We start from the raw sequence: 61,380 nt of genomic DNA, 5'->3' as shown, positions 1-61,380 counted from the left end.
TGATTAAAATAATTTAATTCAATAATATATAATTAATTTATCCTTTCAAAATTAATTAAATTTCATACATAGCATGTAAACTTAAATCATGCATTCCAATTCTTAATGAATTTACTTACATTAATTAAATATTTAATATAGATTCATCAATCAAAAAATAACAAATATTAATTTAATACTCCAACCTTAGACAAATTTACAATAAAATATTAAAATATTTAATGCCTAATTATTTTATTTATACCCAATTGATTTATTTCTAACCAAAGCAGTATTATATATAGCCTCGTCCGGCGTGTATGCCTTATGCAAGGCATGACATTCCAAATTTATAGTTTAATCACGTGCACCCTTTATGAATACAGTAAGTGATAACAATGTCCAGTTTCACATTTATTTCTACAAATTGATTCCCCACCTCGTTCGGCGTGCATTCTTTACGGATAAAACTAAAATTTTATTTCATATACTTTTAGCATATAAACTGATTCATGTAAGTAATCATTCGCCTTGTTCGGCGTGCACCTTTTGTTTTGCAGACAATAAATCAACATGTATCCAAATTAATTCATGCTACAATTAATTCGTGTGTAAGAAAAATAACAAAAATAACTAAGTAAATAAATTAAATTAAAACCCCAAAGCCATCAACAGTGCTAAATTCGGTGGAAGAGAAGAATTAAATTTCATTATTAAAATATGAATTTAAATTGTCAAATTAATCAATGAAATTTGATTCAATTAATTTATTTAAAGAACCTATAATTAATCTAGCATGCATAGAGTACGAATCAAATGAGAAGAGAAGAATTAAAACTTGCCTTTAGGGATTTGATAAAAACCCTAACCTCCTTCTTCCTTTTTCTCTTCCTTCCTCTTCCTTCTTTCTCTCTCTAAAATATAATACGTGATATATTTTCTAACCTCTTTCACAACTCTATAGTTATATATTTATAGGCAACTAAAATAACCCTAATCATTTTTCCATTCCAAGACAAACTAAAATAAAATAAAATTTAAATATTAAAAAAATAACTTAAATATATATTACGTATAATCTATGTATACTCCTTTTTATATATAATATATAAATATATATCAGATTATTATTAAAGGACTTTCCTTATATATATATATATATTTATATTTATTTATTTATTAAATATACATATACATGGGTAATTATCCACACCCATTAAACCCCTTATCCAAGTAGTCCATATCAGTCCAATTGATTGGTCAATTACTACTATCCATATCAAATTTCTTAAAAATATAAAAATAAAATAAATAAAAATAAAACAATTAAATTTCTAAATAAATACACATCATCACATACAATTCAATTTAAACAAATAATTAAATTAACACATTTAAATAAATAATTAAATCAATTAAACAAGTAAACAATTAGCCAAAAAAAATCAACTAAATAATTAAATGCAATTAAAATAATTTTTAAAAAATACCGAGACTATCCTTTTAAAATCATGGGTATTACAAATAATGAAAAACTTTCAATAACTAATTGTGTTCAAAACATTCCTATATTAATTAATAATAAAATGTTCATTTTACCCCAGACTTACGTAGTTAATAATATCCCTAGCACCTATGATTTTATCTTAGGATTAAATTTTATAAACTCACTTACTGGAGGATTGATGTATACCCCTACAGGCTTACAATTTTTTAAGAAAAGAACCTTTATTTCATCTAAAAATCCTTTTATTCCTCAAAAAGATAAAGGAACCATTACATATGTTAATACTCTACCTATGACAGAAGAAACGACAAAAAATTTATTTGATGTATCCGAATTTTTAGAATACGTTTCTGAAGCCTTAATGTTTCTTAGTCATCTTGATGAACCAAAGATTTCCCTTAATAATAAAGCCATATTAAAAAACCCCAAACTAAACATAAATAATCTCATAAGATTAGCCGAAACTACAGAAATTTTAGGTGAAGACCCCCAGAAACACTGGTATAAAAATAAAATTGAAGCAAAATTAAATATAATAAATCATTTTATAACTATAAAGACACAAGATAATCCTCACACCTTAGACGATCAAAAAGAATTCCAAAGACAAATTAAAGAACTATTATTACTAAAAGTAATAAGAAAAAGTAATAGTAGACATAGGAGTCCAGCTTTTATGATTAGAAATCATGCCAAAATAAAAAGAGGAAAGGCTCGTATGGTTATAAATTATAAAAGATTAAATGATAATACGTATGATGATAGTTATAAAATCCCTAACAAAGATGTTTTAATAAATCGAATTCAAGATAGAAAATGGTTTTCTAAATTTGACTGTAAATCAGGATTTTGGCAAATTCGGATGGCCGATGAATCCATTAAATGGACAGTGTTCACATGTCCTAAAGGACATTATGAATGGTTTGTTATGCCTTTTGGATTAAAAAATGCACCCCAAAAGTTTCAGCGAAAAATGGATACTATATTTAATAAACACTCCAAATTCTGTTGTGTTTACATCGACGATATCTTAGTCTTTAGTCAAACTAAAGAAGAGCATAGAAAACATCTTGAAATTATATTCAATAAATTTATAACACAAGGACTCATTATAAGCAGTAAAAAGATGATATTAGAAAAGCAAGATATTGAATTCTTAGGTTTAGACATAACAGATGGAAAGATATAATTACAATCTCATATTGTTAAAAAGATTTTAGAATTTCCTAGATAAATTAGAAGAAGCCAAGGTGTTACAAGCATTTTTAGGATTATTAAACTATGGTCGTAATTTTATTCCCAAATTAGGACAATTAGTAAGACCTTTGTATTCAAAACTCGGAAAACATGGTCAAAAGTATTTCAATATCCAAGATATAGAATTAGTTAAGAAAATTAAAACTTTAGTCTCACAGTTAGAACCTTTACAGCTTCCACTTAAAAAATTTATAAAATTATTCAAACAGATGCATCAGCTCAAGGATGGGCAGGATTACTTCTTCAAAGACCGACAAAAGAATCTTCTCGAGATGAAGAACAAATTTGTCGCCATACTAGTGGAACTTTTAATAAAGCACAATCTATTTTATCCTCAACACATCTAGAAATTCTAGGAGTAACCAACTCTATTGAAAAATTTCAGATTTTCCTTAATAAAGAATTTCTTATACGAACAGATTGTGATAATATAGTTAAATTTGCAAATAAAGCAAAACAACAACGGATGTCTGCTAAGAGATGGATTCCTTCATTGACTGTATTACTGGAAGAGGCTTTAAACCAATATTTGAACATGTCAGAGGAAAAGATAATTATTTAGCAGATATTCTCTCTCGTTTACTTATTGATTGTTAAATTTTGCAGGAATGGAGATCACAAGCATCGATAGCTATAGCCTTATACCAAGCACTTCTAATCCTCTTTTAATTATCCCCAGCTCAACAGTTCCGCGCTAAATATAATCTTTTTCCTGACCAAAAACTTATTTTAGATAATATTTGGTTTTCCAGAAACAACCCCGATAGAACCCTCGTTAGAAATCTAAACACCTTAAGTGAATATTTTGTAATAACTAATACAGCATATCAGAATTTAGAAAAGGAGCACGAGATTCTTATATCTCATTATAAAAAGTTAAATTTAGCCTATCAAAGATCAACAGAAAACCCCACAAAACTAACTATTTCTGAACAGATAACTAATGAAGATGAAAATTTTCAGAAAGTTCAATTTTTGTAGGTACAAACCAAGTATGCTAAGCTTCTACCCCTCTTTTCCTCAACTTACAGAGAAATCCTAAGACAACAAGTTGAGCTCTTCCCTAATGATCTCAAAGACCTTATTCTTGAAGAGATTAAGTGTGATGGTCTCACAGAGTGGGTTGATATCCAAAACTACCTCAAAAATAATAGTCCACCCAAAGGAACCCGATATAACTACTTTTTCCTACGATTTATACAAACAGGCACCCAGATACCTATGTCCGTTATCTTGTTAGATGTAGATCCTATTTTCTTTATTCCTTTTGAAATAACTAGAAAAACCCTTTTCTCTACCAAAACAACCATTTGTTATTTAAGCAAGCTATTAAAACTAGGAATGATCTACGTGTCACAATACCCAAAGATACGCCCTTAGACTATCTTAATTCTCTGTGTAATTTTCCCAACCGTCTAAACCAAGCCATCGCCTTTGAATAAAAAATAACCCAGAGTTTTATGCCAGAAAGTCCAATTCTCCTTCAAATCCACAGTACTCTCCCAGAATGGGTAAAAGATGGAGTGATAATTTTGGGACAGCATCAAGTTTACATTCATTCTGATCCAACTGAAGTCAAGATTCTAATACGACATGTTGATTTCGCAAATAACTTTCGTGTTGAAATTGACCCCACTACCTTTAACCATTTGGTGTACTATAAAGCTTATCGACAAATTAACAAAAGCTACAATCCTGGTTTCAGACTCTACGATCATAATATCAATATGGAAATTTTTGTTAATGCAAGAATTCCTCATGTCATTAAGTCTCCTCCAGAGATTGAAATATCCCCGGAAGTTGAAGAAATAATAAATGAGGAAAAGATGCTGTTAGAACAGCTTGAACTGGCCTACAGAAACGAAGAAACTAGCTCACCAGACAGCACTGATGAATATCTGGCTCGCATGCACAGAGGAGATATCTCACCAACTAGCCCAACCGACAGAAATTTGGATAATATGCACGAATTTTGAGCAAAAGCAGATTCTCTACAGTAAAGATAAAGGCAACTTCAGCATCCAAGAAAAAAGTCGATCCTCAATAGTGTACAGACAAAAGCAGATCCACCGAAAGCATATTTCCAACAGGAAAAGTTGATGTAATTCTCCAAAAAGACGACATCAATAGTTCAGCAATAATTCATGTCATCTTATCTCTAAAGCATCTTAAATCTCCACCATCCGTGCAGCATCTTCAAGCTCAACCGACGATTCATGCCTCTCTTCTGCTATAAAAAGAAGCCTCTCTGCTCACGAAAGGAGCATCTTTAGAAGCCATTAAGTCTCGAACCATCAAGCATCCAACCTTCAGTTTCCAGTGTGTTTTCTTTTGTGATTTCCTTCAGTATATTTCCTTTGTAACATATAGTGTGAGAGTGTATCCATGTATAAACAGAGTGTATCTATGTATATATTTTCCATGAAATAAATCATCCAATTTGCTCTTGTTCAACAATTTCCTTTTCTTTATTTAGTATTTTCAGTACTTTCGGGCAAAAGACTTCTGTCGACAAAAAGATCAAAAATATAGATTTTATTTAGCCAGACAGTGTAGATCCTAGAATTTTCATGTACTCCAACCAGTACAAGCAGCCTTAGTTTGATTTAGCAATTTCTTCTGTGAGTTGACTCAAACTGTTGACTTGTTGGCCCGTTCTTTGTCAGTGTTCATGCGTTTCTACATGACGAGCGTTATCGGGTTCGGTAGTCATTTCTGTGATTCAATTGTTAAATTGATTCTATGTTATTTTGTATGCTTCTATTTGGTCGGATCCGTCTCAATTTTGGTATCAGAGCTATACTGTTTCGTTAAATTAAATTTATATATGCGATCTTTTGTAAAGAAGTCTATAAGTCTTTATTAAGTTTTCTGTAATTTTATTTCATGATCTAAGACTTTTGTTCTATTAACATATTACTTTGAGTCATTTTAATAATATAAGTTCTTTTGTGATATAAAAGCATAAAGTGAAATTCATTTTAGAAAAATATTTCTTTTGTGATATAAAAGCATAAAGTGAAGTTCATTTTAGAAAAACATTCTCTAAGTCGATTCTTTTAGAAAAAATTAAGACTTTATTTCCATTTTAGAGGAACATTGAGGCCTTAAGCCCAAGTAATTATCCCTTTTAAACCTTTTTCTGAAATGGAACAATACTGCATAGTTCATTACAAATTTTCACACCATCTCAGAAAAGTATGCGACATTTTTTTGTCATATTCGCATTCACATGCACCACATACTACTTGGTTTGGTTTACTGAAGATCATAATAAAGAGGCAAAGCAGGGAACTCAATTCACATAATAATAATATATAAAAAAAACTAGAAATTCATTCACAGGTAAAAAAAAACATGACATCGAAAAGAAAAGTCTTTAAACTAAGAAACTAAACCACACACTGTTAACTTGCAAAGCATTCCCATATCATAACCCCAACAGAAGAAGCATCACAACCATTGCCTAATATAGTTCAGACTTTGTAGACTCCAACCAGTAGCTTAATCTACTTCTTCAATCTTGGGTCCAGCACCACCGCTTCCACCACCAGCAGAAGGACCATCCTCATCCATGGCTCCACCCATATCACCGCCAGAGCCGTACATCTTGGCAATGATCGGATTGCAGATGCTCTCCAGCTCCTTCATCTTGTCCTCGAATTCATCCGCCTCTGCGAGCTGGTTCCCATCTAGCCACTGTATTGCCGCCTCAATGGCATCCTCAATCTTCTTCTTGTCAGTCGGAGGGAGCTTGGCGCTGATCTTCTCATCCTTGATGGTGTTCCTCATGTTGTAAGCGTAATTCTCCAACGCATTCTTGGCCTCCACCTTCTTCTTGTGCTCTTCGTCCTCGGACTTGTACTTCTCAGCTTCCTGCACCATCTTTTCAATCTCCTCCTTGGAAAGCCGACCCTTGTCGTTGGTGATGGTGATTTTGTTTTTCTGTCCGGTTGTTTTGTCCTCGGCGGAGACATTCAGAATACCATTGGCATCAATGTCGAAACAGACATTGATTTGAGGAACACCCCTTGGAGCAGGAGGAATACCAGAGAGCTCAAACTTGCCCAACAAATTGTTGTCCCTGGTTCTTGTTCTCTCACCCTCGTAGACCTGAATTAGCACACCGGGCTGATTATCAGAGTATGTCGAGAACACTTGCTCCTTCTTGGTGGGGATGGTTGTGTTCCTAGGAATCAACACAGTCATAACTCCTCCAGCAGTCTCCAAACCTAAGGACAGGGGAGTGACATCCAACAATAACAAGTCCTGCACCTTCTCATTGCCTTCCCCACTCAAAATCGCGGCCTGGACGGCAGCACCATATGCAACAGCCTCATCAGGATTAATGCTCTTGCAGAGCTCCTTCCCATTGAAGAAGTCCTGCAACAATTGCTGAACTTTGGGGATCCTAGTTGACCCGCCAACAAGAACCACATCATCAACACTACTCTTGTCCATTTTCGCATCCCTCAAACACTTCTCCACTGGCTCCATACACTTTCTGAATAAATCCATGTTAAGCTCCTCAAACCTAGCCCGAGTAATTGTGGTGTAGAAATCAATACCCTCGTACAAAGAATCAATTTCAATTGTAGTTTGGGCAGTAGACGAGAGAGTCCTCTTCGCCCTTTCACACGCAGTCCTCAACCTCCTCAGAGCTCTTGGGTTTCCACTAATATCCTTCTTGTGCTTCCTCTTGAACTCTTGAACAAAATGGTTCACCATTCTGTTGTCAAAGTCCTCACCGCCCAAATGGGTGTCACCAGCTGTGGCTTTAACCTCGAAAATGCCCTCTTCAATGGTGAGAAGAGAAACATCGAACGTTCCACCACCAAGATCAAATATAAGCACATTCTTCTCACCAGCACTGCTAGCCTTTTTGTCAAGCCCATATGCAATAGCCGCGGCGGTGGGCTCATTGATGATTCGCAAGACATTGAGGCCTGCAATCACCCCGGCATCCTTTGTTGCCTGCCTCTGAGAGTCATTGAAGTAGGCAGGGACAGTGACAACTGCATTTTTGATGGTTGAGCCAAGATAGGCCTCTGCAATCTCCCTCATCTTGATGAGCACCATTGAAGAGATTTCTTCAGCAGCAAATTGCTTCTCCTCACCCTTGTAGGTGACAACAATCATTGGCTTGTCGCCTGGACCAGGTATGACCTTGAAAGGCCACAACTTCATGTCACTCTGCACAGAGGGGTCGCTAAATCTCCTTCCTATTAAACGCTTAGCATCTGCGAATCAACGAATTGACAAACCCAATAAGATTATGAACCCCAAATGTCAATGGCACGTTAACAAAATAAATTGAGTTTTAAAGACAATTTGAAGGTTTTTAGAATTAAAAAAATAAAATTTAAGTAGACTCAAATTTAGAGCTTGGATTGTAAGAAATAAAAATAGTAAAAACAGAATAAAAACGACAGCTTGAGGATAAAATTAGTTCAATTTTATATATATATATATATTGAAAAAATTAGTTCAATTACATATAAATAGAAAAGTTGTTAGAATTCTATGACTTACTTTTCTTTAATTCTATTTCCAAAACAAGAATGTCATATTACCAAAGATTTGAATTGGTTTTCTAAAGTGACCCAATTTCTAATTTAGAGAGTGGGGTTTTATTTTCATGAGCAACCATAGAAAATAATAATAAAACAAAATTTGCCAACAACAACTAGATCGATCAACAAATTTAACAGCTAGTAAGTTTATCCCCCAAAAAAAAAAAAAAAAATCCTGTAACTTTCCCTTTCTATACGAATATATAGATGTTTAAAGTAACAACACACATGCATATAAACACATATATACACCTAAGAATCAAGTGCTATTATGCTACGAACACAACACTCGAGTGAGAACTCAAATATATACTGGATAATAATAATAATAATAAAAATAAAAAAAAAGATTGAAGCCTGAGGACTTACCAAAAACAGTGTTAGTAGGGTTCATGGCGACCTGATTCTTGGCAGCATCACCGATCAAACGCTCTGTGTCTGTGAAGGCAACGTAAGACGGCGTCGTCCTGTTGCCCTGATCGTTGGCAATGATCTCAACGCGATCATGTTGCCAAACGCCCACACACGAGTATGTCGTTCCGAGATCAATCCCGATTGCAGGTCCTTCCCCTTTTCCGGCCATCTTTCTCGAGAACCGATCAGAAAAATCGAATCAAAATACTGAAAAAACAACGAAATAGCGAGCTAGAGAGAGAAAAATCGCAAGGAAACGAGTATTGAAAAAGTAATCTGATCGGAAGAGAGCGTGCAGTGGTAGTTTATATAAGGAAAAGCTATATTTCGAGAAGGTTCTCATAGTGGATTCCTGACCGTCAGATCAATTAATTTGGACGGTTAGAGATAACTTTCTATATATTGTTTAATTTCCCGCCACAGTCTCTGTTTTTTTCACTATCTAGCTGGTTCCAGAAAATTCGAGTGACGTCTTTGTGTTGACACGTCATGCTAGCGGAGGGAGATCTTGGCCGTTCGATCTCCTATGAGTGGTCCAGCTGTTGATATTCTTTAACGGTTGCAATAAACTCGTGTCCGGGTTGGATTTTATGAGTCATGTCAATACGACCCAGAACCCTCTACGTGGGACTAATCCATTAGCAGATTATTTAAAAATCATACGTAATGAGTATGATTTCATATTAGACAGATATATTTTATTATTATTATTTTTATTTTTTCCTTGTCAAACATTACAAACATTACAAAACAAAACAAGAGTACAGAAAACATTCATTGCAACCACTAGGATGTGATCCAAATACTATAACATACACCAAGCATGGTAGTTTTTAAGGTACGAATTGAAAACTTATCAAGGTCGTAGTCAATTGTCGCATCGTTTGCAAACTGCACCCCCTGAAATGTCATTGTCCATACTCCTGGACACCAATATAGCACCATTCCCCTTTAGGATATATCCAAACTTGGGAAAGCGATAAACCACCAACCCCCACAACTTCCGCATAATGGACATTATCAATAAATATCCAAGATGAGGGATGGATGATCAATGCTATCAAAAAAGGAGCCCATAAAAACCCTCAAAGAGAGAGGCTCTCCAAGTCGTCCATATCAACCAAAAAGTTGTTATACCACACCACATTTGGAACTTTAATGTTGTGCTTGAGCCATTCTGTGCTCTTTCTGCTCATGCCTTACCACATAAAAATGCACTAGGCCCAGGGCATTGATAAAAACGTTAATACCCCATAAATGAAGACCCTTCAGGTTGCAGCCCAATTGCAATTGGTACATTCACCATCATGTCCGCCTTAGCAAGAAGGCTTCAAGACCCACCCATGGTCCAATTTCTATGGCCACCCAGAAAGCCACAACTCGAACTACGCCATGGGGATTAAAATATGGTATACTTTCATATGAAGAGGAACATAGGAAAACAATCATAGAAAAAAGACAACAAAATAGTAGAGATAGAGGATTAAAACCAAAAGAAAAACAAAGAAAACAGTAACAATACCGGGATCAAAAGGAAAGATTGGCGAATAAGGAGCATCAAGCAGCCCACCATTCAAAATCGCCGATGAGACGAGCAGTAACTCACATGGTACCTTTCTTCCAAACAAGTTACATGATATTCTGCCTCGAGTAAGGATGAGAGCCATCCATAGAACACACCACTATGGATGAAAATCTAACTCGGATGAAAACAAAGAACCTCTACGGGGAAAGGAATTGAAATCTCTGATAAACGCTGATAAATAGAGAACCGATTTGTAGGACATGGATTGAAGGAAATTGGGAAATCTAATGGCAATTCGGTGTTGCTCTCTATAGTTTCATATTCGCAGTTCTGTTTTTTTTTTTTCTTCTTTTTTCTTTTTTTGGTGTCAAATACTAACTGGTTTAGACTTTAATCAAAGTTTTACGGTATTTGGTTTGGCTCCTTCAATTTCAATTTTCAAACGCAACACAGTTGATGGGGAAAAATCGTCTCCAGACACCCTCTCACTGGAGGGTGTCAATTGCTGACGTGGCATGGGTGACATGGTAGGCATGTACATATAATATTTAAGGTTAATTACACTCACACTCCCTGAGATTTACACTATTAACAACCGGATGAAAGTTAGCCTCTTTTTGAACACTCACACCCCCTATCAGAAATTGCAGCCAAACAACCCCTAAAAATATGTAAAATGACACTATTGCCCTTTAATAAAATAATAATTCTTAATCTAAAATATCAGAGTATTTAAATTGCAGCCAAACAAGTCCTCACCCTCACCTACCACTGCCGCCTCCCAAAACTCGGCCACCACAACTAACGCCACTTCTCAAAACTCCTATACGCCTTCACCACAATGGCCACTGCCACCTCCTCCCGCCATGGCCACCTTGTGAAACCGCCGCCTTAATCGTAACAAATCGTCATTCTTGTATGTGCTGAAGACGAGCAATAAACGTGTATGATGTGGAGCCAGATCAGTCAGTTCAGATTGAGTTGAATTTCGACGCCGGAGGTTTCAGAACGTCGTCGTCATCTAAGGGAAGGGGATGGAACTGTTGAGTTGGATCACCCTTTTTCCGGCCCCAACCTTTGCCGGAAGGGGCATCACACACCCACACTCACCGTCAATGCGCGTGGGGTTGCACCACCTATGTACCTTCATCTTCTTCCCAACAGACCCATAACGCAACCACCAGCCCACGTCGTCATCTTCTTTATGGCTGTCGTCACAATATTGTTGCAGCGTAAGTAATGTGATTCGCAGTCGACATTATTCCCGGGCATAGTCAATCGCCACCGCCGTTCTCCATTTCTACCACCACCACACAAAAACTCAAATAATTTATACCCAACTATGCCATCAAACCCAAACAAACCCCACAACACACTGCCACCACCATCACCAATTGCTAATCTACATATACAGAGAAACACATGCACCCAATTCCAACAAAATTTCAAAGACCTCTGACTTGGTATAATTTGTTGTGTGTGTGTGTGTGTGTGTGTGTGTGTGTGTGTGTATTGTCTATGGAATTTATTTTTGTATGTTGTATATGGATTTGGACTTGATTAAGCTGGGATTTGGTGATGGATGTATATGGGTGGTGGCGGCAGCTGTGGAGTAGTGGCGGCGGCGTCTGCGAAATGAAGGTAAGGGTAAGGGTGGTTTGGTCCAATAAAATGAGTAGTAAAGGTTAAAAATGTAATTCCAAGGTCAAAATAGGTTAATTATCAAGTCAAAGGGCAATAATGTTAATTCACTGTGTATTAGATGTGGGAGGGGTGTCTTTGTCAATTTTATCAAACCTGAGGGGAGTCAACTTTTATTTAACTGTCAATAAGGCAAACCTCAGTGGGTGTAAGTGTAATTAACCCTAATATTTACCTCATATGTATATAATAGTACCCTATTTATCTGTACAGACTTCTCCTGCCCGGAGAACATTGTCTTCCACTTCCTCGCCGCCCACCGCTGCGCCGACCTCTGCTGCACCATCCTCACAACCTTCCCTTACCTCACATCCCGCCTCTACCACTTTGACACTAACCTCAGCCACGGCAAGATCTCCGCCTCCATCCGCCGTTTCCTCAGTTTTTTCCGGTAGGGAAGAGTCTTTTTCCAGCGAACCCACAGAAGAGGAAGAACTCTTCTCAATCTCCGGCACGGTTGTGTCAGGCACATCAACTGTCTTTTCAACAAACTGGCAACCCACTCAAACACACACCGGGATTTTGGAGAGACTTGGGATATTATGTGTCGTTCGTATCTTTTCCTGCTTTTTAGAGGGAGAAAAAATATGGCGAAGATAACTAATCTAGAGAGAGAAACAAACTCATACCTATTGTCAGGATGGATGACTAGGCCTTTGAAGCCATTGATCACATTTTATGTGCTGAATTTCTTCGGAGTCAATCTGAGTCCGAACTCGTTCGTGAGCAAAGCGAATAGGCTTCCACGCGACGATTGGATTCGATCTCTGAGATGCCCAACTTCATATTCTTCATCCTCTTTCACCCCATTCATCTCATCTTCTCTTTGTCCCCTCCCAGTCATCACCACCACAATCGATCAAATCAAATCAATCAATCAATTAACCAACGAATAGAACACGTCTTTGAATCTTCAATGATTCGACATTGAAGACCCAAATCTTCGAATTAGCCACAAAATCTGTAAATTAATTGATTGTTTTAACATAAATATGAATCGATTATATACGCGTGTATATTTATGTATATAAATTTGAATATGTCGGATTTCTTGGCCAATTTCTTCTTCTTGTCGTCAGCGCCAATTGAAGACGGGTTTGAGGCGGACATCATCATCGACCTGGTAATCATGTAGGCCAAGACTTCCCGGTCCTCCAGAGAGAGAACCGAAGCTAGAGTGAGAATCGCAGTGGGGAGGAGTTTCAACACGGAGAAAACATCTCTGTTTGTCGCAGAATGAGAGGGCACAGATGAAGAAAACAAAGATGGAGATGGTTATACTTTACCTTTGTTTCTCATTTTCATGATTTTTTTTATGATGAGTGAAGGGAATAGTTGCTAATTTATGGTGGTGCAGTGGTGTTGACGGCGGTTGCAGTGGTGGTGGAGGAGGACCGGTGGTGAGGATGGTTTTGGTATATTGTATTCATATATGGTAAGTATGTATATTGTCTGCAATATTCGCATATGGTAAAAAAAGTAAGGTTTAAAAGTTATTGCTAACTTGGTGCTTCGTCATCGCTGACAAGGCAATGACACGACAAAGTAGGTTGACGTGGCTTCATCCCAGCCATTGGATCTGCCATGGACACCCTCCGGTGAGAGGTGCCATAGAGAGGATTACTGCCCCACAGTTGATTTCATCTTTTATACTAGTATTAGTATGTAGACACTAAAATTTTAATAGACATTTGTTTTAACAAATTGACCTATTAAATATGGGTCTAATATTTAATTAAGTTATTTAATTGACCAAAACTTGATCCACTTAAATTATTTAATTAGCCCATCCCAGATGATTAAATAAAAAGATAATTATTCCTAATAAAATATATTTAAAATAATTATTTTTAAAGATAATTATCATAATATAACCGGCCCGGCGCAGTTATGATTTTATCTTTATTAGGAGATGACATACGTTATCATCCTATTAATCCAAGAAGTCCATAAATAGAGGCCTGGAGAAGAAGGAAGGGGTACACAAATTCAAATCCAGAATTCCAGAGAAAAATACCGAAACTTTGCCAATACTCATCCCCAACATCAAAATCTAAAGGCGAAGAACACCAAGCACATCAAATCATGCCGTTCTTCATCAAATTCCACAATAATCAACAACAAGCACATCAAATTGTGTCGTTCTTCATCAAAATTCTACGGTGATCAACAAAAAACACATCTAAAGCCGTGCCGTTCTTCATCAAATTCAACAAATTCTCTCTGAAGGTAAAGAAAAAAAAGCACATCCAAAGTCGTGTCGTTCTTCACCAAATTTAACAAATTCTCTCCTCTTTGAAAACGAATAGCAACAAGCACATCCAAAGTCGTGTCGTCCTTCCTCAAATTCAACAAAGGACAACAAGCACATCAAAATCGTGTTGTTCTTTCTTTATGATTCAACAAATTTGACAAGTCACCACACAACACTGTCTGAGATCAAGCTTTGTCAGCCCTTGATCAGAAATCATCGGTGATCTTCTTCAATTACAAATACTTGAAGAAGATTATCAACAACCCAATTCAAGATCAAGCTCCAACAGCCCTTGAATCCAACCAACAAAGGAGATCGAATCAGAGGACAAGTTATTTCTTTTGTAAAGAATATCTTAGAGAATTGTACTCGTTTTTCATAAATTAATAAAATTCTATTTGCTCCCTATTTTGTTTTTTAATTTGCAGACTACAAATTTTGTGTGTACGTACTGCAAGTCTACACGTAACAAGAAAATTGTAGTTGGAAATCACAAATTCACAATCCTCATTAATTGCAATCATATCTCTAATTTTTAGGCGCACTCAATATTCTAAGGGCCCATTTACTAATACTTTCACTTTCTTGCTTTTGCTTTCTGCACAAGTAAAATTATGATTTTGATTTCTTGAAATGAAATAGAAAGTAAAATAATGTTTAATAATTTTTTTCACTTTCAATATTTTGAAAGCAAAAAAATAGGAAGTAAGTTTATTAAATTTTAATTTTAATTTTGCTTTCACAATTAGTAATACAGAGACATTTTAAGGTATGGAGAGAAACGCCCAATGCTACAGAAGCTGGGCATAGAAATCTTAACCAGTTTGGCATTGGAAGAGGATGCAAAGGAGATGATTGGTGGCACTGGTGGAATTCTTAAGGATTTGTTCAACATTTTCTTTGAACAGGTGATACCTGAAATTCAAAATCATGTAAGAATTGCAGCTGGAGAAGCACTAGCAATGCTGACATTAGAAAGCAAGAGCAATTCTCATCGCATCTAATCTTGTGTGTAAGAGATGGGTAACATGCTTCTTGCATCTGATATCAATACACACAAATGATTACAAACATATATATACATATATATATATACACAACCTATTTATATAGGTGTGATTCTAGTTGAATTCACCTCTATATTCCATGGGTATATAGAAAAAGTACAGAGAGAGATTGATGAGGCTGATATTCATCCCCTATAGACCATTTCCAAACCAAAAATCCATCCAACAACCAAAACAAAATCCATTAGTTCCTGTTAGTGAACCATCTATCTCAATCTCTCTCTATATACTGTGTGCCGATGCTGGAATCCATGGAAACCAGAGCTTCAAACTTGGGTCTCCCTCTCCGATGCCGGAATTCATGGACAAATTGACTGGGAATAAAACTTTGGAGTATGAATTGCTTGTGGATGCGAATTTGGGTCTCCTTTTCCGATGCCCAATTGCAGGATTCCTTGCTCATATCGTCACAGTCTCGTCGTTGTTCGGTCTGTTGATAAGTTCAGTACAGCCTCAGCTTGGAGAAACTGCACGCCGCCGCCATTCATCTACTTTCAGCCAAGTGGGCTTAGGTTAAACAGTAGAGAGAGAAACTAGAGAGAGAAAGTGATGAAGGGAAACCAACTTGCTCTTTCAAAACAATGAAGCCTGAAGGGGTTTCAATTTTCAATGGCTGATCGACGGGTGTTTGGTAGCAGTTTGTGGTGGTAGAGAGAAAAAGAAGATAGTAGACAGATGGTGTGAGAAGGGGTGATACGGGTGAGCAGTTCTGCTATAGTAGCGGAAGTAATTCCGCCGCTACAGTAGAAAAAACAAGAAAGTGAAGATTGCTCACTTTCTCTCTTCTTCGTAAAATTAAAAAGTACTTTCTTAAAACAAAAAAGTGAAAGTATTTTATTAAATATAATTTTTACTTTTAATTTTTAATTTTAAGAATTGATAATAAAAATCAGGAATCATTTCTGTTAATAAACAGGCCCTAAGCGTGTACATTCAAATCTCCCTCTCTTTCTAAATAAATAAAATTTAAATTTAAATTTTTTATTAATTAAATACTTTTTGAAGCTAAAAAACTAAATTCACTGACTAATATGACAAGTAGACGATCAATGGACTAAAATTTTAAAATTTATTATTATTTACAATGAAAATTATACTGCCATGACATAATTAACGATAAATTCAGTATTTTGATTTGATTTTTTTGATTGATTTTAGAGAAAGATGATATAGAAGAAGATCAATGGACTACAATTAAATGCTTGAGTAGTTGTGTGCAGGCCTGATTATCCCTACTATATATATATTTTTCCTTTAGTATTGTATTCTTGTTGAAATTTTCTTTTCCAATTATATTTATGAAATTTCACTATTGCCCCCTCGTATAATTTTTTGGTACCGTCTCTTCTCGAGTGATCGACTCCACAAAATTAAAAACTAAAATGATCTTCAAGAACACAAAGAGGAAAGAACAGGAGAGAAATAAAGTAAGAAGTGTAGGGCAGAAAAGACATTTCAAATCGAAAAAACAAACATTTAAAAAGTAATAAAATATCATGGGTAAAAAGGTCATTTCATACCAGGAGAGGAGTATTATTAATTAACGTTTCTCAGGTGACTAACGACCGCAGAAGTGCACGACGTAATAAAAACTGTTTTGTGTCACTAGTGCAGCTGTCAAGCTGTGTAATTAGCGTATAAACTTCATTTTATTTTCTATTTTTGAATATTATATTACTAGAGTATAATCAATCCACCAGGCAAAAGCAAACGAAAGAAAAGAAACTCCTTTCGATTATCGAGGAATTGACCAAACGACCCTCTAAATCTCGACGTGGAGCCCGGGTATTGGATAGAAACTGGCTATTTTATTTTTCTGCAGTCCCACAAAAAATACGGATAATACAAAATATTCTCTTACCATCATCTCCTTCCTCTGATCCACTCCCCAACTTCCCTCATCCCCTCTCTCTTACACATACATAGATGAGAAGCTGAAACAGAGCCAGTCACCTTCATAAGCCCTACAATTCTTCAATCCATGGCGAGAACTCTAATCTCATCTCCAGCCTTCATCGGAACGCCCCTCCCTTCCCTCTCTCGCCATGGCCTCTACAATCTCCCACAACGCAGACTTATCACCACCAGAGTCAAATTCAGCTTCCAAGGCCTTCCTCCAATTCAATCTCTCGACTCTTCTTTCGATTTCAGTTCAATTGCTAGCCGAGCAGAGGGCCTTCTCTACACACTCGCTGATGCTGCCGTGGCCGTCGATTCTGCTGCCGGTGGCACCGCCTCCGGCTCCACCGATGCCACTGTCCAGAAAAGCGGAGGGTGGTTCGGCTTTATCTCCGACGCCATGGAAGTTGTTTTGAAGGTAAAATTGCAATTGCAAAATTGCTTATAAGAAATGAACCCAAACAGAGGCTTAATCCAAATAATTGGGATTGACTATACAAATCGCATGTAGTGGCTATGCGTGTTGTCTGTTGCTTATTAAATTGGCATAAAATTGTTGTCTTTATTATGATTTGCGTGGATTTTCTTGTTGATATTTGCACAATTGAGTAAGATTATTAAACTAAAACTGATGAAGCTTGAGTGCTGTGCTTGTGCTAAGTAGCCTAAACTCCAAGTATATGGTAACAAAAAGTGTTGAAACTTCTATCTTGAGCAGTGATAAAAATAAAAAATAAAAGTAAAAGTAAAAAAAAGTCCAACTGAGTACCTAGACCACCATGAAATTTTTGTTGGAACATTAGTTCAATTCTGTCTGAGTTGATCCTATTGCAACTCTTTCTAGAGCAATTGTACAAATTCATTGATTTGGCAATAGGCTCAGCCAACTCTCTCTCTCTACGCGCACACACAATGTACGCATTCTAACTCATTCTATTCTACTTGGTGCATGGAAGTCTATGTGCTCTTTCTTCTATTCTAAATTCATCCAGAAGCTTGCCAAATTGATGAAATAGTAAACCATTAAGTAATGTGATTAATAATGCATTCCTTTATGAAATACTCTTGGAACATGCAATGTTCTAATCAGTGACATGAATTTTGGTTTTGAAAAGTTTGTTCCGCATGTATTTGCTGGTGATAGTGATGTTCTCAGTGAAACTTGGTATTGCCTGTAACTTGGTATGTCTGACCATAGTTTCTTACGCAGTGTTAAAGAGTTTTAGAAAGATTCTTGGTTCAAAAATATGTTGATAATATATACTTGCTTACTTGTATCAGGTACTGGAGGATGGACTCACAGCTGTACATTTGCCTTATGCCTATGGATTTGCAATTATATTGCTTACCGTTCTCGTGAAAATTGCCACATTTCCTTTAACAAAGCAGCAGGTGAATGTTGACTGCCTGACGGTCTTAACATAGAAAGCATATCTAGTTTTTTAATCCCTCTCTCATTGAGAAATTATGAATTCCTTATTTAGCCACTTAACTGTTTCTTCAACCTACCTCCGTCGCACCCCAAAAAAAGAAAAATGATTTATTTTTTGCTTGAATTTATTTAATGAGAAGCACTACTTGGGAGCAAATGTGCCAAGTTGCATCTTCCGTTTTCTAGTCCTGTAGATGTGTCGTTATGTTGTGCCTATGTGCTGTAGTGGACCAGTGGTACTGTTATGTTATAGCTGATAGCATTTTATTGTGTATTAAGGTTGAATCAACACTGGCAATGCAAAACCTTCAACCAAAGATCAAAGCAATCCAACAAAGATATGCGGGAAATCAGGTGAGCTTCGAATTTTAATTGTATTGCTTTTGACCATGTTGCTGTCATTATATGTGACACTTATTAAAAACTGAAATAATATGTGTAAAGGATATGCTAAAGTATTTGAGTGTGCTCCAATTATGAGGATTCTAATGATATCTTATACCACAAGCAGTTCTGTGTGTAGATATATCTTGTTGAGCTACTCCTAAAACCAGAACACCTTCATCTTGGATTGTAGTAGCCATTTAAAGGATCATCTAGCAGCAGTAAAGCAAATACTAGGAAGCAAACAATCCTCAGATATAACTGCCTGTAAATTGAAATAGATATTCTGACTAATTGCTATATGTGATCACTGTACTTGTGCTCCCTTTATCACTACATTCAAAAGTGAAAACTAACTTAAGGGAAATAGTTACAAGATGAATCTAGTATCCTGGCAAAAGCTATCTGGAAAGACTGACACTCACTCAAATGGAATGGCAATAAGTTAACATATCTTTGTGGGGATGTTGCGGGAATGGTAATTGGAGGAGACATTTTAGTTAAGTCAAAAGGAAATGGAGCAAGTCGCTTCTAATTCCATTTTGTGTAATATTTTGGAGTATTTCACCATGATTCGGCCTTTTTGGCATTTCTCCCTTGACATCTTAAATTTTATATATATATATATATATATATATATATATTGTGGTTCTTGTGCTACTTTTGTAGGGACTTTTAAACGAGATTTTTAATAAGTTAAAATAATGACTTTCTAAGCATTCTTCTTTCACATTTTCCGGTAAATCGCATTTTTTACCATCTCTTAAGGGTACGATTTTCAAGCATCTTGTTTTCCATTTATCTTCTACAAAACTCAGCCATTGGGCACCAACCTATTACAAGTCCTCTTTGCCACATAGTCAATATCAAAGGCAGTGTTATACAATATGTTTTTGATTACAAGCAAATATTATCAAGTTTTGAGGACCATCTTGATGTTTTGTTGGCCAATGTATCCCTTCTGACATCCTTCAAAGCTTTTGTATTTTAGATTGTTCTTTTCTCTATTTCTCTTTTTGAATTTCCCCTCCCCTTCTTCATGCATATGACTATAGCACATACAGACCACAAACAAAAGTGCTCATGGAATAATTGGGTTAGAGATTTTAGGATAGTAACCTAATTTAAGATTAGAAAGATATAAAATATTGTTGATCTCGAAAAAAAAAAAAAGGAGAAAGGGGATAAAATAATAAAGATTTATAGAATAGGATTGAGAGTCTCCAATTATATACCACTTAGCATATGGAAGGTATTAGTTAATGTTCTGATTTTGATGTATCCAGTAAGATAATGACATGTTTATGAGTTAACTTAATTTTGCAGTTCAGGATTATTTGTGTAACGATACATGTTTAATAAGTGAATATTATCGTATAGACATAAATCCAAACTGTACATTGGAATTCTTAGATACTTTGTTGTTCTGATAAAGAAACTAAAATGCCAACTGAAACGAATTCATCACTATGCTTGATACATAAGACAATATCAGTGGTACTAATAATTGGTTTTAAAGAAGTAATATTTCAAATGTTGTGTGTATCTCTTTTGATTTTAAGCATTCAAACTGGTATTTCTATGACCTCAATTGAAACATAGCACAGAAAGTTATATCAAAGTAAATACCTTTTCAGATTTGAGGATTGTATCAATTGGGTCTGTATCTGTGTTAAATGTTGGATCATAGCAAGAGAATCTTACTGTATAGATAATGTTGATTTTTGTTTCTTTACATGGCATTCAACGCAGTCCTAGTTCACTTGGAACCAATATTAAATCTACTGATTAGGCTGTACCTTTAGTTTCTTCTGTCTTTTCAGTTTGAAGTTTGGTGCATGGTGGTACACTTTAGAAAGAGAAAATATGTGTTGCATACTGATGTATTTGTTTTGTTATTTTCTTTTTTAGGAAAGAATACAACTTGAGACATCACGTCTTTATAAACAGGCAGGGGTTAATCCTTTGGCAGGTATATCTTTCATTTATTAATTAACAGTACATGTTGTTTGTAATTCAGTAACTATTGCTTCTCTTTTATTTGAATCATTGATCTATTATTTTTCTTATGAAGTTGATTCTTAGCATTGTGAAGTTTCAGCCAGATTTTTGTATTGGATCTTTATATATGTTTTTGAGTGGGTCTATATGAATTTTACTAGTCAAAGCTTATGAATTTATAATATGGAGTCCAAATTCTATTAGAGTTGGGAATTCTTTTTTTTTTTTTTTTTGATAAGTATTAGAGTTGGGAATTCTTAGAAAATAGTTAAACAACACTTCCACTCACTACAGGAATTTTTTTGGAGAAATGTTCTAGTAAAGTAGTAATCATTATTTGATTGTGTTGTGCAATTCAAAGCCTAGTACTGATGCCTTAGGAGTAACCTTTAAACTAAATTGCGATGTGTGAGTTACATTTTTTCTGGAAAGAGCATAAAGGTTTGGAGTTCATTTTGGACTAACACAGAAATTGGGAAAAACTGGAGTATATTTCATGACTTTCTAATACAAAGCAGCCTGACCTTTATAGGCTGAATACAATAAGATCAGAATCCAGTAAATTAAGGAATATATAATCAAATCCCTAAGATCAGAAAATAAAATAAGTCAACCTAAACTTTAATACACCAGCTATATTAGCCTGTAATTAGTACAAAATTAGACAGTTAATACTTTCCAAATTTATCTAACAATTACATAAATCACGTAATTCTCCAACACTCCCCCTCAAGCTGGGGAATAAATATCTTCCATCCCCAGCTTGCAGATAATTCTTTGAAACGCAGGACTGGCTAACCCTTTGGTTAGTACATCAGCTAGTTGTCCTTTTGTTGAGACATATGGAGTGCAAATTAGTCCATTATCGAGCTTTTCCTTTATGAAGTGGCGATCAACTTCCACATGCTTGGTGCGGTCATGTTGCACTGGATTATGTGCAATATTGATGGCTGACTTGTTATCACAATATAACTTCATCGGCCTCTTAACTGAAACTCCAAGATCCTTCAGGACTATTTTCAACCATAATAATTCACATATTCCTAAAGCCATGGCACGAAATTCAGCTTCTGCACTTGACCTTGCAACTACTGGCTGCTTTTTGCTCCTCCATGTAACAAGATTCCCACCTAGGAAGGCACAATAACCCGAGGTTGATCTTCTATCTGACACTGAACTTGCATAGTCTGAGTCTGTGTAAACTTCTAAGTTCAAGCACAATCCTCTCTTGAACAATATGCCTCGACCTGGACTAGATTTTAGATATTGCAGGATTCTGTATACTGCTTGGAGATGTACTTCCTTTGGGTTGTGCATAAATTGGCTCACTACACTAACTGCATAGGCGATGTCAGGCCTGGTGTGAGACAAGTAGATTAATCTTCCAACAAGTCTTTGATACATTCCTTTGTCAACTGGCTCATCATCAACAGCTTCTCCAAGCTTATGATTCGGTTCAATGGGAGTGTTCACGGGCTTACAGCCTATCTTTCCTGTTTCTTTCAGTAAATCAATAACATACTTTTGTTGTGAGACGAAAATTCCTTCTTTGGAGCGAGCAACTTCAATTCCTAGGAAGTATTTTAGCTTGCCTAGGTCTTTTATTTCAAATTCCGTGGCCAGTTTAGCTTTAAGAGTTTCCCTTTCAGCTTGATCATTGCCAATGACAATAATATCATCTACGTATACAATGAGGACTGTAACTCCCCCTGAAGAAGAGTGTTTTATGAACAAAGTATGATCACCTTGACTTTGTTTGTAACCCATTGCTAACATTGCTCTTGCAAACCTGCCAAACCAAGCCCTGGGGGATTGCTTCAGTCCGTACAGTGCCTTCCTTAGTCTGCATACCCTATTCTTCTTCGGAAAACTAAATCCTGGAGGAGCGTCCATATATATTTCTTCTTCAAGATCTCCATGCAGAAATGCATTTTTTACATCAAACTGCTGCAAAGTCCAATCAAAGTTAGCAGCCAGAGACAATAAAATTCTTATTGTGTTCATTTTTGCCACTGGGGCAAAAGTTTCTTGATAATCAACACCAAAGGTCTGGGTATATCCTTTTGCTACTAGCCTTGCCTTGTACCTTTCAAGAGATCCATCTGCATTGAATTTTACTGAAAACACCCATTTGCATCCCACAGTTTTTTTTCCCTTCGGTAATTCGACCATCTCCCAAGTCTTGTTCTTTTCCAGTGCGTCCATCTCAACTTTCACGGCCTGCTTCCATTCCCTGCTGTTTAATGCCTCAGACAATGTTTTAGGAACGGCTATTGAGTTTAGCTGAGTAAGGAAGGCTCTATGTGAGGGAGATAATTTTTCAAAGGAAACAAAATGAGAGAGTGGATGTTGTGTACACCTTCGGGTACCTTTTCGAACTGCAATGGGTAGTTCTAAATCAGTCTCATCAAACACAAGAGTGGAATTGTTTACCTGAGTAGTGTTTTTCTCCTGAGTGGTTTCTTTCCCAAGCATAGGTTCTGACTTTTGGGCTTGCTTCGGATTAGTCTTGCCTCCCTTCCTTCTCGAAAAAACTTGAAGTGGTTTAGTGACTACTGGATTGATTGATTGGAGTTGGATTTTTAGGAGGAGATTGTGGTTGAGATTCAAGAGATGTCACACTTGGATTTTGAAGCGGAGAAATATCAGAACTGGGATCGGAAGTAGGTAGTGAAACCTGGGAATGAATGTGATCCGGACTTGGAGAAGCCGCGGTAAGAGGGGAACCAAAGGAAACCGAGGCAGGAGTGGTTGCAGAACTTGGACTCAAAGATGATGGTGACGATTTGGGCATAAGATCGAAATCGAGGACATCGGCATCATCATCCTTTTCATCACTTGTTACCTCCCCCTGAGGAGAAGGATGATGAAAGAAACTCTCATGTTCAACAAATGTGACATCAATTGAAATGTAGGTTTTCCGAGTAGGCGGATGGTAACATTTGTAACCTTTTTGAGTTGAAGAGTAACCTATAAAAATACATTTAAGTGCTCGGGGATCAAGTTTGCTTCGATTGTGAGCATGAACATGAGTAAAGATAACACAACCAAATACCCGAGGAGACAACCTGTTTGGAGTAAGGAAGTCTGGAAAATGATGTGAAAGTGTTTCCCAAGGACTTCTAAAACTAAGACTTTGGTAGGTAATTGGTTGATGAGATGAGTGGCTGTAAGAACGGCTTCCCCCCAAAAATATTTTGGAACTTGTCTTTGAAAAAGAAGAGCACAGGTAGTTTCAAGAAGATGTCCATTCTTTCTTTCGGCCACCCCATTTTGTTGGGGTGTGTCAATGCATGAGGACTCATGAACTATTCCCTCCTGATTCAAATATGGTGAAAGAATTTGGTTAAAATATTCTCTCCCGTTGTCTGTCCTCACCCTTTTAATTTTCACCCCAAACTGTGTTTTTATCATGTTATGAAATATTGGAAAGATATAGGCTACATCAGATTTTTGCTTCATGAGAAAAGTCCAAGTTACCCGCGTACAATCATCTATAAAAATGACAAACCAACGTGCCCCAGAATAATTAGCAACCCGTGAAGGACCCCAAACATCACTGTGCATCAAATAAAAAGGAACTGATGATTTATTATTGTTCAAAGGAAAGGAAACACGTTTGTGTTTGGCAATTTCACAAATATCACAATGAAGTTGTTTCAAATCAACATTTTTAAACAAAGAAGGAAACATAAGACTAAGAGTTCTGAAGGAAGGATGACCAAGCTGAAAATGATGAAGGAGAATTTTGTCTTTATTTGTGGAGGAATCAGACAGAAGCACAGATGAACAACCAATTCCAGTACTCACTTTTCCACTCATGGGCTCGAGACAGTAGAGACCATCCTTTTCTTTAGCATGCCCAATCGTTTTCCCCGAAGCTCGGTCCTGAAACACACATGAATTTTTTGAGAAAATAAGATTGCAGTTCATATCCTTGGTGATTTGTTTGACAGATAAAAGATTGGTTGTCAATTTGGGCACATGTAAAACATTTTTAAGACACAAGGAAGGTCCTAAGGATATGTCCCCCTGTCCTGCAACAGTGACTAAATTCCCATCAGCTGTGGTGATCTTTTTATTACTTGGGCATGGTTTATAAGAAGAAAAAGATTGGGATGAGTTGGTCATATGGTCGGTTGTGCCTGAGTCGACAATCCAAGAGTGTGGGTGGATTAAAACATTATCTGAGACACTAAGAGCATGAGAACCAGAATACATACCTGAAAGTGCTAATGAACAGGCACCTGTAGGTTCTTCGAGTGAATTAAGAAGGGATCGGAGGCGATCAATGTCTTCCTTACAGAATTCTCTGCTGCTGGAATTCGGTTGATCACTGGTATTATTAGTGCTATTTTGTGCAATGTGGGCTTTTCCCTTTTGCTGCCAGCTTCTTCCTCCGGAATTCCAGTTTGATTGATCCATGTTTTGTGGCCTTCCATGTAGCTTATAGCAGGTGTCCTTCGTATGACCAGTTTTCTTGCAATAGTTACATACCAAATTCTCTTTCCTCTTCGGGTCAGATTTCTTATAATCAGTAATAGCTGAAGACTTCTTCTCCAAAGTTCGCTTACTAGTAGCGGTTGTAAGGAGTGCCGATCCTTCCAATGGCTGCGAATCCAACATAACTCCTCTCCTGCTCTCTTCAGCATGAATAGTTGCAATTGCTTCATTTAGGGAGGATAATCCTTTCCCCAAAGTCTGAACTCTTACAGTATCGAATTCCGGATTAAGGCCTGCTAAGAAATCATAGATTCGGTCTTTTTTTATGAAAGCCTTCAACAACGCAGCATCCTCACTGTTCTTCATCTCGAGAACCTGGTAATAGTCCAACTCGTACCACAAATTTTTCAGAGTGTTGGCATACTCTGTTACAGTCTTGTTCCCTTATTTTGTGGCAGCTAGCTTCACCTTGATCTCGTACACCTGGGCTGCATCATTTTTTTTCGAATAAGTTTGTCTGATCACCTCCCATATCTCTTGAGCGGTTGTCAAAAACATGACAGTATCACTTATCTCGGGTACCATAGCATTCCATAGCCATGACATGACCATTGAGTCTTCTTCGTCCCAAGCAGCAAACTTTGGATCTTCTTTCTTAGGCCCTTTTCCAAGAAGATGGTTGAGCTTGCCCTTCCCTTTCAGAAAGGTTTGAACAAGTTGAGACCACTTTAAATAGTTCATTCCATTCAGCCTATACGCAGCTTGAATGTTCTGTAGATCTCCAGGAACCTGTTGTTGGATTGTAGGTTCCTCCGATTGAGAGCTGGTTTGTGTAACCTCTGACATCTCTTTTTTCTTTTGTAAAAAACTGAACTCCAAGCTGCTATGAAATCTGTAAATGATGAAATATTTTATCCCAGAAAGAGTACCTAGTGCTCTGATACCATAACACGGAAATTGGGAAAAACTGGAGTATATTTCATGACTTTCTAATACAAAGCAGCCTGACCTTTATAGGCTGAATACAATCAGATCAGAATCCAGTAAATTAAGGAATATACAATCAAATCCCTAAGATCAGAAAATAAAATAAGTCAACCTAAACTTTAATACACCAGCTATATTAGCCTGTAATTAGTACAAAATCAGACAGTTAATACTTTCCAAATTTATCTAACAATTACATAAATCACGTAATTCCCCAACATGGACTTCAACAGCTGAACTATGGGATGCTATAACTGATGGAACCATTCAATTGTGCTGTTAAGAAAAATAGCATGTTGGTGTATATTGTGACATTTTTCCTATATTTATATATTTTGCCATTTGTGTTTCTTGATGCAATAAAAACCAATATTTCTTATAATTGAACCATTGTTAACTATTTTCTTAAGATTTGTTTGGTGTTCTGTACTTTTCATGCAATTTGTCCTTTTGCATGTACCATGTCACTGGCATTTAGTTTCCCTCTTCCGCTTCCCCCAACCCCCTATCTCTTTCATTTTTCATGATATTGCTATTCTATCTTCCAGTTGCATCTTAATTTTTACACCTGCTCTGTGTTCACAATCTCTCCATCATAGCGGTGCATATCATCTTATTTGTTTTTGTGAATGAACAGGATGTTTCCCAACCTTGGCTACAATACCAGTCTGGATAGGTTTATATCAAGCTCTTTCAAATGTGGCAAATGAGGTAGTCAAGTTCAGATTAGTTTACCTTTGAGTGATGTTGATGGCAAAAATTTTATATGCCGTATAAATAGTTTATTGCTGATTTTTGCAACATTTTTACTCAAAGGGACTACTGACAGAAGGTTTCTTTTGGATTCCCTCTTTGGGTGGCCCAACTACGATTGCTGCTCGACAAAATGGATCTGGAATTTCTTGGCTTTTCCCATTTGTGGTAATAACACCTTTATGTTCTTCAGACTCGTGAAGCTATCTTTTGCTGCTTATTTCATCTTTGTTTCATATTTTATTTCCCTTTCATCAACTTTTATTACCATCTTTCTTGTCATGAATGATTCATACAAACAATTGAAATAAACCAACGTACACATTTTGGCATTAGTAAATCTTCAGTTTTTGGTGACAAATGCATAAACTCACATCATAGTTTCGTCTCTCATCCTATTCACTGTAGTGTTTGGTAGTTTTAACTGAGATGAGAATCGATACCTTTGTTTTCCCTTGTCTTCTTTTTACTGTAAGGAAGAAAGTTAAATTTGTGGAGGACACCATCTTCTTCTGTTATGCTACCGAGAATAATTCTAGGAAGAAAAGTTTGTCAGTTTGAGATGATTTGAGGAAGATGATGAACCCAGGTAAAAGCTTTGATAAGGGCATCAACTTTGAAAAATGATAGGTAGATCTGCATCCTCAATCCTCATAGCTTTTGATTTCCCCTCAGGAAATGACTCTTATTTAATTCTCACTTGGGTGATTTTGTCCATGAGCAATTGATCTGATTAGGTTTATTGTAGGAGAGAAAAGATCATCAATTTTAGTTGGGCAAGTTGGGCGATCCTGAAGTGGAAGGCAATTGAAATTAATACTGTTGTGACTGGGAATTAAGCTCCTAGGCTATTAGGCTAAGAAGCACTGGCCTTGTCGGACATGTGTTTGACATGAACACACGGGGGACATGGCCTGGCACATGTTCGACATGGCTAGAAGTGTCCTATAATTTGAATATTTTCTTTTCTTAGCTGCACACGTCAAGGATTCCACATGCACATGACGAAGACACTTTTGTGACACTTTCAGGACATGACATGGTATTTTTCAGATATTTTCTAAAAGAAAATGGGATTCGAATGTAATTTTAAAACATGTTATAGGTTAATTAGAAAATAATGAAGGTTTAAAAAACAAAAACAATATATATCCAACTCTAAGGTGTAAATTAGGGAATATATTAATCATAATTTAGATAAAATTAGCAAAACTGATTACTTATATATATAATACTATAGTATTATCATTTTTTGACGTATCCCTCCAATGTCCGTGTCCTATTTTTTTTTATAGATTTGTTGTATCGTTGCATCCGTATCATGTCATACGTGCTTCTTAGCTCTTAGGAAAGTGATTGTAGAGATCCTCCTCCGTGGGAGAGGAATACTCTTCTGTAGTTCATTGTTATCTACATATGATCATCTTAATTGCTGGTTTTACAACCTTACAAGGGGAGAACTTTATGGTCATGGAAATTCATTGCTTACTCGCTCCTATTGCTGTTCTTTCTATCAATTTTGGCACTGAACAGGTGACATCAACTTTAAATTCAAATTCCCTGCATTTATTGGCTTCCCCGAATCCCATCTGCTCTCATTGTAAATTCCTAATGACCTAACTTCGAATTATACTATACCCATATCCTAATTAGTATTAATCTAAGAATTCCTCGCCATTTTTTATACTATGGATAATACTTATATCTTCAGTACTTTTGAAGACATCAGAGTTGGTTCTCCTATTCAAAACTTCATCAGGGTGAACACATATGTTTATGTATACGTTTGTATAAATGAAATTACAACATATTCTAAAATAGAATCATATAACTTAAATGTGAAAAGTAAATGTCAAATTTGACTAAAATTCAAAATTCCAAACCCCCCCCCCCCCCACCCCCCCCCCCCCCCCCCCCCCCCCCCCCCACACACACACACACACACACACACAACATTGGCAAGAAACACACACCCCTCCACTTTGCCCCTTTGGGTACTCGAACCCTCACCATCCACTTTGGGAGGTAGAGGAGATACCACTAGGCTACAAGGCCCTTGGTAAATTTGACTAAAAGTTGGCTCTATCTAATATTCATCCTAAAAGACTCAAATATATCATGCAAATTTGATTGTTTGTAACTTTTAGAGTAAAGGAACTGAGAAATCTGGATAAGAATGGAGGCGTGGATATTGTAGTAGAGTGGCTTACCCCCACCCCTTGGTTCCCCAACAAAAAGGAAAATGGAAAAGCAAATAGATTGTAGATTAAATTAAATGTGTGGTGGCTCTCTTAGATGTATGGGTTAGCTGAGTATAGGTGGCTTTTGTTACAACCATTGTGGATCCTTCATGCATACCTCTATTGACATTGGCAGGATGGAGAGTTTCTACAAGCCCTGAGCCTTGCCTTACTAATTACTCTTAGAGCTTGGGTTCAAATTTTGGATCTGGTTTGGAGTATTGTGGTGGTTCATTTTGTATATTTGACTCCATGAATCAGAGAAGTTTCTCCTCTGGAGATCCTTCACACATATAAAGAAATTCTTGATCTTGTATCTTGAACTTTTTTCTTTTGGTTTCCTGGATCGCATAACCCAGAAGTATACACTGTGCTAGGATGGGGTGTGGTAGACTGGCAGGCCCCCCATCCACAACACCCCCCCCCCCCCCCCCCCCCCCCCCCCCCCCAAAAAATATATATATATATATATATATAAAGAGCAAATAGATTAAATTGAATGTCGAGTGGTGCTGCTCTCTTTTAGATGTATGGGTGAGCTGAATATGGAAGTTCATTATTTTTCATTCTGCATCAACCTTATTAAGAAAAGGGCATGTATTTTGAATCTTTTCCCTTTCTTTGTCTCTTTCTAAAACTTTCAACACTTGATTTCTTCTCTCTTTTTTTGAGAAGACTACTTTTTATATGCTTCATTAGAAGATAGGTTTGATCCTTCTCTTAGCAGCTAAAATGAGGGACATTAGTAGCCTAAAAAGAAGTATACACTTAGTAAGGTCAAAATTTGACTACTTAACGTATTGCTGCTTGTGCTTTTCTAATGTGTATTCTTGTGGTTATTCTTGATGATGGATGCACATCATAGTTAGGAAGCATGTCCAGTGACATGGATAAATTGTTCTGCCTGAACTGTTTTTATGCAAACGTACTTTGAACATGATTTTCTGCTAGAGTGACCAAGTGAGCCTGATTCATTCACAGTCTCATGTGTAACTTTGTTTGTTATCCATTTTATAGGATGGGCATCCACCATTAGGTTGGCATGATACTGCAGCATACCTTGTTTTACCTGTTCTCCTTGTAGTTTCTCAGTTTGTTTCAATGGAACTGATGAAGCCTCCACAGGTGAAGAATAAGTTCTTTTTTTATCATGTACTTCTCTTTTATGTTTTTCTTTTCTGGCATTGTGCCCTGATTTTTTTTCTTTTGGCAGAGTGATGATCCATCTCAAAAAAACACGCTTCTCGTTTTGAAGTTTCTTCCTCTTATGATTGGTTACTTTTCTTTATCCGTCCCATCGGGATTATCAATTTACTGGTAGGTTCCTGAGCAGCGACTTACTTTTCGTCTTTGTTTTTGTTTTTCAAAAAAAAAAAAATTTATTATTAACACCTTATGCAAGATGAGTTCCTCTTATGCTGCATCAACAACAACAAAATAAAAATAAATTATAATAAAAACAACCCCACACTGACAAACAGTCACTGAACATGATAATAGGTAAGACACCTTATGCTGCATCAACGTTTTTCTGACATTATCTCTCCCTAGATTACCTATATGAACCAGATTCATAGGTGAATAAAAGCTCTAATATTATTTATTCTTATATCTCATGCTTGTCAGTTCTCATATTTATATTGGATACTTGAATATGTTATTTTTTATTATTACTATTATCATCATTATTATTATTTTGTACGTGGGTGTTTTTTTTTTTTTGGGGGGGGGTTGTGGTTGGGGGTGATATATTTTTTGTCTCTTAAAGTCATATTTAGTTACTTTCTGAGAAACATTCCAATTACATCCTTCTGTTTTATTTAATTATAATTGCATTATGGGGCACTAGGTTCACAAACAACGTCCTCAGCACTGCACAGCAAGTATGGTTACGAAAATTAGGTGGCGCAAAGCCTGTTGTGAGTGAGAATGCAAGTGGGATCATCAGTGCAGGACGTGCAAAACGATCAGCTTCACAGCCGGCAAGTCCTGGTGACAGGTTGGTGTAATATATCAGAGTTTGTGTTCATGTTCTTCAGCTGCATCAAAAGGTGCCTTACTGACAAGAATGGTGATCAATTCAGGTTTAGTAAGTTAAAAGAAGAAGAAAAGAAGAAAAATTTGAGTAAGGCACTGCCTTCAGAACAAGTTCAGACTTTGGCTTCTACATCTGATTCTGAAGATGAGTCAGATAAAGTGAATACAGCCAAGGTAATTAGCATTTAGTTTCTCTTATTCCTCAGAAGTTAATATTTTGTCACTTGATCATATTACCCATGAGAACCAAGAGCTCACATAAGCATGAAACCTCTGCCCATCAGAGGGGGGACCGATCAAAGTTGAATAAGTTGAAAGTATCCACCATTCTTTCTATATGGAGTAAAACTTTTATAAACTCACCACATCTTGTCTTTTCATTCAAAGATATACTAGCGGTATGTTTAGGGTGCTTTGGATCGCTCCAGTACTCATTACATGAATGCATCTTTTGAGGTCCTTCAGTTAAAATTTGATGTAGTAAAAGATGCATATAAGACCAAAGCACTAGTTGTCTTCATATGACTCATTTGCTCACTGCCCTATGATCATGACCTGGATGCACCACTGTGTATGGGTATGGTCAGAAAGAAGGTTCCCTTGCCTCTGATTAACCTATTTATCATCTCTAGGAATGGAAATGAGGTGTGTATGAAGTAGTGCCCCCTTCTCTGCCCCCACCCTATCTTGAGAAACCTCCCATCCTGTCCCCATTTTAGATACCTCCACTCCAGCCCCACGCTGCATTGTCCCACCACCAAATCTTTTGGTACCTTTTTCTTTCTTTCTTTTTTTTTTCTTTTTCCGTAGCACTATTTTATAAATAGTAATAGTAAATGAATAGTTAGAAAAGTTTATAAGAAAGTGAGAAAATAAAATAAGATTAGAGTTGGGTTTATATAGGTTGTATAATTTAATAATTGGGTTAAAACATAAATTGTAATATTGTAAGTTCAATGCACAGAGGGGGTGGGTGAGAGAGCACGTTGCAAGGGCTCTTTTTTTGTCTCCCCCAAGCCCACCATTAAACACGCCCTAACCCTGTCCCAATAGAGCAAGATGGGATGCGGCAGGCTTTTTTTTTTTTTGTTAAGCGGGTAAAATTGTCATCCCTATTCAAATATTGTCATGGTTATCAACAGTAATGGTAGGCTGGATCTTCCTCCTGAAGATAGATTCAACGCAGGACAAACATGAATATGAGTGCTACTTTTCACGAATTTGCATTTAGTGACACCATTGGTAGGCTGGATCTTCCTCCCGAAAATAGATTGAGCATAGTACAAACATGGATAGGAGTTCTACTTTTCATGAATTTGCATGCAACTAAGAATCTGGCAAATATGGTAACCCTTTCGAATGAAGGGCATCTCATATATGGGAATTTTACACTCAGTCGTTGACATTAAAGAAGGTATCTTAGTTCCGTAGCAATTGACAAAAAGCGGGAAGGAATAGTCAAGAATTTGCATCAAAGAAACATTTAAGGGAAAGCTTTTCAAGCACAACAATTTTTGATTTTGTATTAATAATGGACTGATTTTGTTGAAAGTAATCAGTGATCGTGCAAATATTAGGATGTTTTATTTTCTTAATGCATTGGACATGGACTGATTTTATTTCAAGTAATCAGCGATGGTGCAATTAGGATGTTTTATTTTTATAATGTACAACACGATAGTAAAAAATACAAATGCAGATAGGATTCTGAGTATATACGCCTTAGAGATGTGGACGGAGGAGATCTACATGAATTAATAAGTCTGATCTTTTCTTAATTGAGAATAGAGTACCATCAAATTTTATAGACCCCAATCCAAGTATAAACGAAATTCAGGAATACAGTTGAAGGTTATATTAAAAAAAATTCCGTTGATTTTCTTTTTTACCTTTTAAATCGGGAGTTTAGATATTGATTCAAGGTTTATCACAGGATGAGCAGGTTCTGGAGGAGGCATATGCTCCTCGTGGTAGCAAACAGGTTCCTGATTATTCTGGGCCAAAGAGGAGTAAGCGATCCAAGAGGAAGCGTTCGGTATGAATATGTATACTAATTTGTGTGTAGTTTCCACTGTATAGATACTTATCTTAGTGAAATTATAGTGGCCATTTTGATACCGGCTTGTTCATTTAAGGTCTACTACTACCAATGATGAAAATCCATTGTTTGTTAGATTTAAAAGATCACATTAACCATTGTATGTTTGATCTGGTAATCAACCTCACTATACTCATTATCTGAGAATTTGAAACTGTCAAACCCTAAAACTAGCATTTGTAAGAAGGGGCCGAGAGAAGAGAATGGGGAATGGGTCTAAGAAAAGATTTTATCAACTGAAGTTTGTGAGGAATGGGCTTTTCCATGTTTACCGGCTTTGACCATCTGGGCCAAGGAGTTTATATTATTCACTAGATCAGTCTCTCCCAGCATCTCCAACAACAGTGGGCACATTTATGCCCTTATTTCCATGAAGATGGCGAGGAAGTTCGCTGTGGCAATTGCAAAAAAACATAAGCCCATTTCTGCAAACATTGCGAGAAATGAGAAGGCGAAGTACAAGAACTGCTTCTCGCTTTGTAAATCAGGTACAATGCAAAAACAATTTTATGCACTACTTAGTAAATGAGTATATTTTCCTCTTTTTTTTTTTTCCCAGAAGGTGAATATAAGCATATTCAATAGGAAACCTGAATTAAATTTGCTCTTCTAGTGAGATATTTATCCGTTGAATGTGATTTTAGCAGTTGGGATACTTTGATTTAGAACATACAAGCCTTTTGGAAATGTTCTAGATGTTTTTAGAATTAAATTTGCGGAGACATTTATTACTTAAATTCTCATGGAATTTGAAGTCTTCAAATATATTCCTTTGTACAAACATCACCCCCTAAAATCATAAAACTTTTCCAACCTACACAAATGTGTCTAAACTCCACCACCTCTAAAGGAAAACACTGAATCTTTCCAACCTATTATGCTGAACGTTTCCATTCATCGATTCATCCCCTTGATGGCTGACCCCCGTTTGTACGGGATAAAGGCAAGAATGGTGGTTGATGATTCATCCCCTTGATGGTGGGCGATGATTTCCAACCGGGTTAGGAACAGATGAGGCTTTATGGTTCTTCCCCTCTTCAACCTGCTTAATGTTGTGATATTCATTTAGTTAGAAATGCTTTTGAAGTAGAAGCCAGTTGCATTAAATGAAAGACCAAAGATGAGTATTCTGAGTACTTACCCAGGTAGTTAGAATGTATGCACTGGTTGACCTAGAGCTGAGTTGTGCAGGTCTGAGCTTGAAATCAACTATGGTAACAATTGACAAAGCAGTCTTCGTTAGACCTTTCTATTCTTAAGAACTAAATCAGTAGCATGCATGTTTACTTGTTTTTTCTCCTCTTTTTCTGTACATGGTATATAGTGCAAACGTAAATAAAAGAATAGTTGATAAAGTGAAACTGTGGAGTTTGATAGTGAAGCAAGAGCAGTTACTTGCCTGATTCTGTAGCTTGGACCTCAAAGGTAATGCTGCAACGGTTTTGAAGCGCAGCAAGCAGAAACCATACCAAGAGAAGATGGATTAGTCTCTGTGATCCCCTCCTCATCTTGGGGATGAGTTGGTACAAGTTGGAAATGGATATAGAAGATGGGGGTGGTAGAGGTAAGTGCTGTTCTCAAGCATGAAAGAAAATTTCTTATTATGTACACATATATGGTAATCATAACCAAAATTGAAAACATGGAATGTTTGTTAAAGGTACTTGGGATCCTATGCCATTCATTGTGGGTTGACTTCTTTTCAGTTATCATTGCATCATTGATAAATTTGCGTGTTAAACGTTACTTTTCTTCTGAGTGCTTGAACCATCCCGTCGGCATGGGATGTTGGAGTTGGACCCCCCAATATAGTTTGCAGTGTAGAATTTTGATTTTTATCTGCTTCTAGAATCTGCTTAGATCCTGTGCCGTGTGTAGATTGTTAGTGCACCCAGATACATGAAAAGTAATTGTCGTTGCATAAGCGATGTAATGACTTGAAGACACGGCACATAATGAAATGGCACGTGGTAGGGTTAATTACATTTTTTCATTTTGAGTGCTGCTGATGCTTTGGGAAAAGTTGAAGAAAATGTTTGCGATAAATGATATATAATGAATCTTAGTTCATTATTACCACATTATTCAAAGAAAAAGAGTACAAGATGATTCTGAACTGGACTAATGTCGGTCAATCCCTTTTTATGTCAACCTAGCTTCCTTTGATCACCAAGACTCCTTTTTATAGGCAAGCACTCAACTGTGATATGTGGAGAAGCAGAATGAAAATTTTCTGCAAATTATCTTTCATAAATCATATTTATTCACCTCGGTCAAGAGTTCGAATCATCTTGCCAGCAATAAATGTTCATTGTTGCTCAATTTCACCTTGTGGAAAATATACTTCATAAATCAGGTCTCGTCTAGTTTCATTTGATTTTATAAAATGAAGCCCCTTCGTCAATGAACATACGTCCAAGTGTTTTAAGATTACGATTGATGTTCAAGAGGGCATAAATCAAGTGGTCAAACACTTCAAAAGGGAAGAACTCTCTATAAGCATTTGACAAATTTGTGATATGTATCGTCAAAATAAGTATTATTTTTCTCTCATTTTATTTAGTTTGTTTTTCTTTTCAGTCATTCGTTTATGAAGGTAACACTTTATTATTAAAAAAAAAAAATTATTGCAGTCATTCAGTTTCGTTTATCATATAATTCATATTCACTTTTACTCTTATCCTTCCTCTATCATTAATCTCAATGAATGTCTTCAGTGCAAACCAAGCACAACTTAAGGAACTATACCCAATCAAGTGGATCCAAACTCAGATTGACAAACTAAAGCCCAAATCTGATCCATCAACCTGGGTACAATACAAAATGTTTGAATGCAAGGCCCACCCAATTTTAATACACTAAAGGTGGCTGCCAACAAAGAAAATTCTTGTTGTCTTTTATTTTTTCTTTTTAGTTTAATTTCCAAAAAAAACAAAAAATTCCACGAAAAAATTGAGTTGGCGTACAATATCTTTGTTGATCTAATAACTACTTTAAAAAATATATATATGTAAACTCACACATCCGCCCATAAATGCTACTATGAGGCTCCAACTCCTCACATTTGCCTGATAAAAAGTCCCGAAGTTAACTTCTAGAAAATTCAAATCTAATCTATATTTTATTTGAAAGACTCGTCTTTCAATCAAAAAATTTTAATTTTGGTGATCAAAATTACGAAAATTTACTACTACGTATAAAAATAACTTTAAACTTGAAAAAATAAAAAATAGTCACCAAGTAGGCATGATCGTATACATGCATCATTGCGTGTGTTCATATGTGCATAAGTAATTTTTTTTTCTTGCATAAGTATTTTGTAATATTAAGAACATTCGATGTGGGTAGCACAAGTTATCTATCTACTTTTTAAAAAGTAGAGAGTCACGTAAGCTAAAAAGTGATGATGTGGTACTCTATTTTTTTTAATTCAAATGTGCCATGGTGTGGAACCAAATTATCTCATTCTCTATTTATTATTTTATTAATTTATCTCATCCATATCTGCCTTTTCCTTTTTTCCCTTCAGTCAGATTGATTAAACAAAGGAAACAAAAAATAGGGTTTTCCAAAGGCTTCTCTATCTGTGGACAAAGGCTCAGACAATGGTTGTAGGTCTCACAAGATACTCCACTTCTCTCTCTTAACTGACATAGATATACTCTAAAGAGAGTGCCGCCCGGACGCTCTAACTTGTGCACATTCTTGTGTTTTTTTGTCTTTCAGATGGCATTTTGAATAATAAACCTGTATGTGAAAGCAAAATATTTTGCTTAATTATAATACATACACATATATATATATATTTCAATGCTATGGTTTTGGACATGCTGTTGTCTGTTTTATCTTTCTCGAAACGAACGCTGTTGATAAACTAATCATTTTTAGCACATGCATTAGTTACAAAATTCAATCTGATCAAAGATTTGGATTTAAAATATAATAATTAACTTTCAAAAATGCACTTCCACTCCTACTTTTGTTTTCAATTTGGTTGACTCTTGAACCAAAACAAATGTTCAGTACCTACCACCTCAAACAGATACGGAGTACAAAATTACGTGCAAGCTAGCATTATTGATGATTTTGTGGTTAAATAATCTTTGTCTAGTGCTTTAAATGAATATCAAATTAATATATAGAAATTTCTTATCCTTTTTTAATATATATAAATACGTTTATGGTAGAGACACGAGTATAAATATTTATCACGAAATACATTGAAAACACCAATGATTTTGGAATTCTAAAATTGTCTATTTCTCTAAATATATAGAACTTTTTTCAAATTATAATAAATTTGAACTAGTATAAAATATTTAAATCACGTACTTATTAAATTATAAGCCAAATCCTATTTTTGTTTAGGGATTTTATTATTGTGAACGATGTTTATGTGCAGCAAAAAAAAAAAATTAAAAATGTTTAGGTTAGTCTAGTATTGTTCTCGAGGCTTAGAAATTTCAGAACTCTGAGATATTTTATTATAAATTTTTTTTTTCCAATACTACCTATAATAGATGTAAATAAATGTTGTTAATGTTTGCCCGAGGGTATAATGATAATCCGTTATACTTTGGAAGGAAAGTCACTGGCCTACCAGATATGAGAGAGTCAGAATTTTCGAATCAAAATCTACTCGTTTTGGAAAAAGAGGAATATAAAATAAACTTCGTTTTGAAATTCTAGTTTTACAGTTTAAAAGAGTGAATTAATTTTGATTTCACAATGCACCTACAACAAATTGAATTGATATTCAAGCAAAATTAACCCTTATTTTGCTTGAATCCTAAAATTTGCATTTGGGACAGACAAATCAATAATATCTTATTTAGGGAAAAAAAAAAAAATACATATGGATATTTTTTTATTTTAGAAGAATAAAAGGTATTTGGTTAGACACATTGAATAGTCTTTGGCGGGAGTTACATAAAATGTGTTTGACTAATCGTTGTATGAAAAAATAAAAAATAAAATAAAAAATAAAAAAAATTAGTCATTTGAAACACTTGTTTGGTATTGTCAGCAAACAATGTCTTAGAGCGTCTGACTTAAAATTTGTAAATATGGATCTCCTACAACTAACTATTGACAAAGCAGAGGAGGGTGTAAATGAATTAAACCCTATTTTATTCCGACAGCCATCTGAGTTCACATGATCGGTGTAAAACGTATTTTTCTTTGGCTATGACAAAAGTTCCAAAAGCCCACTGTACAAAAAGACACAAAAGTAACAGCAGAGCTATAATTACACTACTACGTGGAATATTTGTACAACTATAAGAGGAAGACCTTTTTGGTCAATTCACAAACATAACAAATATCACAAACAGTCCACGCCTCTCCATCTTTGTGACACTGCATCACAAACCTTATTGCCTATAAATGCCACCTATACCCACCTTCACCTTCTTCACACTTGGCTACACTCTCTCTCACTAAAAACCTAAAACCATGTCCGCCTCTTCGATTCTCTTCTCACTCTCTCTCCTCCTTATCCTCTGTACCCTCGCCAAAGCTACGTACCCGGGGATGATTTTAACCGTCGTCAACAACTGCCCCTACACCGTCTGGCCCGCCATCCAACCCAACGCCGGCCACCCCGTCCTCGAGCGCGGCGGCTTCCCCCTCCAGAAACTGACCCACCGCTCCTTCCCGGCCCCGAGCCAGCACTGGTCCGGCCGCATCTGGGCCCGCACCGGCTGCACCTACTCCAACGGCCGCTTCTCCTGCAACACCGGCGACTGCGGCGGCCGCCTCGAGTGCAACGGCCTCGGCGGCGAGGCCCCCGCCACCCTAGCCCAGTTCAGCCTCCACCACGGCCACACCGACCTCTCCTCCTACGGCGTCAGCCTCGTCGACGGCTTCAACATCCCCATGACGGTGACGCCGCACGAGGGACGGGGCACGTGCCCCGTCGTGGGCTGCAGGGCCGACCTTGTCGCCACGTGTCCCAGCAGCTTGCAGGTTCGGTGCCCTCCCGGTCACGGACCCGTGGTGGCCTGCAAGAGTGGGTGCGAAGCGTTCCGTACGGACGAGCTTTGCTGCAGGAACCACTACAACAGTCCTCAGACGTGTAGGGCTTCCACCTATTCTGAGTTCTTCAAGCACGCATGTCCGGCCACCATGACCTATGCGCACGATAGCCCCTCTCTCATGCACGAGTGCTCTGCGCCCCGTGAGCTCAAGGTCATTTTCTGTCACTAAATGGGCATGTTAGCAACAGTGCGGAGTAAGCTTAGTATAGTTACTCTGGACTTCATGTTTGGTCACTCTTTTGAGTTTCAAATGAAATGTTATTCTACTTTTGGGGTTTGAAAATGTATTCGACTTCAAGTGGTATTTCTATGTCTTACTGGGAGTTTATTTAATGAGAGCTAAATATATTCCCAAATATGATCTATTTTTCATGCCAACAGTCGTGCGCACGTTAGCAAGGAATGCGCATGTTATCAGTAGTTCATGTGTTTCACGTCTGGGGGTGTGTGTGTGTTATTTCGGTTTTGAACCAAGCATTTCGTTGAGGGCAGCAGCAAGTGCTCAAGTTTCGTATGGACAAAATTGTTGAGCGTCTGTTTCAAATGAATTTTAAATTTAAATTTAAATTTCTTTGATTTGGGGTTTGGAAATAAATATATATTTTGAAAGATTGGGGTTTTGGAAATATTGTGTGTTCCTAGACTTCCTAATATTATACTACTTGTATCGTGTTGATAATCTATAATTAAATGGGAATTTATCCAGCGGTAAAAAAAACAAAACAAAATGGGGAGCTGTGAAAGTGAAAACACATTGGTTGGACGGTCCGGATTCTTCTCGTGACGTGGCATTTTGATCCATACGATTTGTTTTGTTTTGGGGAGTTTGAAATTTAAATATTTTAGTTTGTGGGATTTGCAAGGGCTTGAATTTTAGAACGTCTGATTTTAGTAAATCACGCACAGTAATTGAGACAGCAAGGGCAGTGCTGTTTTGGAACTACTGTATTTGTCATTGCACTGGGGTAACAACAGCGAATCTCTGAGGATGGTCAGAGGCAGAGATAGGGTGGACAGACTCTGCAAAGTTGGTGCTAGCATATGATAAAAATAAAATAAAAATAAAAAAAAGAAAAAAAAAGGAGAACTTTCGAGAGAAGAAGCAAAAGATCGAATCGTCTTCTCACGTGTCCAATTATTTATCTTATCTAGTTGTTGTACCCTAAAGAGACTAGTAGTGCCAAGTGAGAGAATGGGTTTGTTCATTTTTTATTTTTTATTTCAAGTAAAACTTTAAAAGCAAGTACCAGTCCAAAGATAATTGATCGGGACCATCTCTCTTGTAATTGCTTTAATATATATATGATTTATGCTATTGCCAACAGTTTAATTTTGTGAAATAAAAAATCAATATTAGTAAAAACTTTAAGGGTTACTAACACCACACACACACATATATTTGTGTAATGAATGAAAAAAAGAGAGGGAAAAAAGAAAAGTGCGTTGCAAAATTGTCATTTCAAAACAAATAGACCCAAACAAATATTTGTTCGTATCCGACTGACCACTTTGCGAAAAGGAAAAGAAAAAGTTTTTTACTTTTATTTTTAAATGTTTTGAGAACTGTGCTTTTTATTCTTTTTTGGTAAAGCCAGCTGCTCGTCTATCAAAATACTCCGTATTTGAATTTTTCTTTTTGCCCTTTTTAAACTGCCCATCCCGTGGAGCTCTCAAAGGACTTACCTTTTCCTTTTTTCTTTTTTTCTTTTTCTTTCTTTTTAATTTTTTTATTAGTGCACGTCAAATTATACCTGAAATCCAATTATCCAGTACATTTTATTTTGTCAAATGTCATGAAATGAAATAGGTTTCTAATGTGGCACTAAACTGAAGATCAAAGATAAGATCACCATGGTCCCATGTATATATTGATTAATTTTGCTGCTTTTGATCTATTATTTATTCTGAGTCAAGCCTACATTAATCTATTATCTAATAATCACAAAAATAAAAGGAAGTTGTAATATTTGGATCTCATTAGGATTCCCATTATAATTGATCCACTAGATTGAGATATTAAAACTGTGAACGGATGTACCATCATGACCAATATAAGGCACAGGGTTCTTGTCTCTTAGATCAATTTTTGGTAAAAAGGTCTAAGTCAAACAGCCCCTTAAGACCGTTAAAAAGACCGCCGGGCCTGCTCTTTAAAATTAGCAATCCATTCTGCGAGCCAAAAATTAGGGCCCGCTTTTCAAGATTGGGTTGGAGCACCCATGGCTTGCGGAATTTGGACTTTGGGCTCCTCAAATGAGTTTTCGAGAGCTCAATGTATACGCTCCTATATAATTCAAGAGTTTAATTAGGTATTAATTGGACTTGACTCCTTTATTAATATGTAATTATAAAAAAAATGTTGTTTGACTTGTATTCTATGAACACATAAATAATTTGATAATTATAAATAATATTAATTTCTCCAGAGGTATAAACGTATTACAAAAAAAGTTCCACTTGTTGCCTCCCAATTAAATAATAAATAAAAATAACTAAGGGAAAGTAGCAACTCTTGAACTTTTCTTAGTTACCCACCCAAAATGTCCCTAGTAAATTGAATAAAATTAATAGTAAAAACTTGACTTAAGGTGTATTTGGTGAACCTTATAGAATGGACTTGGGGGAAGGAGATTTGATCCGGCTTTTCCACATTCCCCACAAAATGCCAATAAAGACCCTAATCAATTAATTGCATTTAATATGACTTTGATTTGTTTGAAATTGTTGTTGGTGCTTTATATTTTAAATTTGGGCGAATTGTAAAAAATTCTCCTTGACTATATCTATAGCAAATAACCCTCGTGAATTTTTGTAACAAAAAACTCCTCTCAACTATCATGAGGGGGTATTTAAACGAATATTGTTTAAGAAATTATATTTTGGACAAAAGTACCCCTTAAACAACTGAACCCACCACCATAACCAACCCTTGCCGACCACCACCATAATAGGCATGGAAAGGCGCTCATATCTCTTTTCCCAAAACTGAATTCATCATTACCCATAACGTCTATGTTGTCTCCAATTGTCACAGACCTCACCAAATCTTCTCTCCCCGACTCCTTTGTTTCTTCTTCATTCCTATCTTCTGTATTAAATATCGCTGGTTGACTTAATTGAGTCAACACAGAATCCCTCTAAATCAAAAGAAGTTGAGCCTAGCCATTCTAAATTGCCCTCAGACAGAGCTCTACAGAAGGTGTTGCGACGAAAATTACTGGGTTTTGGATCGAAATGATTGAACCCAGAAGCAGATTTGAATATGATTGAACCCAGGATCGAAATGATTGAACCCAGAAACAACCTCATACGAGTTGCTGACGGGGACCTTGAATATTCGTTGCTAACGCGATCCTTTCGACGTCTTTCATTGAGCCAACAACCAAGCTCTCCACAATCCTTCGCCCACGATCGAGCTATCTGCAATCACTGCCGCTGCATCGCCGAGCCCTCCCTTACTCGCCAGCCACCGATTCCACCAGCCGAGCTCGCCGCCGAGCTGGTCTTCTCACCACCGTCCGTCATCTCTACCGTCGCTTCATCAAAACCGAGCTTGCTGCCACCTTCATCATTAAAGCTGAACTCGCCGTCGCTCCATCATGGCCTACATCATCCAAAGCCGAGCCCTCTGAGCCTCCTTCAGTCCTCCAAGCGAGTCACCGCCACAATTCTTCATCATAACTGCGTCATTTACGGCCGAAAAGCTCATAGCCGAGCTTCTCCTTGCCAGCCGGTGCCGTGAGGCAAGGTCACAGCCAGTCCATTCTGTCATTGCCGCTGCACCACCGTTCTAAGTTCCCTGCACCGTCTTTGCTCACCTGTGTTGTCGATGATGGGATACTGGTTCTCACCGAAGCCGGTGATTGGGACGGTCACAGAGGTGGAAACCTTTTTTTTTTTTTTTCCTAGCAAAGGTAAACAACAGAAACAAAAAGAAAACAAATAAGACTACTAAGAAACACAACCAAGGACATTAGTCGGTGCACCCAACAAATCCAGCCGCACCATATTAACAATTTGAGACGGACAATGATCTAAAACACGATCCATCGCCACATCAGACCTCGACAACACAGCCAAAGCATGACCCACACAATTAGCAGAACGTCGAACAAAAGTCAAAAACGCTGCAAAGAAGTACCGAAGCGCCATTTGAACATCAAAACAAATAGATGCAATCTTAGTAGATCTAACAAAAGTATCCTCCACAGCTGCAACAACAACTTTAGTATCCGATTCGAAACTTAAATAACGGTACCCAAAGAAAGAGGCCCAAAACAAAGCATGAAGACAAACAATCGCCTCAACCATCATCGCAAACGAGGCAAAAAATGGGCAAAACACCATAGCTTTGAGGATAGAGCCTTGATAATCACGAAACACTGCACCCCCACTCCCACGAAGTAGCTTCAAAGAGAAACAAGCATCAAAATTACAGTTAATCACTCCCCGATCAGGCGAAAACCAAGAAGCAGAAGAAAAAGATAGACCAGCAACAGATAATTTGTGGGATTAGGACTGCGCCTCCTGAAATTCCCAAAAGCTAGCAAAAGCACGTTCCATAACTTTCTCTGGCTGCCACAAAACACTCTCAAAGACCAAATGATTCCTGGCTTTCCAAATATACCATACACAGAAGGAAATCATGCCAATAGCTACTGGAGGATCCGATACCAAACTCGCCCGATGCATCAAAAACCGCTAACCATCGACAAAAGTCCGAAAGGAAGACGAAGAAAAATAAAAAAGAAGCGGAGATAGCTTCCAAACCTGCAGAGAATGAGAACAAAAAAAAACAAAAGATGCACAATAGATTCCTCCTCCAATCCACAGCGAGGTCACAAAGGGGAAACAACACAACCCCACATCAATAACGCAGAACCAGTAGGAAGAGCGTGATGACAACATTGCCAAAGAAAATGCTTCATCTTAGAAAGAGAAAGGCAGTGCCAAACCGAATTCCAGCAAGAAGGTCGTCGAACAACTGAAGAAAAATCAAAGAGAGACGTAGCAAAAGAATATGCCGACCGAACGGAGAAAATACCCGTACGCTCAGGCGCCCAGATTTGAGAGTCCGGTTTATCCCAACGACTAATATGCAATCGCAAAATTTTCTGGACCACCAAAGGAGAAAAAAGATGGCGCAAAACACTCACATTCTATGTTTGGGACTGTAGATGAATTAAATCCGCCACAAAGTGATAAGACACATCAAACTGCGGACGAGGGAGCTTGAAAAGAAGAGCGAGAACCCAATGATCATTCCAAATATGAATTGATTTCCCATTACCCACAAGCCAGCGCAGGCCCTGACGCAAAAAAGGTTCAGAAGACCAAATATTATGCCAGCCCCAAGAGGGATTAGAGCCCAAAGGAGCATCCAAAAATGAACATAAAGGAAAATATTTAGCTTTAAGCATAGCAAAAACCAAACCATTCTAACGAACCTGGAAATTCCATGCATGTTTTGCCAAAAGAGCCAGATTAAACGCCTCCAAATCTCGAAACCTAAGACCACCCTGTTGCTTCCTCCAACAGAGGAAATCCCAGGAAACCCAATGAATGGAGCGAGATTTGCCTTTATTACACCACCAGAAAGAACGAATAGACTGCGTTAGCTCAAGACATAAAGTACGAGGGAGCTTAAAGGAAGACATAACATACGTAGGCAAAACACTCAGCACCGACTTAATAAGTACCTCTTTCCCCCCAGTGGATAAAGAGCAAGCCTTCTACGAAGACAAACAGTCTTTCACCTAAGCTAATAAGAACTGAAACACATCACGCTTAGAGCGACCCACAAGAGCTGGCACACCGAGATACCTATTATGTAACCCATCCAGGCGCATCCCTAAAAAATGCCCAATAGAACGACGCAAGGAAACTGAAGTATTGTTGGAGGAAAAAATTAAGGATTTAGTAAAATTGACTTGTTGCCTCAATGCCTGCTCATAATCAACCAAAATTCTTTTCACAAGATGCACCTCCGACTCCATAGCCGCACAAAAAATAATAGAATCATCCGCGAAGAAAAGATGAGAGACGGACGGAGCATCCTGATAAATTTTGATACCAGACAACAGTTGGGCTTGCTAGACACGAAAAAATGCTAGAGACAGGGCTTAGCACAAATAATAAACAAATACGGGGAGAGCGGGTCACCCTATCGCAAACCCCGAGATGGACGAAAAAAACCCACATGCTGCCCATTAATTTTCAAAGAATACGACACTGTAGATATACAAGCCGAAATCAACTTAATCCAATGAGAGTGCAACCCCAATCTATGTAACATTTGAAAAAGAAACGGCCATTCAACTCTATCATAGGCCTTACTCATGTCAAGCTTGAGCGCCATAAAGCCTTTTTTCCCTTTCTGCTTGTTCTTAAGATAGTGTAATATCTCATAAGTAATGAGAATATTATCCGTGATATGTCGATTTACAACAAAAGCACTCTAGGACTCGCTGATAAGAGATCCAATGATCCCTTTCAAACGGTTAGTCATAACCTTAGTAATAATTCTATAGGATACATAACATAAAGAAATAGGCCTATAATAAGAAACAAACGTTGGAGACTGTATTTTAGGAATTAACACGATATTAGTATGATTAAGAGCGGATAATAAATTCCTAGTAGCAAAAAAACTAGAGATAGCATGTAAAATATCAACCTTTAGTACCTCCCAATATTTCTGATAGAACAGGGGTGTCATACCATCAGGACCCGAGGTCTTCATTGGTGCCATAGAAAATACTGCTTGTTTCACTTCCAGTTCTGAAGGTTCTGCTAACAAAATAGAATTCATGTCATCTGAAATCCGAACCGGAACATAGCGCAAAAATTGCTTAATATTAGTGGGATGTTGAGATTGAAATAATTTCTGAAAAGAACTAAGAAACACCGTATGAACTTCATCTTCCTCAACCACCCACCATTGCCAATCATTATAAACTCTCGATATCATATTCTGAGCTCGTCTCTACCGTGTGGTTGCATGGAAAACTTTGGTATTCCGATCTCCTTCTTCTAACCACTGAATTCTAGATTTCTGTTTCCAAAATAGTTCATCCTCCAACCAGCAAAAACTTAATAAGTGTTCCGCCCAAACAACTTCAGAATGATGATAATCCACAACTCGATTTTTAACTTCCCGAAGATTTCGCTCGGCACTAGCAATGCGGTCACGGGAATGAAAATTTTTCAATTTAGCCCAGTGTATGAGATCAGATTTACACTGGCGCAATTTTTTAGCCCACCTAAATTATGCGAAACCTGAAAATGGAGTAGACCAAGCACCATCAATAATACAAGCACAATCATCCTGTAACGTCCAACGAGCATCAAAATGGAACTGACGTTTTCGTGGCTGCATCACAGGTTGAAGTTCCAACAGTAAAACAGCATGATCAAAGCCTAGCACTGTGAGATGAGATAATTGAGCTTTAGGGAAAGCTAAAAGCCAGTCCTTTGTCGCCATCACCCGATCAAGCCGCTCCTGAATATGAGCTTGGCCATCCCGGTGATTAGACCAAGTGAAAGGAAAATCAACAAAACCAATGTCCACTAAAGCACAGCGATCCAGCAGTGATCGGAATGATTTAAGTTGCCATCCCTGTTAAAGTCGGCCACCCGATTTTTCAAAATCATAAAGAATATCATTAAAATCCCCAATTAATACCCAATTCCCAGGCAAAGACTGAGCTCGGTGCGCTAAATAGTCCCATTGAGATGCCCGCAAACTATCCACAGGACTTGCATAAATAAGAGACAAAACCCAATGATCCCTACTAGGGGAAGAAATAACAGCCGTAATAAAGAACTCCGTATGTTCTAAAATATGCAAATTAACACGAGCCTTCCACCAAAGAACCAAACCCCCAGCCAAACCAACAGGATCCACAACATAACCATTAGAAAAACCCAACAATTTTTGTACAGAAAAATAACGATTTGGATAATTTTTTGTTTCAATAAGACCAACAATATCAGGCAAAAACTTATCTTGTAAACGTTGAAATTGTTTAATCGTTGAATGGGAACCTAAGCCTTAATAATTCCAAACCAAAATATTTAGAGACTCAGTAGTGTAAGATGATAGACCGACATCCCGAAACGTATCCAACTGCACCAAATTGCTTGCAATAGTGGACGAAGAAGGCAAAGAACATGAAGGAGCAGAAGGCCAAATCGAAGGAAAAGAACAAGCATGTTGTAACGGACAAAAGCCCACTGTCTCAGACTGAGGAACGGAAGTCTTGCCCAAATAAAAAGTCGCAGCACCCGGTAGGCTGAAAGTCTTAACTCGTGGGCCTGAAATACAAGGGTCCATACACTGCCCCAATTGAATTGCAAACTCGGTTAGCAAATGAATCCGGGCTGGCCCACCAAGAGAAAAAACGTATTACAGGCGCCTCACCTAGGGATTAATGTCGCAACCCAGACCACAGAAACCGCTGGCAACCGGAAAAACCACATCCACCGCCCACACCACCCCGAAGAGCAAAAGAAACCAATCCAACAACGAGGAGAAACCAAAAAATCAAAGGCGAAGTAAAATCAACCAGCAGCTAACTAAACCAAAAACCTACACCTCAAAAAACACTAGAATAACACTCAATCCACCACACAGAAGAGACCCATAACCACACAACAGAGAAGCAACAAGAAGGAGCACAAAGCTCTCTATCCAAAACACCCCGACTCAAGCGAGGAACCTGGATGCAAGCGAGGAAAAAGACATATGATATAGATCGGTGGACACCACAGTCAACAACAAGAGCAAATCACAGATCACAAAGATCACACAGAAACCTCGACGGTAGCGAGGAACAGACAGCCAGCTGATCAAGTTGGAAGAGAAGAGCCAATCACCAACAACAGCCACAAAGTAGCCCCAAACAGAGGATCAATGAACACAAAAGCTCGATGGAATGAGCAAACCTCTGATCACAGAGAACCCTCGATAGTGGCGAGGTGAAATCTTTGACTCCTATTACAAAGGTGGAAAAAACGGGTTTGAAACTCTGACACACGATTCATCACGTGATGAAAATGACCAAGCTGAAGTTAATTCAAAGCCACGTGCGCGCGTGTGTTTTGATAGAAGGGGTAATTTTGTCCAGGAAATTGCTTCAATTGATCGCTACAACGTTAAAATACCCCCCTCATGATAGTTGAGAGGGGTTTTTTGCTACAAAAATTCATAAGAGGGGTATTTGCTAAGGGGTGGTTTTTTTTTGCAATTCGCCTTTTAAAATTTCAAATTTTATTACTATGTTTTAGTAATTTCATATTATAATTTAATGGATACTTAACTACCATACACATGCTCTAAGGAAAAAAAAAAAAAAAAAAAAAAAAAAAAAAAAAAAAAAAAAACTGCCATTTTGAAAGATGAAAAGAATTTTTTTTTCAAATTAAAAATCGTTCAAAAGAGTTAGTGTAAAATGTTGACAATTGAAATAATTTCGTCATTATCAAAAAGTTGTGATGAACTAATTAGGATGTACTTACTTTGAAATCACACTATTATTTATTAAACTTTACTAAATGGTTCGTCGCAATTCAATAAATTCATAGATATTTAGTGAATACTTAATCGCCATTTTAAAAGATGGAGGGAAATTTTTCTTTAAAAAAATTCGTTTAAAAGAGTTATTGCAAAAAGTTGATAGTTCAAGAAGATTTGTTACAAGAATTTGGTTATTATCGAGGTCTGGTGATGAACTAATATCGCCGTACTTACATTGAACTTGCATTCTTACCAAATGGTGTTGCCACAATTCAATAAATTCGAATACATAAGGGTGCACCCTCACCCGTCATCGTATTTTTATGAGTTGATTTGAATTGAAGTCATGAAAAGTGAAAAAAATCAAATTATTGGAATAATACTTACCTCCTTAAATATAAAGAAGAATCTTCTTGATATAATTCAATAAATTTAAATAGATATTTGTTGATGCAAATTTATGTTGCGACCCAAAACCAGCAAGGGAAGGGGAAGATTATTGAAAAGGTGCCGGTGTGGTGCCTACCTAAAGGTCTCCGATGGAAAAATTAGAACTGAATCGGAGAAATAAAGAAAGAGAGGAAACTACTCTTCTAAGGTTTTCTTCCGTGTACCTTTCAGTTTAACCAGTCTTGCCCTTTTATAGGGGTAAATCTGTTCAACTTCTATGCCGTGTCATTGCAACTTTCTATTAGAATTAGGAGTCCCACGTCAGTTGCCCCTTATTCCCTGGCTCGCTTGTCTCGCACAGGGAATGCTTAGTCGATTCTCGATTTTTTCCTGAAAGATGAGTTAGCAAAATGATAGTCTTTTACTCTATCCTTTATTCTCTATTCATATATGTAGACACACACATACACGCGCGCACTTGTCCACCCTCAAATGGTGAATTTTAGTCAAGTAACTAATTTTTTGTAACCTCATGGGTGAATTTTAGGTAGAACCCATTAGAGGTAGAACAAATTAGGCATTCTTGCCCAACTATGGATGGCAACGGGGGTGGTTTTGGGCAGGTATACCCTCCCTCGCCTCCACAACTGTTTAGAAACCTGCCCATCCTCACCTAATACCGCCTAAACAGGGGACCTTTTCACCCCATCCCCACTCTATTTAACTTTTTTACTCCCGTGAGCATCCACCCCGCCCCGTTTAGTTCCAGAATTTCTCCTACTTTTTAAATTTTTTTCCTTAAATACAATTATATAATTATTGATAAAAATCATAAAAAATGGGCAATCAATAATTTAACATAAAATTCAAGGTATGAACGTTCTTAGTTCGTAGGACTCTGTCGCTTATTAGAACGGTTGAGAAAGTGAGTGAATGCGACTTAATTTTTCTAGAGTTAATTATATATACTAATAAAATAAAGGTAATTTAGTAATTTACCTACCTAAATGGGGCGGGGCGGGGTGACCTCCCCTATCCCTGTCCGTGTCCCCGCCCTTAACTCGTGCGGGTTTTCATTAATAAAAATCATCTTTGCCCAAATAAGCTAAGCAGTTCCCCAAAATAGCTATAAACGGGGCGGTGTGGGGCATGTATCCATTCCCGTGGGATAAATTGCCATCTTTATACCCAACCGTCCCTACAAAACTTCTTTTTTTGAGATTTCAGTTTATTGTTTTCTACTAATTTTTTTCTTCTTTATTTTATTTTATTTCGTACCAACATTGTTAAAAAAAAAAATTCCAATATCAGTGTGCACTAGGGATGGCAAAAGTTGACAAGACCCGCCAACACGACTCGAACACGACACTAATTAAACGGGTTTGAGTTGACCTCAAACGAGTTCGGGTCATAAAAGGGTCGACACGATTAACCCGTTTAGTTAATCGTGTTATGTTTGGGTTAAAAGGTTTAACCCGTGTAATCCGTTTATACACGTTTAACTATATATGTCATAAATAAATTTCTATTTAAGTTCTAAAATTACTATATAAACTTGTGTCTTATAATTATATCTTTTGTAAATTAGAAATCATTTAGCAATTTGGTTTATTAAAACTTATTTTTTTTAGTATTTATTATTTTATTGAGTATTATTAATAATTTAAATTATATATATACATATATATATATATTGTAAACAGGTCATTAAATGGGTTACACGTGTAATCCGTTTAATAAACAGGTCGGGTTAGTATTAAGAGTTCCTGACACGATTATTAAACGGGTTGTGTTCGGGTTGAGCTGTTTAGTATAATACCCTTAAATTGACACGACACAATTACGACATGCGACCAGGAATTGCCACCCCTAGTGTGCACTAGTTTTTCGAGTTTGGAGCAGGTTTATTTTCTTTAGTTTGCCTTTTATTTTCATTTTTTATTTTTTTCTTTACTTGTCCATTGTCGGCATCATCCAATAATGATGTCATTTTATAAAATTATTTATTTTTATATATTTTATAAAATGGTTCAATAAGAATAATTTAGTCAATTAGGGTTTAAATTTATACCAAATTAAAACTAAAACTTCAGGGGGTATTTTTTTGCACGTGAGGAGTATCCTCTAATAATACCATTTTCAATTATTTTATAAAATTATTTATTTTTATATATTTTATAAAATAATTCAATAAAGATAATTTAGCCAACTTAAATTTGAATTCACACTCGTACATATTACAATCTCCTACACGGCCTTATCACAATGCTGTAAAATCAATATATAAGGGCGCACCCTCTTTGGTCATCATAACGTTACGGAATTGATTTGCAATTGAAGAAGTCAAGGAGGGTAGGATTACTCAAAGCTATCGGAAGAATACTTGCCTCCTTAAATAAGAACCTTCATGATATGATTCAATCATATTTTTCTTTTCTTTATTGATTAATTTTTTTAGTATTGTAAAAAGACACATCCGCTCGGGAATTCCTTTGACGTGGCACAAACTGATTTGGTTAGAACACCATTGAAATGAATGATAGCTGCAGAAGATTCAGCTCCTTCCACTCTCCTGCGCATGCAAACTGAGTACATAAGGTTGCTATATTCAGAACAGAACCTTCTTCATATCTATATCTATACATATCTATCTATCTATTAAGAGTATTTTTAATAATAATACTCAATAAATAAACCGAAGTGTCGGCTTATATAAGCTTATACGGCGGGACTCTTTCACTTTCTCTCTCCTCCTCCTCAGCAATCCAACACCTCTCTTTCTCTCTCATGGGCACACAAGCATGCCTCCTCCTCCAAAAGCAACTCAGAGGTACTTGATTTTTCTCTCTTTTTCTACGATCCAAACACATAATTTCTTTAATTTCCCCTCCTTTTTTTATGTAATCGGATCGTTTCTTTGATTGATCGATCGATTCTTTGTTTTGCAGATCTTTGCAAGAAACCTGTTGATGGATTCTCTGCTGGTTTGGTTGATGAGAGCAATATGTTTGAATGGAGTGTCACCATTATTGGACCTCCTGATACTCTTTAGTATGCATTCATTACCTTCTCCATTTCAAATCAAAGATTGTATCTTTTTATCAAATTTGATCTGTTCTAGAGTTTGTCTTACTTCTTGTCGTTGATTTATTCGAGGGGTTGAGATTTTAATGATGCAGAGTCTAGAGTTTTCAATTTTATTTGGGTTGCTTTTTCAAATCGGTTTAAAGAATTAGTGGGTTCTGGGTTGGTTAATTGATTGTAGATTGTTCTTGATCCGATAATGTTAGTAACATATATTTACGCTTGTAGATACAGAGGTCAGATAAATCTACGAAGCAACTCTCATAATAGTTTTTACTTCTACTTCTTGAGGATCGTATCATTATACTATCAAATTTTAATTTGTTCCTTGTGTTCATCTTACTTGTTAGAGATAATTTTTGTGATTTATTCAAGGGGTTCAGATTGTGATGATGGTAATAAGTTTTCACTTTTATTCGAGTTGCTTTTCCAAATTGGTTTAAATTAATTAGTGGGTTCTGGGTTGGTCAATTGATTGTAGATTGTTTTTGATTGGATAATGTTATAACATAGTTTTACGCACCACAAAGGTTAGATAAAATTATGAGGTAATCCTAACAATGATTCTTACCTTTTAATTGGGTTTGCTTCATCTAAATTGGTCTATATAATTAGTCAGTGCGTTCACTAGTCGGCCAATCAATTGTAGATTGTTCTTGATCAAATAATGTTGTTTCATGGTTTTACAGTCATAGGGGCCAGATAAAAATAGGTGGTGAATGGGACTTTTTTGTGAGGTCGGATGGGAGAAATCTAAGGCAATCTACTGAAAGGGGAGGGCTGGAGATAAGTCAGTGACTCTCTTTTCAGTGTTGAAGAATTTGACATTAAATTTGCTCATAATATTTTCGTAGTGAATTACGAAACCATGTATAATAGTCCTATACCATTTATATGCTTAATCGGTGGAAGATTTAGAGAAGACTCTTATACCATTTATATGATTCATATAATAGTTGTCAATCTCATTTCTCGGTTTTGTCAAAATTTTGACTTGTAATAATGGGTTTGGAGAGATTCATCTAGGGAAATGCTGATCACTTGAAATTCTTTTCATTACTTTATGAAGTGAACTATTTTCTAAATTTATTCTTCTTTTACAAATTATGTTATTCTAGTGATGGGGGATTTTTCAATGCCATCATGAGCTTTCCATCCAATTACCCGAACAGCCCTCCAACAGTGAAGTTTACTTCAGAAGTATGGCATCCCAATGGTTGGTCACTCTTTTTCATCTGCTTGAATTTTATTATTGTCATTGGAGTGCTGCTTAAAAATGATTCTGGTTTCTTTGTAAATTATAGTTTATCCTGATGGGCGGGTTTGCATATCAATTCTCCATCCTCCTGGTGATGACCCGAATGGTTATGAGCTTGCAAGTGAGCGGTGGTCACCTGTTCATACGGTATGTAATAAACATGTCAATGATGCTATTTTATTGCCTTCATTGTAGTTTTCCATGCTGCCACACAGGTGTCTAATGTCGTTTTGGAGAGCTACATTTCTGGGCCTTGATGTTTGGGTTGAATGATAAACAGCATATATCTTGGATAGTAACATTATTGTAATAGAAGGTAATAAATAATATGTCATTAATGAAGATTGAAAATTATTACTGTTGAAGTTCCTTGTTTATGGAAAAAGAAAGTATTATGATGGAGTAAGCTTAGTGATGCAGGATGGGGGGTAATGGGGGCTTAAAAATCAAAATTCAAGAACAAGAAAGAGAACGAGAGAGAAGAAGAAGAATGAGGGGGAAGAAAATCTGTAATCACTCAATATTCAATCATAAAACGTGTCTTAACAATGTTTATAAATAGGCATCAAGAAAAACCCTAATCAAATCCTACTACCATAAATAAACCCTAAAATACTAAATTACTGAAATATCCTAAATTAAACGATTACTAAAATAGTTATAAAAATAAATAGATAAAAATTCCTAATTCATCCATCTTTCCCACATCTCCAATAGTAGGTGTGGGCCATGTGTACTTCAAGCTCTCGGGCTATGCCCAGTTCTTCATCACTTAGTCTGCAATTGAATATAACAAAAACAAAAATCTGTGGAAAATAAAGACTATTTTTTCCGATATATATATATATATATATATATATATATATAGAGAGAGAGAGAGAGAGAGAGAGAGAGAGAGAGAATATTTTGCTAGGAATTTTAGACAAACTGTTTCCTCACATGGGTAATATAGTGAGGATATGCAACCTATTGCAAGGGTATGTAGCTCACTGCATATAATGAGCTAGTTTATTTTGTGATGTCTATTTGAAAATTTGGAAACAAGAACTTTTGTGTTAAAAGTTTAAACTCTAATTTGTTGAATTTTTGTTTGGTAACCATGTGGGTTCTCTGTTTCGTAACCACTTGGGTTTTCTGTTTGTAACCTTGCACAGATGTAATTCACAGCTTACCCCACAGGACCACTTGGACTATTCAAATTTTAGGCTAACAGTACCAATAACATTGTCACTCACACCCATCACGCAAGCTCACAAGAGAGGAAAAAGGGGAGTGTGGAGACCTAGGGTGCATTTGTTTTAAAGATCATTGCATTACTACTTTTTGTCCTTTATCTCTTGACATATTGATGTTCATGTTGTGACAGGTTGAGAGTATAGTTTTGAGCATCATATCAATGCTTTCTAGTCCAAACGATGAATCCCCAGCAAACATAGAAGCTGCAGTAAGTAGCAATTGTGTGCTTTGCTGTATTTCTATTTTGGCAACTATTGTTTTTTCATCTTTTCTTTTAAGTATCTACATGACTTCTTTTTACTCCACGAAGATAACAATTACTTATTTACCAAAATGTGCCAACAACCAATTTGCGTGATCTTCTTTTTGCATGCTCTAGTATTTACATGTTTCACAGCAACATGATTGTCTGTGAACTGCATTGGTCGATGATAGGTTAAAATTGCTAAATGAAATGCAGATACTTTATTTAATAATTTCATATAAATATTTTCATAAATTTGTTTTCTGTAAATACTTGTGCTTTGTATGCGCTACAATGTGGATAATGAGTTAAGTTACTTAAGTCCTTAGTTGGCTAACCTGGAATATAAGTTGGTCCTCCTGTTAATTCATTACCAGGGATTAAGACAAAAAAAGGTGATGGCTTGATCCCTAAATTCTAATAATATGGGGGCAGAGATGTTGATGTGGCAACTTAAAAGAAAATTTTTGATCTTCGCTTAATACATCAAATTTGCCTAGAAGGCTGATAGCAGGGGACTCCTGCAATATGGAAATGCAATCTAGATGTTGGAATCTTCTATTACTTGTTCATTTTCCATGAGTTTTAAGATTATCATAAATCTGTTTAATGATTAAATGTTGCTTAGTTGGAGTTTGACATAATTTAGTTATTGAATAGATTTGTTGATTGGGAGGAGGATGATGGATTGTGTGTGCTCTACATTCAGCCAGTCACAAAGCGTATCAAACCTTCATATGTGGTAGGTTTAAAATGAATTTCTAGATTCAGTGATATGAGCTTTGAAACCAGTTGAATTGTGAAAGAGGGGACCCCGGAAAGAGCTTACGAGGGATATGAATGACACTCAGTGGGCTGGACATCCAGGTGTTGAACGGATGGTTTAAAAGCATAGGTTAGATTTTCTGGCTCGTGAAGAGCGCTTTCTCTACTTCCACTATGGGAAGCTCGCTTCTGACTCACGCAATAAGGAAATAAAGAGAAGATCTCTTATTACTTAAATTATTAATTCACGTGGCATTTGCGCTATTAGATCCGGTCTTTCCCTCCTGTAGACCTAAGGCCAATTTTGTCCGAAATTTTCATCTTACGAGCAAGGAAAAGGCAAGAAAAAAGGGTGGAAAGTAGCAAGAGGGCTCGGGGTCGCTGTGGACAGCGAAGCAAGGGCTAGTAATAGAGTGAGCAAGTAAAACCATTCTCTTTGTACTGCTGCCTGCGTCTACCAGCACTCTCTTGATTAGACAATTTGCCACCATGAATGAGGCTGATCACAAGAGGGTCACTTGCTAATAGTCTCTATCTCAAAAGCAGTTTTGTAAGGGACTGGAGCAGGCTACCATGAGACAAAACCAATGGACCATGGACTAAACGGGCACTGCCTGAAAGGAATATGTCCAGGGGACACCCCCACCCACCCACACACCAAGGTACATCTTGTTCCCACGGCCGCTATAGCTATCCAAGAATACACTCAAAACTGGAAGGATAAACAAACCCACCATCTAGCGCCCTTCCCAATGTAGTTGCGCACCTTCCTTGAGAGTGAAAACGTGGGTTGGTTGTTCAACCTTTGACAGCATCTTTCCTTGCCCAGATGTTCTCCTAGTCTTTTTTTTCTTCTATGAACACGGAACCTTGGGCTGCGAATGGTTTTTTAGTCTAGTCGAGGTTAAACAGACTGTCATTTCTGCGTTGCATGGATGACTACTTCCTGAAGTTGTTAATCGCTGGCAAATGCATTGCAGCACAGTGGTGCAATGTAGGTTTGCTTCTAAAAAAGGGAGAATGAGGTTAGGGGTTCTTATCTTACTGCCACTTTTTTTGTTTTTTCCCTATCGAGTGTTGCTAATTAAGCATCTACGTTTACTGTTATTTTTCCCCAGGTAAATAGCTTCTACTTTTACTGTTGCTGATTGACCAGTAATCTTTTGTCATTATTAGAGTTTGTCGTAGAGTTATTCTTTCCTAAACAGGAAAATACATAAATTTGGTTGATTTTACCTGTTCATGCATTTTTTGCTACTTTTTGTCCTTAATCATCTATTATAAAAGGCTTAATCTATTTTGTGATCCAACCACCAAAATTTCTGATCTCGGAACCCATATAATTCACAATTCCTATTACTTCTGGGGTTTGGAGTTCTTTTTGAAGCGGTTTCCCAAATAATAAGCAGCGTCTTCTAATTTTAATTTGTGAAATGGCTGATCTTCTCATAATGTTATTGGAAGTGCCTGAGGGGAGTTTTTTTTTTTTTTTCGTTTGCAAATGGTGAATCTGTGAAGTATGTTTCCTAGAAACAAAAGGGTAATTACAGACTGCCAAAGCATTTAAAAGATGATGGTGACAATTAATTCTTACTGCTTTCATTTTTTATTCATACTTCTCTTCTACAGTGTTTTCTAAAATGAGGGCAATTCTAGGGGGAAGGGAAGACCAAAACTAGTGTGGTTTGAGATAGGAAGAAAAGATATGACAAGTTATAACATGTGATTTGAACTAAGGTTATGGTCTTAGAGTGGAATGGTGAAACATGATTTGTGTATCAACCCCAAATAGTTAGGAAAATGTTTTGTTGAATTGAGTTTACTATTCTTTCTAGTGTTTATTCTTCTAGAAAGTTATTTTCAAATTTCAGTTGCCATCTAAAAGCAATCTATTTTTTTTATAGTTTAATCCTTTACTAATAATTTTCTCATTGATAAATGAGGGAATTATTTGCGAGCTAAACATTTCTTTCATTGTAACTTAAAGGTCATTATATGACTTCCTTTCCATGCACTGTCCTTGTAACATTTTCTAATTTGCATTTTCTAAAATTCCCTTGTTTTTGTTTGTTCTTCACAAACCAACCTCCTTTTGTGCTTTTCTGTAGTGATAATCAGATTATATTCTTACGTTAATAGTGTGGGCTTCATAGATATCTAGTGGGTTAGAGTTGAAATTCTAACTGGATTAGTTTGGATGCAATAATTGTGGTTTGTTGGTCTATATGATCATTTTAATCGGTGGGATTTGCATTAACCATTAAGTAGAGAAATGAGTTTAGATTGTATATTAGGTCATATAGGAGCTTTTGTCATTGTTGGGTTTCATTCCATGTTGCTTCAATTCTCTTTAACTAAAGAAATGTTTCGCTAGATTCTATGGCTAAACGGCTAAATGTATAAGTTGGAGGTGGGGACATTGTTATGTCAGTGATATCACTTGCACCTTGCTGTGAGTTCTATGTTTTAAAAGAGCAACTTTTATTGAAGGTTGATAAATAGATTTTATTCGTCAGGCAGAATCTAGGTTTTATCGTTGTGATATTACAATTGTCTTATAGGTAATCGGGGAGTCTAAGAAAGTATTTAGTCTCTTAGACATGCCACGAATATTTCTGTTGCTATTACTCACTTTTCTTCACTCTGCATCAGAGTGGAATAGAGTAATATTGGGATCTGATTTTTTGAGTGGTATTTAAGAGGGCAAATGGGGAAAACTTATGATCTTATATGCTTTCTTTCACTCATGCTAATTTTTCATTTATTTCCCATTCCCCTTTCGAGCTGCATGCGTAAGATGTTCTTGTGACTCCACTTTAGCGAGAGTTGCAGTGTTGACCTATTTGTTGCCTGCAGATACTCAAGTTTATGCACGTCTTTTATGCTCAGCCCATCATCAGTTGACAAAATTTAGCTGTGGTGTCATTTTACTTATTCAGATATATAATTGTTCAAATATGGTAAATTTGGTCAAGCTTGGTACTTATTGTCTATTAATTTATTCGAGTGAATTTTATTTTAGTGCTCATTATTTGGCTTGGTCATTGTTTTTTTCTGATCGGTTTAAAGGATTTTATATAAACTTGCTAATGGATGTTGGCAATTTTGAATTGTCCATGCCACTCTAAGCACTGAATGTGGTTTTTATGCACTGTATTATGATTTAGTAAGCAGACATTATGCTTGATGATTGTACTTGAACAAGAAACTAAGACACCGCAAACCAGTACGCTGGTTGGTTAAATATATTTTAGTTTCTTGTGTATATTTTTACATAAGTTTGTATGTTGTGAAGACTCCTATTCAGTTGAAATCAGTAGCAACACTTTTATGGCTTTAAGGTAGTTGTACCAGTGTTTTTCGATCCGATGCTCTGATACTGGTAAATGCTCTACGCTCTGCTGATGTTTGAGGCCTTAAATTTTTAGCATGGCGGAGGCTTAATTTATTTTGGAATGATTTTTTGAAGCAATCTTGAATGGATTTGAATCACTTCTGTTATCAATAGTTTGAATTATATGAACCACCGGCTAAAGTGGTATTCCCTGCCCACACCTTTGGGGGGTGGGGTGGGTGGGGGCATTACTTATCGGGAAATATGTTTGAATTATATGCTTCATCGCTATTGTTTGTGGTGCTGCTACTGCATGACTTTTCAGAGGGAGAGGTGTTTTAGAGTCGTTTAAACTGGTCATGATGGTTCCCAGCCAGCACATCTCTGGACGAGAGGAAAGACAGATTTGTGATTGAGTTGGGGTATCTTTTTGTTATGCACAAATATTTGTGCGTCTTTTTCTTATTGATAAGCGAGTTCCTTTGCATGTTTATATGTCCAAAGTTATATCACGGTTTATTCAAAAAAATGATGTAGGAAGGTTGTTTGATAGTATATGACAACAACAGGAAGTTTGTTTCCCAACTTGGACCAGCTACATCAATTTTTCTTCATACCGATGATTTAGATTTCTTTCCAATTCTTCTTTTCATCACTTTTCTGATTGACAGAACTATAATTGTAGTGGCGTTGCTTTTCATTTCTGCAAGTGTCTTTGTCATTAAATGAGGCATGAAGCTAGGAATTTCTTAGACCAATTGGTGCTTATTATCTAACAACTTTTTACTAATTTGAAAAACTTGTATTCAGAACATTGTTTTCTGAACCATTTTGGTGCAAATTGATGTTGCAGAAGGAATGGAGAGAGAGGAGGGACGACTTCAAGAAAAAGGTAAGCCGTTGTGTAAGACGGTCACAGGAAATGCTATGATCTGCTGATGCCGCTTATCTGCTTGTGTGTGCCCAATTTATTTGTTTGGGAGGGTGGTGGTTATGTTGGGAGGACTGGTTCGTTGAGAATGCTGAATCGTGTATTATACCACAGTCGAATTTCTGATCCCGAATCTTTTTATTTATAAAACTTTGCTCAAAGTGACTGTCCTAAATGCATTTCTGTATCAGATTGCTTGAGTATTGTTTGGCTGACTTTTGATCTGTGCTAACATGTTCTCTGCTGGTTTTTACAGAAGAATGTTCCTGCTGCTCTTTCTTTTTTATCTTGCCCTTTTCCTTCATTTTTTTCCTCCTTTGGAACAATTGATTGGAGTCATTTTTTATATGAATCCTTGTTATTTGTTTATGATAACTTTTTTGGAATTTATATATGTTGTATTATTGTTAGTGGTGCTATATTACGAAGTGAGATTAACTCCTTACAATGAGATGAGAGAGAATCAAATTGCATGTCTGTCTTGCTGAATTTTTTGTATAGCTCATTTATCTTCCCAATTTATTACTGTTGTGATTATTGCTATTACTTTATTTATTTGCTGAGATTTTATTTTATTATTTAATTGCATGTCGCTTAGCTCATGCTTTGTGTGTATAATTTGCTTATATTGGAGTAGTATTCCTACAGGGCATTATACTATATTTGCTTATTTCCTCGTCTATTTTAACTTTGCGGGACAAGAAAATATATGGAAACGGGAATGATATAAAAAATATATATATTTATATTCGGATGGCAAAACAAAATCACTTGTAACATTCTTCTCCATTTGAACTCGGAGAAGTCCTTATTGCGGTTGGGCTATCTTGTCTACTCGGGGTCAGATCCGGACGCCCTCCGGGCCTAGAGCTTGACGTGATACCTAATTGGGTTTGGCTATGATACTAACTGTGATAGGTTGGCGTTTGTCCATTTATTCAAAAATTTAAATTATTAAGTAGTATTGCATACTCATCCATTTATACTAACCTGTTGCGGTTGGGCTACCCTGCCCACTCGGGGTCAGACCCG

The 61,380-nt window shown here is 36.7% G+C and overlaps 5 protein-coding genes across 5 annotated transcripts; 3 read left to right on the top strand and 2 right to left on the bottom strand.

The window, feature by feature from the left end:
* Positions 1 to 6,034: 6,034 nt before the first annotated feature.
* On the bottom strand, positions 6,035 to 9,014 carry LOC132307081 (heat shock cognate 70 kDa protein). Its single transcript, XM_059804742.1, has 2 exons — positions 8,686 to 9,014; positions 6,035 to 7,983 (listed from the first exon to the last, which is right to left on the bottom strand). Exons 1-2 carry the CDS (start codon positions 8,897 to 8,899, stop codon positions 6,248 to 6,250), a joined length of 1,950 nt encoding a protein of 649 aa, XP_059660725.1. The 5' UTR covers positions 8,900 to 9,014; the 3' UTR covers positions 6,035 to 6,247.
* Positions 9,015 to 17,117: 8,103 nt separating this feature from the next.
* LOC132307078 (inner membrane protein PPF-1, chloroplastic) lies at positions 17,118 to 33,658 on the top strand. Its single transcript, XM_059804740.1, has 11 exons — positions 17,118 to 17,594; positions 18,458 to 18,568; positions 18,888 to 18,962; positions 20,904 to 20,964; positions 27,061 to 27,134; positions 27,240 to 27,344; positions 30,434 to 30,541; positions 30,630 to 30,733; positions 31,266 to 31,415; positions 31,501 to 31,627; positions 33,387 to 33,658. Exons 1-11 carry the CDS (start codon positions 17,259 to 17,261, stop codon positions 33,492 to 33,494), a joined length of 1,359 nt encoding a protein of 452 aa, XP_059660723.1. The 5' UTR covers positions 17,118 to 17,258; the 3' UTR covers positions 33,495 to 33,658.
* Positions 33,659 to 34,227: 569 nt separating this feature from the next.
* Positions 34,228 to 35,161, bottom strand: LOC132307080 (CLAVATA3/ESR (CLE)-related protein 46). Its single transcript, XM_059804741.1, has 3 exons — positions 34,951 to 35,161; positions 34,693 to 34,760; positions 34,228 to 34,593 (listed from the first exon to the last, which is right to left on the bottom strand). The coding sequence occupies exons 1-3, from the start codon at positions 35,057 to 35,059 to the stop codon at positions 34,516 to 34,518; spliced, it is 255 nt and encodes an 84-aa protein (XP_059660724.1). The 5' UTR covers positions 35,060 to 35,161; the 3' UTR covers positions 34,228 to 34,515.
* Positions 35,162 to 38,923: 3,762 nt separating this feature from the next.
* LOC132307077 (osmotin-like protein) lies at positions 38,924 to 39,954 on the top strand. The gene has a single exon (XM_059804739.1). It carries the CDS (start codon positions 39,006 to 39,008, stop codon positions 39,756 to 39,758), a length of 753 nt encoding a protein of 250 aa, XP_059660722.1. The 5' UTR covers positions 38,924 to 39,005; the 3' UTR covers positions 39,759 to 39,954.
* A 12,197-nt stretch (positions 39,955 to 52,151) lies between these two features.
* On the top strand, positions 52,152 to 60,758 carry LOC132307076 (ubiquitin-conjugating enzyme E2 13). The gene is made up of 6 exons (XM_059804738.1): positions 52,152 to 52,326; positions 52,445 to 52,547; positions 53,699 to 53,796; positions 53,885 to 53,985; positions 55,205 to 55,282; positions 60,271 to 60,758. The coding sequence occupies exons 1-6, from the start codon at positions 52,284 to 52,286 to the stop codon at positions 60,346 to 60,348; spliced, it is 501 nt and encodes a 166-aa protein (XP_059660721.1). The 5' UTR covers positions 52,152 to 52,283; the 3' UTR covers positions 60,349 to 60,758.
* Positions 60,759 to 61,380: the final 622 nt, after the last annotated feature.

Source organism: Cornus florida, unplaced genomic scaffold (assembly GCF_030987335.1).
Source record: "Cornus florida cultivar Cherokee Brave unplaced genomic scaffold, ASM3098733v1 CherokeeBrave_3.0.0_Hap2_Chr05, whole genome shotgun sequence".
NCBI lineage: Eukaryota > Viridiplantae > Streptophyta > Magnoliopsida > Cornales > Cornaceae > Cornus > Cornus florida.
This window is presented reverse-complemented; position numbering and strand designations above follow the sequence as displayed.

Excerpts from the sequence above, each read along its gene's own strand:
- LOC132307081 (XM_059804742.1), bottom strand. The coding sequence starts at position 8,899 with ATGGCCGGAAAAGGGGAAGGACCTGCAATCGGGATTGATCTCGGAACG. Across the intron at positions 7,984-8,685 it reads CCCTACTAACACTGTTTTTG|ATGCTAAGCGTTTAATAGGA; the intron begins GTAAGTCCTCAG and ends GTTGATTCGCAG.
- LOC132307078 (XM_059804740.1), top strand. The coding sequence starts at position 17,259 with ATGGCGAGAACTCTAATCTCATCTCCAGCCTTCATCGGAACGCCCCTC. Across the intron at positions 18,963-20,903 it reads AAAGATATGCGGGAAATCAG|GAAAGAATACAACTTGAGAC; the intron begins GTGAGCTTCGAA and ends TTTCTTTTTTAG. Across the intron at positions 31,416-31,500 it reads CCGGCAAGTCCTGGTGACAG|GTTTAGTAAGTTAAAAGAAG; the intron begins GTTGGTGTAATA and ends TGATCAATTCAG.
- LOC132307080 (XM_059804741.1), bottom strand. The coding sequence starts at position 35,059 with ATGAGGAGGGGATCACAGAGACTAATCCATCTTCTCTTGGTATGGTTT. Across the intron at positions 34,761-34,950 it reads GGTCCAAGCTACAGAATCAG|TTGATTTCAAGCTCAGACCT; the intron begins GCAAGTAACTGC and ends TTGTTACCATAG. Across the intron at positions 34,594-34,692 it reads CATACATTCTAACTACCTGG|GTTGAAGAGGGGAAGAACCA; the intron begins GTAAGTACTCAG and ends AACATTAAGCAG.
- LOC132307077 (XM_059804739.1), top strand. The coding sequence starts at position 39,006 with ATGTCCGCCTCTTCGATTCTCTTCTCACTCTCTCTCCTCCTTATCCTC.
- LOC132307076 (XM_059804738.1), top strand. The coding sequence starts at position 52,284 with ATGGGCACACAAGCATGCCTCCTCCTCCAAAAGCAACTCAGAG. Across the intron at positions 52,548-53,698 it reads GGACCTCCTGATACTCTTTA|TGATGGGGGATTTTTCAATG; the intron begins GTATGCATTCAT and ends ATGTTATTCTAG. Across the intron at positions 55,283-60,270 it reads CAGCAAACATAGAAGCTGCA|AAGGAATGGAGAGAGAGGAG; the intron begins GTAAGTAGCAAT and ends TTGATGTTGCAG.